Source organism: Humulus lupulus, chromosome 5 (assembly GCF_963169125.1).
Source record: "Humulus lupulus chromosome 5, drHumLupu1.1, whole genome shotgun sequence".
In the NCBI taxonomy this organism is placed as follows: domain Eukaryota; kingdom Viridiplantae; phylum Streptophyta; class Magnoliopsida; order Rosales; family Cannabaceae; genus Humulus; species Humulus lupulus.
In genome coordinates, this window is record NC_084797.1 from 209,517,564 (window position 1) to 209,589,652 (window position 72,089).

At 34.5% G+C, this 72,089-nt stretch overlaps 2 protein-coding genes and 1 long non-coding RNA gene across 3 annotated transcripts; 2 read left to right on the forward strand and 1 right to left on the reverse strand.

Annotated features, from left to right (window-relative positions):
• The first annotated feature begins 7,128 nt into the window (after nucleotides 1–7,128).
• LOC133779916 (uncharacterized) lies at nucleotides 7,129–10,884 on the forward strand. Its single transcript, XM_062219814.1, has 5 exons — nucleotides 7,129–7,359; nucleotides 7,527–8,863; nucleotides 8,959–9,150; nucleotides 9,617–10,665; nucleotides 10,747–10,884. Exons 2-5 carry the CDS (start codon nucleotides 8,131–8,133, stop codon nucleotides 10,882–10,884), a joined length of 2,112 nt encoding a protein of 703 aa, XP_062075798.1. The 5' UTR covers nucleotides 7,129–7,359; nucleotides 7,527–8,130.
• A 2,336-nt stretch (nucleotides 10,885–13,220) lies between these two features.
• On the reverse strand, nucleotides 13,221–14,359 carry LOC133833952 (uncharacterized). Its single transcript, XR_009893227.1, has 2 exons — nucleotides 13,904–14,359; nucleotides 13,221–13,795 (listed from the first exon to the last, which is right to left on the reverse strand). It is a non-coding gene; the product is annotated as an uncharacterized LOC133833952 (long non-coding RNA).
• A 1,416-nt stretch (nucleotides 14,360–15,775) lies between these two features.
• On the forward strand, nucleotides 15,776–18,153 carry LOC133778110 (RING-H2 finger protein ATL22-like). The gene is made up of 2 exons (XM_062217935.1): nucleotides 15,776–16,562; nucleotides 17,516–18,153. The coding sequence occupies exons 1-2, from the start codon at nucleotides 15,950–15,952 to the stop codon at nucleotides 17,719–17,721; spliced, it is 819 nt and encodes a 272-aa protein (XP_062073919.1). The 5' UTR covers nucleotides 15,776–15,949; the 3' UTR covers nucleotides 17,722–18,153.
• The last annotated feature ends 53,936 nt before the right edge of the window (nucleotides 18,154–72,089 follow it).

A 72,089-nucleotide genomic window follows, 5' to 3' on the forward strand; every position in this document is an offset into this window, starting at 1 on the left:
AATTCATTAGAAAACTGCTGCCATGACCTGATGGTTCTTGGCCTTAGCCTCTTGAACCATTTGTATGTAGCCCCCTTTAGTGTGGCAGCGAAGTAATGGAACCTTACACTACTATTGATTCCCCTTAACTTCAACATGTCGTTGAAGGCATCAAGATGGTACTTGGGATCCGTAATACCCTCATAAGGGGTCATGTGAGGCTCTTTGAAGTTGGTTGGGAGTCGTTCAACTTGAATCTCCCTTGTGAAAAGTGACTCATAATCGAACTCATCATTGATAATATGCCCCCCGGACGTGGTGACTATTTTGATTCGAAGGCTCCTCATCTCGGTGCCTAGCTCTTGCCTCATTTTATTCAAGGAGTCCCTCAAATTCGAAGGTTTAGACTTTCCTTTCCCCTTGTCTTCTAGAGGGGCCATAGGGGGCATTGTCCTTACATTTGACCTTCTATTGAGCTTCTCTCTTAGGTCAGAAGGTGTCTTCTTGGAGGTGACCTGGGCTTCGTTTCGATGACCAACATCGTCCCTCCACCTTTGCTCTCGGGGACACTTCGCTAGCCTTGGGCCTTCATGGTGCTTTGTCCAGGGAGTGTTGCTAGTTGAAAATCGGGTCCTCCTGTCATCTACGGGTACAGTGGTTTCTCCTCTCCCACGCTCCTCCCTGTGCTTGGGAAGGGGAATGCTCGATTTTCCTTGCAGTAGGTCATTCAACACCTCTTGCATGTTCTCTAGTGTGGTTTCCACCTTTGGTTATTTTTCTGCAACTTGCGGATCTCAAGCTGGAGCTCACGGAGTGTACGCGAGGTCTCTTTCCTGGACTATGTGTAGAGTAACCTGGATCTCAATAGTCAGAGTGCGGCACAGTCGGAGATCGAGGAGGAGGGTACGTACCCATGCCACCTACGGGGGGGGTACTGGTGGTTCTGGATGACCTCCGTTAGGTTGGACAACTGGGGATGATGCCTCCTTCTCCTCTCTAGAGGTTGGATGTTCCTCCAGTATACCTCCATTCTCCGCCTGTGGAGAGTCTCTCCTGGAGGCTCTCAGTTGGTATCCATCTAGGTGGATCTCAATATCTTGTGATTCACATTGGGATCTTGAATGCCTTGGCATTTTTTCTTGTTGGAATTGATGGAAGAACAATGGCTTGATACTTGTTCTTCCCACAGACGGTGCCAAACTGTTGACGGTAGGAACTCTTCAATGATATTAGGTTGAAAACTCAAAGATGTATAAGAAAATTATGAACTCAAGAGGAACTTAAAGAAGACTTGAAGAAGAAAAGTTTTGAACAACAATGGAGAAAAAGTGCTCGTATATTACTCAATAGCCTTAGTACAAAGTGAATTTTCCAATCCTTTTTTCTGAAGGGTGAGGATCTATTTATAGTGGAGCTCTAATGGCTCTTGATACATAGTGGTCCCGGGGGACAAGATAGTACATAGGTACACTTTAAGGGTAGTGGCACAGATTGTAGTGGTGATGAAGGGTGTGGTGTCGACCCTAGTACATGGTCGGAGTTATGCAAGTAGTGCCACCACTTTGTGTACTATTTTGTACCACCACTACTTGTGTTATACGGATGTCAAGACCATGCCTCTGGCCTCCTCATTCTGGTTCGTTTCGTACCCATATGTATGCCTCGTGCATGATGGTTGTTCTCACATATCCAAGGTATGCCTCTGCTCCAAGTTTTTTTTATATTTTGCTAACTATAGGAAAACTTGTGAGTCATCATGAATGTCACCCTCAGTCGTCTTCATCAATTATGACTTGACAACAAATAATTGTTGGGTCATTCCTAGTTCTCCTCGTACATCTAGTTAGGAGGCTTTGGACTTTGCATTTTGTGAGAAGTCGCGGTGAGGGTGTGCCTCGCTGATCGCACCTACTTCAGGGAAGGGAAGTAGGGCCTCTTCAACGAGGCTTAGGTTGCATGTGATGAGACAAGGTGCCTCGCGGGCTTGGCGTCACTATGTGCCTCGCCTTCTTTCACATGGGCCTTATGTCAAGGCCTTGTACAGGTCATTCAGGAAGGTTGGGCACTTCTTTGGGTGCCTCACACCTTTCACAAGACACCTTCGACATTCAGCTTCGTGCATGGGTGCACGTGGGGGGGGGGGGGGGGGGGGGTGGTAATTAATCCCTTTGCCTCATCACTTTGGGCAGGCCTAGCCTTGGAAACTGAGGCCCTCTTTCACATGGGCCTTATGTTAAGGTCTTCGGATGGGTGTGGCCTCGCATAACGAGGCCCTTACATATTTGGACCTCGCACCAAAAAGCTAGGCGCACGACATGCCCATGTGGATTGGGCCGAGTGAGGCCCTTGAATATTCAGATCTCATCATAAGGCACTCTGCATAGGTAAGGCCTCACAAAGCGAGGCCTTTGTCCCCTTGGGTCTTGCACAAGGAACACCTCAAGACCACCTCGCCCTTGTGTTGCTCATGACCAGTAGCGAGGCGCTCTTATGTGTGCAGCCCACTTGACCCAAAAGTCCCATTGGAGGTTTCTTTTGAAGGTACTTCTCAAGGGAGAAATTTCCCCATTCACAATACATATATATATATATTAAATTCTTCACTTTCTTTAAGTTCCATTTTATTATTTATTTAGTTATAATATTTTTAATATATTTTTCCTTATGTTTTGTTAACTTTTTTTTTTAAAAAAAAATTAATTTCAGGTTAAGTATTTAAATGGGTATATATAATTAATTATATGTTTGCTTTAAGTTCAAATTTATTGTTTATCTAGTTATAACAGTTTTAGTATATTTTTCTTTAGATTTTGTTAACTTTTTCATTTTTTTTTGTTTATTGATATATTTGAATAGAATTTTTGTTGACGGATTTGTTGGTGAGATCAAGCTTTGGATAATTTTATATTGGAGGTAATATTTTTGCCCTTAATATATCATTAAGATATTGAACATAGTGGAATGTAGGAATTATAAAATAGTGGAGATAGGTTCTGAGACTGTGTGCTGCGGTGATATAAGGCTGGAATTATGCATGATTGATTTATTAATTGGTTTGTTGTGTTTATGTGATGAATATATGTTCATTTAAATTTTGCAAATGTGATAGAAATTGGGGAAATTCTACCCAATTTTTTTAGATTTAGTAATATGAGAATTAAGCATGTTTGATTGATTTGTTGAATACTTTTGTGTATATTATGTGTTGTATACATGTACGTTTTAAATTTGGGAAATGTGATAGAAATATGAGAAATGTTGCCCAATGTTTTTTGGACATATTGTTTCATTTATTTACTTGTCAATTAGGTAATTCATGAACCTAATTGTTAATGTTTGTTGCTTTGTTTGTTTGTTTTTTTCTTGTTTGTGTGAAGTTTGACAATGGATAGAGATTGGATGTCAGCGGATAAATTATCTGTCAAATATAGGAATGGAGTTGAGTTTTTCTTGCAATTATGTGCAAGGAATATTCAATCTCCTAATAGTATTCATTGACCTTGTGCTAAGTGTGGTAACATTGTCCGGATGACAATTGTTAAAATAAAAAATCACTTATTTAGGAACAGAATAGACAAAAGTTATAAAGTGTGTGGTTTTTGCTAGGAGAAAGAATGAAAGTCACTAATAAAGGACCATCTAAGAATAATAATTATTTTGATGTGGATTATGAAGTTGATGATATGTCATAAATGATTGATGATGCACAATATGAATCACATGTGGATTTAGTTAAATTTCAGTCCATCTTAGAAGATGCTGAGAAACTCATTTTCCCTAATTGTACAAAGTTCACTAAATTATCAGCACTGCTTAGGTTGTATAAAATTATTTAAATTCTTTAAATATTATAAAAATCACTTCAAATTTTAAAAAATCTAAAAGATTATTAAAAACTAATTACTAATATGGATTTTGGGATGATTTTGAGTTTCAATTTTAATTTGTGTTGTTTCAAATTTGTAAATTAGTTTTATTAATTAGTTTCTAATAATCTTTTAGATTTTTTAAAATTTAAAATGATTTTTATAGTACTTAAAGAATTTAGGGATACTGGAGGCGATAATACCCAAATCATTTATAAAGTTACACTTTACTATCTAAATTTATGAGTATAAAAATGTGACACGTGGATACTTAACGAGAAGTTAACGGTGAGTACTAATAGTTACACAAAAATTCTAGATTTAAGTATTATTACCACAAAAAAAATAAGATTTGGGTGTCAACGAATATAAGTATTATCGCCGCCAATATCCCTATTACTTAATTAATTTACGATTTCATTCGGACTCACATTTGGATAAATATTAATATTTTGTCCAGGACATTAGATCAATATGATACATACCGAAGGCAAAATGAGTTTATTAAACTAAAAGTTTGTGTTCCTAATGCAATTAAATTATTACTTATCTTATTAAAGTTTTGGACATAATTTTATTATATTAACTTGCTAAATATGATACTTAGATTTGGATAACTATGTTGTAATAGTGTCGAAACCAAACTGGGCATATCAAGTGTGACTATTACATTATGAAGTTTGCTAGATAATTGATTTCATATACTAGACCGAAGACCTACTTGAAAAGAAAGGTATTGTTTTTCCCTTTAAATTTAATTTAAACTATCGCTTATGATTTTATTTGGATGAATTCTCACTTATTATTTTAATATTTATCAAATAGTTTAAGAATGCGGCACCATATGCGGCTGATGAAATCAACGAGATATGAGATGAGTGGACTAAATCAATTTTGGTGTAACTCAATTAGCAAATGTGCAAGTTTGGTGAGGAAATTTTAGTTTAAGTATTTAATACTTAGAAATTTAGAATACAATAGTTATAACTATTTGCATAGATTAACTTTGAAATCTAAATTACTTTTTGTAGATTTAATCACAAATGTTAACTATACAAATGTTTTATTGATTCTTGGTGCTGTTTTTTTATGTTTATACCAATGTTTTTATGTTTTTGTTGCTGTTTTTTTTTGTTTATGTTGTTTTTTTTTATCAAATAGGCCAAGAAAATTGACATAAATATTTGCAGTTTTCCTGTTAAAACATGATGTGATAGTCCCTAACTGATGCAAAAATCATGTTGTTAGCATTTGTAACAGTTTTCCATCGACGCAAACCAACCTGGCATTTGCGTCCGCACCCAACTGTCACAAATCTGACATTTGTGGCAATTCTCCACTGACGCAAAAGCCTAGCATTTTCGCCAATGCTCCACTGATGCAAATGTGACATTTGTGGCAGTAAAGCACTAATGCAAATGTCAGGCGTTTGTGGCAGTGGAGAACTGTCACAAATGTTAGGTTTGTGTCATGGGATTCTGCATCACTTTTAAAATTGACATAAAAAATCAATCGTGGCAGTTAAGAACCGAAGCAAATGACTATTTTTGTAGTGGTGTACGTAAGCTTGATGCTTAGGCAGCCAACTTTATGTAAAAAATTATTGAATTTGGTATGGGTACTCAAAACATGTGGATGTAACTTTTGAGGTCATATGTTTAGTTTACTTAAGATGTAGGCACTGATTAAAGTCTATTTAAACATGTCGGTGTCCGGTGATTTTACTTTTTTTTTTGGATGTCATATGTTGAGGCCACTTAAGAAGTTCTTGGGTGTGTGTCTAACTCCTTGGTGTTGTGTAGAAAAATCACACCTATGTTTTTTTTTTTTGTTATGTTTTAAGCTGTTGGCATTGATCTAGTTTATGTCATATCTAAGATGCATCTTTTTTTATTACAAGTATAATCAGGTTAATCAAAGTTCCTGAGTGTTACTTCATATCATATTTGTCGAGCTTCTACTAATATGGATCTTTATGTATTTAAAGTGTAATAGTTTTCATCAATTATTGAATGGATAATATTTAAAAAAAAATTGAACTAGTAAATGACATGTAAATCCCACTTGCACATCGATCCCATTGTTTGATTCCAGCATGTTATATTTCCATGGAATGTTAGTCTTTTTCTATAATTGTTATAACTTAATTCTTACCAATTTTCAGGGCAAACTCTCTTAAAAAAACAGTGTTTAGATGAACCATAAAGTTTTAAATTAAGATTAACGATTCTTTTTCATCATTTGAGTAGAATACTAATTTTTCTTATTTTATGGTCTTGCAATAGTATTAATGAACATAATTTATATCAACCATTTCCAATCTCTACATGAAATGATTTCACTAAGCAATAAAAATGAACCAAACACGTCTAATGAATTCCTTACAAGTGTTTACAAGTCCAACAATTATTAAATCCTCAATATGTCCCTAAATCTAGTAACAAAAAGCAAAAAAAGTTAATGTGATTCATAGTCCACAAACTGTGTAAAATAGCTAAAATTTTTGTGTTTTACAAAGTCTATGGTGTGTACTGTGTACTGAAACTCACCTGTCTACTCATATTCACAAAATTACATAATGCACCCCTAATTTATCAATAAAATATTAACTGTAACACACAAAGTCATTAGTACCCTCGTTACAAACAATAAATTTATTCCAATTATAGCAATCCAGTGATCAAAACCGGCTAGTGCTACTGAAGGTATTAGTTTATTTCTTTAAGTTTGGGTGGGGCCAGTCGCGTAATGGCTTCCGTTGCCGTACTGTGCGGCTTCAAATCGGAGTCCTTAATATATATTCAATGGTGTTTTTCCTTCATTATCCTATTAAAAAAGTGAGTTACTTCTCCTTCTCCTTGCTTGCTATATAATTTAGAATTTTTTTTATTGTAATTCTAAAGCCAACACGACAACGTTCTTCTTTTGAGTTATGACTGAATGCTTCGTGCATATATATATATATGAAAATTTGCTGCTAAAATACTCAAACTTTCAAGTTACTAACACTTAAATACCTAAACTAATTTTTTGGTGGCAAAAATACCCAACCGTTAACTTTTTTGGCATTCCGTTAGTACCCATAGTTAGAGTTTAATTTTGCTGTATAAGAGGACAAATGACACTCCAATATTTCTCCACATGTAAATTAAATAAAACAAATAAATTATTTTTAAACCATCTGAAAAGATTTAAAAATATATCTAACTAATTATATTATATTATTATTAAAACATTTAAAATAAAAAAAACAGAAAAAGTAAATGGAATAGAAAACGATAGAGAGGGAGAGAAGATGAAAAAAAATCGATAAAACAGAGGAGGAGAAGAAGAAGAAGAAGAAGAAGAAGAAGGATTGTTGCTGTAGGAGACGAAAATCACAGGCAAAAAAAAAAGAAAAAAAAAAGGACAAAAATTCGAACAAAAAGGGCAAATAAACATGACTAGCCAGGAATTCAGAGTAGAGGAGGCACAATGATTTTAAGATTCGAAGGAGAAAACTTACCTGATTATGGTGAGTGATGTTCTCAACTTTTTTTGTATTGTTTAATAAAAGGTGTTATATATTTTTGGTTTAAAAATTGTGGGTCAAAGTTTAATGTTTGTTCTCCACTTTATTGGAATAATTTGTTGTTTTTGATGTGGTGAAATTTGTTGCTTTTTATTGTATATGTATTTCAGGGAATGATTCAAATATGTTTTCTGTTTGTTTACATCATGGGGGAAAATTTGTTAATAAATTTGGTGATAAGAAATATGAAGGAGGGAGAGTTTCATATTTTGATTACTGTGTTTGTGATATGATTAATGTTCAATTAGAGAGAATGGATAAGAGTTTGGGGTACAAATATCATTTTGGTTTTCTATACAAACCACATGAAAAAGATCTGAATTTTGGATTTATGTTGTATGGAGACAAGTCAATGTTGAATTTTATTGAGGTTCTAGAAAAAATGAGGGTAATAGAATAGTTGATATTTATTTAGTTCTCCCTGATGAGTTCATTGATGAAACACTTGTTGAGGAGGGCCTACCTGTTTTGGAGCCATTAAGAGAGAAGGATCCCACCATAATAGATATTGACCATGCTGCCCCAAGTACATATGAGGAACAAGACATAGAGATTCCATTTACAGACCCCACCCCCCAATATAACACACTATCTGAAGCCTTTGTTGATCTAAATGAAAATGTAAATAATATTCATTTAGAGCATGAGTATGAGTCAAAGAGGGTTGGTGAGGAGTTTGAGACAGAAGGAGTTGGTGAGCAAAGGGATGAAGTTATGAATGAAGATGAAGCATTTGAGTTGAGAGAAGAAGAGTATGAGGGTGACAATGGAAATGGGGATGAGGAAGATTATGAGTATAATGACCCCACTCAATGGTGGATTAGTGTAGTTGAAGAGTGCGCAGATGGTGATGATGACAGTGTTGGTTTCAATTCTGAAGATGAACTACAAAGTTTACCAAGTGATGATGATGGCAATGGTCCTTCCCAAAAGCATAGGGAATTTAACCCTAAGGTGCACATGGCAAATGTCAAATTTGTGCTTAAGATGGAGTTCGCTTCTGTGGCATTGTTGAGAGAAGCAATCCAAACATACTTCATACAATCCGAAAGGGAGTACAACTATGTCTTCAATAATAGTCAAAAATTGAGAGTCAAGTGCAAAGGAAAAGGATGTCCATGGATATTGTATGCACGCGTACTTAATGATAGGAGCACATTCAGGATAAACACACTTGTGGATGAGCATTCATGCAGCCAGGTGTTCAAAAATAGACATGTTACTGGTGGGTGGTTAGCAAATAATTTTTTAGAACAATTCAGGGCGAATCCGGATATGTCATACAAGCAATGGAAACAGTTGACTTGCACAACCAAATATTCTTATATTTCTGAATGGAGATTTTACAGAGCAAAGAAAGAAGCTATGAAGATACTTGAAGGAAGTGTTAGAGACCAATTTGCTATTGTGGAGGACTACTGCAAGCAAATTTTGGCAACTAATCCAGGTATGTAACCTTGCTGAGTTTAGGTATTTAACATTCTATGTTTCAGTGTTGTTTTGGTTTTTAAGAGTCATAATTTGTTACATTTATTATTTTAGGTAGCACAGCTTTGTTGAAGACCACCATGAGAGGTGGTAAGAGGTACTTTGAGAGAGTTTACATATGTTTGAAGGCATGCAAGGATGGATTCATAAAGGGGTGTAGGCCTTTGATAGGCTTGGATGGGTGTTTTCTTAAAGGATATTGTAAGGGTGTATTGCTTGCAACTGTAGGTAGGGGTGGCAATTCGTGTAAACGTGTCAGATTCGTGTCGACACGATTATGACACGACACGATTAAGGTAAACACGAACACGACACGATTATTAAACGTGTCAAAAATACGAACACGAACACGACACGATTATTAAATGGGTCAACACGACACGAACACAATAACACGATTATGACACAATTAATCATAATTATACGAAAAAAATCAGAAAACCTATGTAAAGTATTCGTGTTATCGTGTCTGACACGATTCTGACACGACACGATTATTAAATGGGTCGACACGATTATGACACGACACGATTATTAAACATGTCAAAAACTCAAACACGAACACGACACGATTATTAAACGTGTCGTGTTCGTGTTTACCTTAATCGTGTCGTGTCGTGTCGTGTCGTGTCGTGTCGTGTCATCGTGTCGTGACCCAAATTGTCACCCCTAGCTGTAGGAGTGGATGGGGAGAATTCATTGTACCCCATAGCTTATGCAATAGTGGAGAAGGAGAACACAGAGACATGGAAGTGGTTTGTGGAGATATTAAAGGAAGATTTACAAGTTGAAAATCCATCAAAATTCACATTGATGAGTGATAGGCAGAAAGGGTTGGAGAATGCCATGAAATCTTTGTGGGATGGGGCACATGTGCGATATTGTGTGAGACACATGCATTCAAATTTTAAGAAAGATTTTCCTGGTTTATTGTTAAAGCAGTTGTTATGGGCAGCTGTTCGAGCTTCCACTAAAGAAGAGTTTGTGAAATGCATGAAAGCAATTAAGGATGTTAATGAGAGTGCATATAACTGGTTAATGGCTAAGAATGCATCTGAATGGACAAGATTACATTTTGATGACTCTGTGAAATGTGATATGGTGTTAAACAATATGTGTAAGAGTTTCAACTCCGCTATACTTGAAGCTAGAGACAAGGCTGTTGTCACGCTCCTAGAGAAGATTAGATTCTGGTTGATGGTTAGATTTTGCAAAAAGAGGGAAAGCGTCAACAAATGGAGAGATGGGATTAGCAAGCGGATATGGGATCTCCTTGAGAAAAATAAAGAGGTAGCAAAAAAATGTCACACAAATAGAGCAAATGCATTTAACTTTCAGGTTACTCACGAGACTGATGGGTCCTTTGTGGTAGACCTAATTGCTCTCACATGCACTTGTAGGAAGTTTGAGTTGAATGGTTTGCCTTGTAGTCATGCAGTGGCAGCCATTTGGAAAAGAGGGCTCAATGTGCTAGACTATGTGCATGACTACTACAAGAAAGAGAGCTTCATACATGCGTATGAAGGGGTTGTGCAACCTATGCCAAGTCCGGATAAATGGCCATCTTCAAGCAATGCTCCAATCCTTCCACCTCCTGAATACAAACTTCCTGGTAGACCAAAAAAGTCTAGGAAGAGGGAGGTAGATGAGCCCCCTGCTGGTGCCACAAAATCTAACAGACATGGATCAAAAATGCATTGTAGTAAATGTGGTGGTGAAGGACATAATAAAAGTTCTTGTACAAGTCAAAACACAGCAAAGGTAAACTTGTATTGCTTGTTTTTAACATATTTTTGTGTTTGCCTATGTGTTGCAATTCATACTACTGCTTTTATTATTTAGGCTACACAAGCGAAGAAGCGTGGCAGACCCCTTGCAAAAACTCCGAAAGTGGATACCATAAAAAGGAAGGAAAGACTTAAGAGGCAAAGAGCTAGGGAGGCTTCTTCAACTAGTCAACCAAGCAATACTCTTAACTGAATTTGTGTTTATATATATTTTTTGATGTGCTTTGTACAACTGTACTGAGTTATTCAGTGTTGGTTTTTCTCTATTTTGATGTCAGTAGCATTGAACAATCTTTGGAGAGGAGACTATTTTGATGTCAGTAGCATTGAACAATTTTTTGAGAGGAGAGTATAGGGCTGGTTTTTTATGTTTTAATGTAAGGAGAATTGAACATTCAAATCAAATTTTTACATCAAGAATTGAAAGCTGCAAATAAACTAGCTCTATAGTTTCAAATTGAACTCAAGTATTAATCACATTTATATTAGATATAAAACAGAATATACATTAGTAATAAAGAATACATAAACCCATCAGTGGTTCCTGCTGCAAATGCAAAGCCCAATGCAGCAGGGCATGTGTCAAACAGCTCTACTGCTTTTCTAAATTGCCTTTCTCCAATTATACGAGTGCTCTCAAATTCATCAAGGTATCTGCAATTCGATTGGCAGAATGCAGATACAAATTGAGGCCTGTCAGGTTTCCTTAAAGCATTCCTGACCCTCTTATATGAACTCAAAAGCCTTGTCACAGGCTGCCCTTGGGAAGACTGAAAGGAGGCAGCAAGTTTCATTAATTCATCTCCTGTATTGAAAGAAGATATACTTGTTATGAAGGAGACAGCATTTTCCATTCTCAATGAACCTTTCTTACTGTTTCATCATAAATATACAGGCATGATTTTCCATTCTCAATGAACCTTTCTTACTGTTTCATCATAAATATATAGTCATGTTATGTCCATAATCTATAACTATAAAAAAAATTACCTCCATACACTTATCAAGCAATTGCAGATTTATGTATCAAACATTACATAAATTTGACAGGATTAGAGCGCTTACTATCTATGTTGGGATCCTGAAATAAACTTAATATCTACTTCGCTCAGTTGCAGGATTGTTGAGATAAGAACTAGGACTGCAGCTCACACCAGCATTTAAGAGCTCTCCTGTTATACAATACAAGAAAAATTTTAAGAAACCTTTCAGTGTAAAATCTTATCTATCTATAGAAGAAGTGCACATTCACATGCTAAAGTTAAATTTTCTTCTAGATGGAATGCCATACAACAGACTCACTAATCTTCAGATAGCCTCCAGGGCCACTAATGAGTGTGAATACGACTAATGGCAACATTTTGTTCCGTATAAAGGTCCCCATATCTAGAAGAAAGATATAATACCACCATCAAAACTCATGGAACAACTTCAGTGAGGAAAAATAGGTAGTCATATGGTCGTTTGAGTATATCAGTTTGACAAATCCATCACTTCCAATTTCAGGTGTCAAGTCCATGGTTCCTGCCTTTTGCTTATGTTTTCATAGCCAAGATTGTTTTCAGTTTATCTGAAGCAGTGAACATTAAGAGTACTCTAAAAGCTTGGTGGAACACACAGAAGATGTGGTTGATTCGAAGGACTACTGCTTACTTCATTGCCTTAGTAGACATTATTAAGAGCAAACTAGGTCTATCTGAAACACAATTTGTTCTCACTGATAAAGTTGTAACTGAAGATATCTCAATGAGGTATGAGCAGGAGGTAATGGAGTTTGGAAGCTCAAACTTAATGTTCACCATATTGGCAACATTGGCATTGCTTAACTTATTCTGCTTAGTTGGTGGAGTTAAAAGGCTCGTCTTTGATCTCGATTCCAAGGCTATAGAACAACTGATTATGCAAGTTGTGCTTTGTGGGATAATCATTGTAGTCAATTTGCCAATTTACCATGCTCTCTTCATTCGAAATTGCAGATATATGCTCATAAATATATAGTCATGTTATGTCCATAATCTATAACTATAAAACAAATTACCTCCATACACTTATCAAGCAATTGCAGATTTATGTATCAAACATTACATAAATTTGACAGGAATAGAGCGCTTCGTGGGACACTGTCAATTCCAGACTCATTGAAGTTCAGATTTTGGTTAAGCTGATCAAAATGGGGGCTGAATTGATGAATTCTTATAACTACTGCACAACATAGATAGTAAGTATAATCCCTTGCTCCTGTAAGTATAATCCCATTTTTTGTTTGTTTGTAAAACTAAGTCTTTTATGCTGTGTAAAATCGCATGTCTAATTATATTTGTTATTGTCTGCTGTCTTATCTATAGATTTATGAGAAGATTGCATCAGCATATAAGTTGGAAGAAAGACTTGGCTGAAAAGTGAGTAAAATTATTCATTGTATATGTATATGTATATGCATATGTATATGTTAAAATTTATTGAGAGCATCCAACATAGAGTATGAATTGCCTGATGTAAACATGTTGTATCATGCAGGTATGGAATAAGTGGGTTTCCAACATTAAAATCTATTGACCACTGATCCTGGTCCCAACTCAAACTCAGGGGATAGAAATACAGCAGATTTGGTCTTAATTTGTTTTTTGATCCTCAGAGAATTTGAACTTGATATGCTGCTCAATACTAGTACTAATATTGCTAAACACAAAGACCAATCTCCAAAACGAAATACCATTTTGTTATGCCTGCCAATAATGAAGTTTCAGTCACCATAAAACCATTAAAAGCATACTTCACTATATATTTTACAAATATCTCAGTTTTACCTTAAATTACATACCAACACAGAAACAAAACAAGCAAAGAAATCAAAATTGTTCTTTTTTTATATTTTCTCCAAAAACCAAATTGTTCACAAGATGATTCAATCAATTTACTACTCTCAGCACAACTTTGGCAAAATGAATCAACTTCTTCACAAAGTTCATCAATTCTTCGCCTCTCTAAAGCATGGATTTTACTCTCTAAACCACGTATTTTCTTCAAAAGTCTGGGAATCACTTCAATAGACCTTGCACACATGGGGGATCAATCCATTTGAAGAAATTGCAACCTCCTAAATCCTGCAATTTTTTCTCTAAGCAAACTTAGGGCAAAATTTATAACAAAAAACCCAGATGAAAGAAAAAATGGGGCAAAACAATTAACACAAATTAAAGCTAGAAACTTACCCGCATCTTATGGCATGTAAAGAAACAACGACCTGGGTTGTCTAGAGTCCAAGAGGTTCGTTCAACTGCAGGTTTTCGCTCTCTACATTTACAAAACTCCATGGATGTTCTTTTCGTATTCTTCAAATACAGGAAGTATTTTGTCCTTTTTTTTTCTTTTTTTTTTGCCTGTGATTTTCGTCTCCTACAGCAACAATCCTTCTTCTTCTTCTTCTTCTTCTTCTTCTTCTTCTTCTTCTTCTCTGTTTTATCGATTTTTTTTCGTCTTTTCTCCCTCTCTATCGTTTTCTATTCCTTTTACTTTTTCAGTTTTTTTATTTTAAATGTTTTAATAATAATATAATATAATTAGTTAGATATATTTTTAAATCTTTTCAGATGGTTTAAAAATAATTTATTTGTTTTATTTAATTTACATGTGGAGAAATATTGGAGTGCCATTTTTCCTCTTATACAGCAAAATTAAACTCTAAATATGGGTACTAACGGAATGCCAGAAAAGTTAACGGTTGGGTATTTTTGCCACCAAAAAATTAGTTTGGGTATTTAAGTGTTAGTAACTTGAAAGTTTGGGTATTTTAGCCGCAAATTTCCCATATATATATTTATGATTATTTTTATATAGTGGCTTCACTTTAAACTTTACTGGTGAGTCTCTTCAATGTTTTAACTAGTGAATAATTTTCAGCGCGATTTGTTTTGTGACCGTGTATATTGTAGTTGTTTAGAGCATTTTACAAATTTTCAGATTATTTTGAATAATTTACAGTACCGAAAACGAAGTTCAAATATGTTGTTGCATGCGTGATTAATTTTTTTTATGTGCGTGGAAAACATGTTTGAACCTAGTTTTCGGTACTGTAAACTATTCGAAATTTTCTAAAAATTTGAAGGATGTTTTAAATAGCTACAATATACACGGTCATAAAAAAATATCATACCGAAAATTATTTATGAGTCGAGAATACTGAGAGCTCCACCGATGAAGCTTAAAGTGAAAAAAATTTCTATATTTATATTATGAACATATTTTATCAGTAAGATAGTTATGCCAAACTGAATATTCATTTAAAATAAAAATTGGTTACGTTTGTAATAAGATGCAGAAATTATAAAATATGATTTGTAAGGATAAAAGTGGAATAAAGAGGTTGTAGAAAAAAATGAAGCCTACTCTAGTAGTGACGAGTGTCTCTATTTTCTTTTGCACATTTCTAAAGAATAATTATTAATCGAATTACTACTAAGCTAAGCATATAATTAATTTTAAGAACTGAAAATTCAAACCCAAAAATCACTTTCTCTCCTCAGGTAAATGAAAATTTCCTCTCTATATCTCATGTCATACCATGTCTCATCGTTAAATTAGTGATAATTCAATTAAAATGGTATTACACTTAATTAATATTATATATAATCAATATTTAATTGAGTTGTCATTTATTAACTCGTACAACATAATAGAGATTAAAAAATGTAAACAAGAAATTTTAGTTTCTCTCTGGTGGCTCTTGCTAGTCAAGACTTCAAAATAACCATTACTTCTCATGTCAAGTGGAAAAAAAGAAAAAAAAACATAAAATTCATTCTCAATTTTCTTTAAGTAAGATTGTTGGGATTTGACATTTTAAGGTGTTCAACATTAAGTGAGTTAATATTTTATAGTTATTTAGTGATATTTTATAATATTTATTAAATTTAATTGTGTAGAATCTAATATTAAATTACATGGCACGTGTTTGTATTGTTGGTTGTGAATAGAGTGCCACGACAATTCTTTTTATGTAATCATTGTATTCAAACATAAAAAAGTAGATTAAAGAATCTCATTACTTTATTATTTATATATTTATTTACATTAACTTAGTCGGAAGAAGTTTCTTAGCTTGCAGGGTCTTCACGCTCTTTACGTGATGGTCTTTTTAGGTGTGCTACATATGTAGTCACACACAACCCTTTCTTTTATAATCTCAACATATAAAAATACAAACAAACTCTACAGCAAGAAATATTTTCTGGGCATTCTTCAGAAAAAGAAAGGAAAAAATGTCCACTTTCACCTTATTCTTCTTCATCGTCTTCTTCTCCTTCACTACGATCTCCATAGAAGCTCAAAACAAACCTTCGAAGCATTGTTCCAATGGTGGGCCAGATATTCAATCTCCTTTCCACATAAGAGGGCAAACAAAAAAAAACGACACCCTTATCGAAGTCGTATGCAGAGACAACTCCACCACAATCCACTTCCCACCCTACGGAGATTTAGTCGTGAAATCCATCTCCTACGACACCCAAAGACTCGATCTTCTTGACCCCAAAAGCTGCATCCATGGAGTCTTTCTCAACCTCGATCTTTCCCAAACGACATTCGATTACTACTATCTCCTGAAAAACTACACTTATCTCAACTGTACGGATAAGCTCTCCCCTGTTTTCAAAGAGGTCCCCTGTTTGAGTGGTTCAGATCATTTCGTTTATACCGTGGAGCCTTCTTCCATGGCCGTCCCAAGCTTCTGTAAAGCCATTAAAACCATAGCTATTCCTTTTGGGTACAGTCCTTACTTGTCTGGCAATAGTTTTGGCTTGAGTTTGACTTGGGGTTTTCTTAGTGCCCAAGATTTTGATCATAAAGATGGCTTCAGAGTGAGACATGTTCAAGGTATGTGATTGTTTTTTTTTTTTTGTTCTTTATCTTTAGTGCTTTTTTTTAGTTAGTTCCTCAAGGGAAGTAATCTATGGCATGAGATTCTTTTCTTCTTGTAGTAGTAGTAGTAAATATCTTAATGTGGAAAGACTACGAAAAAGAGAAACAAATCCCAATTTAAACAGGAAAGCAAAGTAATTGAATTAAAATTGTAAGTAAAATTATAGAGTAGCTAAATACATTTTTAATTCTCTCTCTCAATAAAAAAAAAAAGGTGTTGTAGGCACGTAGTTTAAACTTAAAAGACTCTCAAAAGTCACAATCTAAGTACAAGAGTGTATTTTAGTTTAAGTCTCTCATTTTAGCTTAAAGAGAAAATTAGGTATAATAATTTAGAAATAGGAAGTTGTTAATTCATTGAACTTAGTCTTTTCAATAAAGAGCAATAATACTTAATTATCTAAAATTATGAAACATTTTCTCTTGCAAAATGTATGGATTGCCAAGAATTCAACAGTTTATTTGTAAAATTTTAACTCATCCCTATAAATGTAGCCATCTCAATAATAGAGAGATTTATTATTTATTTTTCTAAAGTCAATTAGTCATCGGAAATGAAAGATACAATTTGTTATGTTTTGTGACATCGTAAATAAGCTTAACATATTAGGAAACAAACGAAGACTTGACCTATTCCAACCAGCTAAAATTCTAAGTCTCACTCACATCTTGATATTTAATTTATTTGAATATTGCTCTTATAAAAAAGGAGGCACTAATGACTTCGAACTTGACTACAACAAGTCAATGGACTTGCAACAAAAGTATTTTAAAAAATAATCATTATTAAAAAAAGACCCTTATATGCTGTTCGAGGCCGTCCCATACTCTTAGCCAAATTATATTACATAAATAATTCAATGGAATTTCACATTTTCATACAAGTAATATTTTTATTTTGTGCTCAGTTCTCAGCATAGGAATCTTTGTTATGGCAATGGCAATTGTGGGAGCAGCATTACTAATCAGAAGCAGAATAGTCCATGACTTGAAAAAACTAGCTTTTCAAGAGAATTTAGGGAATCAAACAGCAGAGGTTGAGAAATTTCTTGGAGACTATAAGGCTTTTTCCACTGGTGAAGCTCACATTGACCAAGTCAGCAGTCAATGTTAAATTACCCTAACTAAACAACAACCAGAGATTACAGGAACTGAAAACTCTTTCAGATTCAAGCTTTTCCAAAACTCCAAAAAGCTTATTTTGGATGGACTGTGAAGGGTACTTGAAGGCTGTTGGATTATTATGACTGTCACAAGTCTTTCGAAGATTGGAAGTTGTCTTTTTTTGACATTCTATTCAAACAAAGGCATAAACAGTGGAATATATTCTACTAATACATAGCTTTAAGTTCCTAACTTGGGAAAATATTGCATTAATTTTGTGGTATACATATAGCTTTTTGAAGTATGTTTCTTTTCATTCTCCTTTTATTTTTTTTTGGGTGGTTTTTCTATCGTTCAGCTGTTTAGTTTATGTAAAGTTTGTTTAAAAGAAATAAATTTGCTATCAAATGATATAGTATTGGATGGTTGATTACATAATCAATGATTAAAGAGTTTTTTTATTTTATTAATTTTTGGGAGAAGTTGATAACTACCATTTTTTAGGAATAGTTAACTAAAATTAGACCCTAAATATATTTAGTTAAATTTTACCTATTATTATCGTGAGGTTTTCCAAATTATCCTTATTTGAGCACATAGTTCTAAGTGTTATAATATGTATTATATGTGTCATTTTATAGTGGAATTGGAAATGCAATCTAATTGTTTGTTAAAATGTCTAAATAAGAATTTTAGGCTCATAACAATTCATCCTAGGCTCAAATAGTACTAGTTTTGAAATTTATTCTAAATATTTGATAAAATAACTCAGAAACTAAAGTTGATTTTGCAAAACTGAAACTTTTATGTTGTCGTATATATGTGTGAGAACTATATTCATAGAATTGTATTCAATCTATGAAAAATGATTCTTTAAAATGTAAAGATCAATGATTAAAATCTAAACCACAACTCTTTATAATTTAAACAACAAATCTTAAAATGTAAACCATAATCCTTTAAAATATAAACCTCAAAACATAAAATTTAAACCACGACTCTTCAAAAGTTTAACCTTAAGACTTAAAATCTAAACCACAATTCTTCAAAATGTAAACCACAAAGCTTAAAATTTAGACCACTAGTCGTTAAAATTTAAACCACAAGGTTTAAAATTTAAACTACGACTCTTTAAAATTTAAACCACAAAACTTAAAATTTAAACGACGTTTCTTTAAAATTAAAACCAGAAGACTTAAAATTTAAAACACAACTTTTTAAAATTTAAACCATGATGCTTAAAAGTTAAACTACTAGGCTTAAAATCTAAAACACAATCATATAAAATCTAAATCAAGATCCTTTAAAATCTAAATCACGACTCTTTAAAATTTAAATCACTAATCTTTAAATTTTAAACCACAAAACTTAAAATTTAAACCACAACTCTTAAAAATTTAAACTACAAAGCTTAAAATTTAAACAACGACTCTTTAAAATTTAAACAATAAGAGTTGAAATTTAAACTACGACTCTTTAAAATTTAAATTATAACTTTTTAAATTTAAACTACTAGGCCTAAAATCTGCTAAACCACGATCATGAAGTCAATGGATTTTAGAAAACTTATCACCTTATATTAATATTGAAATGATAATGTATTAAGAAAACTTAAAAAGTAATAAATTTCAATGAAATTAATGCATACTTGATTTGTTATTGTGTTCTCCACCAAAGAATAATTGAATAAAATGCTAACATTTCAACCCCATTATTTAAAGTCAGACCATTAAAACAGAACTAAAGTTTGTTTAAACTTGTTTTCACTTAATAAAATAAGTTATAAGAAAATATGACCAATCATATATGTATATATATATATATATTTATGCATATACATATATATATATAATAACCTAAACTAAAATTATAAAAACACTATGGTGAAATAATACATAATAATCAAACAAGCAAAAACATGAAGTTTACTTGAGGGGTTTCATCAAATACATGGAGTGCCTGAAAATCAGAATCATCCCAACTACACTAAACGAACATGCAAAATTGATCAACCAGTGGGGAGCATGTTGGAAGAATAGTAGGAAGAGAACACGAATTTACATGGGTTGCTTTTGAATAGAATCGTTGTAGTGGTAGAGAATATCATCAAAGTTGTCAAAATGGTATAGGATATCACATAGAGTCAACGAAATGGTAGAGGATCACGAGTTGTCGGAGTGCATTGAGTTGTGAATGTTTGAGGAGAGAAAGGGGATTGAATGTATGTTTTTTTAGGAGAGTATAATAGGTATGTTGATTGGGTATTGATATAAGAGTTTAAAATAGTGGGTGAAAATGAATAGACTTTTTTATTAATATATATATAAAAATAATTGTAATTCATTTACGTAAGAAAACATATCTTATATAATACTTGAATAAACACAATATAAATACAATAACCATATCTATATCTACTAAATTAAAGATACATAATTATTATAAATATAAATAATTTATAATATATATTACAATATAATATTATAATTATAAATAATATAATATAAATAACTTATAATATATATAACAACATAATATATATAACAATATAATATTATAATTATAAATAATATAATATAAATAACTTATAATATACATAACAATATTATAATTATAAATAATATAATATAAATAACTTATAATATATATAACAATATAATAAAAGCCGAGGCCTGTGTAACACACAGTTTCCTTAAAACAGATTCGCCGCCTCTACGATGTTTCAACATCTATCTCCCATAATACAACGGTGAACGACAAATAACTCAATATAAAATCATAATATAAATATAATTCAATATGATTATATACCTTAAAGAATGAATTTTGATGTACTTTAAACAACAAGGCTATACTTCATTATATAGCCTTTGGAAAATGAGTAAAACAATTTGCAACCAATGTGGGACAAAAAATCTCAATAGTTTTTTTCATTCAAAATATCCAACAATCCCACACATGAATGAAAAAACTGACTCAAGAAAAACCAACAAAAGAAATAGACCTAGGTGATAGAGTTCAACGGTAGAAACCTGCATAGGATAGGTAGGTGTTACCCTTTGAACCTTCCCTTGTGTAAGTATATTTACTTTACTGGCTGATCAGTAGACGCGATGTCTTTGAACTGTTCTGTTGTTCGTGTAAACGATGATATACCACACACAGGAATCTTCCTAACATATATTGGTTCTCAAGATTACGTTCGTTTTGGCCCTGAACATTTCCCTGGTTCTACAAGAGATATTCTAGGAATTGAGCCCTTATTCAATCCCTATAGAAGCAGCCCATCTTCTCTCTCACATAGGTGATTTTCTTAATTAAGAGTAACCCGTATTACTCTGCTCGACATTTCGACGCATAAGAAATCATTAAAAGCATAGCTTAACCTTTTCCTTACGGTTATCACTGTTTCATCATAGGAATGGACAATGAGGATAACCCCCACAGTGATCCAACATAGTCTTTACAGTTTTAGTTGTCCCTTTGAACCTAGATCTTGGGATCTCCAGTCAACTAGGTGGGGTGTCTACTGTATTGACTTTATTCATTCATGGGCTTTAGACCCATTCCCCTCGATGATTTTTCAACCAACTCTCTATTTAACCCTTTGGTTAGCGGATCCGCAATATTATCCTTTGACTTCACATAGTCAATAGAGATAACTCCAGTTGAGAGTAGTTGTCTAATGGTATTGTGTCTACGACGTATATGTCTAGACTTACCATTATACATATTATTATGTGCCCTACCAATTGCAAATTGACTATCGCAATGTATGCCAATAGCTGGCACTGGTTTAGGCCATTTTGGAATATCTTCTAAAAATTGACGAAGCCATTCAGCTTCTTCGCCACACTTGTCTAAGGCAATAAACTCAGACTCCATCGTGGATCTAGCTATTACCGTTTGTTTAGAAGATTTCCATGATACAACTACACCACCGAGTGTGAACACATATCCACTCATAGATTTTAAATCTTTCATGTCAAATTTCTAGTTCAACATACTCTTGATAGATTTGATCATCTTATCACTGCTTCCAACAATGAGCATGTCATTTACGTAAAGACAAAAAATGACATAGTCATTATCTGTTTCTTTAACATAAATACATTTTATCGCATTCATTGATTTTGAAGCCATTTGCCAACATAGTTTGGTCAAATTTCTCATGCCATTGTTTTAGTGCTTGCTTTAAACCATATAAAGATTTCACCAATTTACACACTTTTCTTTCTTGACCTGGGGAGGAAAACCCATCGGGTTGTTCCATATAAATTTCTTCATTTAAATCCCCATTTAGAAAATCAGTTTTCACATCCATTTGATGTACTTCAAGATTGCGTAACGCAGCAATAGCAAGTATCATCCTAATGGAATTTATTCTCGTCACAGGAGAATAAGTGTCAAAGTAATCAAGGCCTTCACGCTGCTTATAACCTTTAATTACAAGTCGTGCCTTATACTTATCGTTAAGTTGATTCTCAACTTCGATCTTATAGAGAACAATATTTCTCTATAGCCTCAGTTTCGCTTTTTAGCAAATACACATAGCAATATTTAGTGCTATCATCGACAAAAGTAATAAAATACTTATTGTCTCCCCTTGTTTAAACAAATTTAAAATCACATACATCGCTATGTATTAATTTTAGGGGTTCATTATTCCTTTCAATAGTTTTGAAGGATGACCTTGTTAGTTTTGCCTTAACACAGGTTTCACACTTATGATTTTGAATCAATGTGGAATTTTGGTATGTGATTCAAGTTAATTAATCTACACAAAGTGTCATAATTTAACATGTCCTAGTCTACCATGCCAAACATAGGAAGACTCAAGCAAGTAAAAAGAAGCGTTATTAACTTTATTGATAATTGGTTTAACAACCATTACACTGAGCTTAAACAACCCATCAATTACATAACCCCTTCCCACATACATTCCACTTTTAGACAAAACAACTTTGTCTGACTCAAAAACCATACGAAATCCATGCTTGTTCAGTAGTGAACCAGACACAAGGTTTTTGCGAATATCTGGTACGTACAGTACATTGTTCAGAGTTAGCTCCTTTCCAGAAGTCATATCACTTTTCCCTGACCCTCAATCTCAGACGTGGCAGAGTTTCCCATAAATAGTTTCTCTCCATTGGTCACTTGTTCAAAACATCTGAACATACTCTTGTCTGAGCATATATGTCGAGTAGAACCAGTGTCAATCAACCACTCTCTAGGGTTGGAGTTGACCAGGTTTACTTCCGATACCATCGCTGATAGATTTATATCACCAACATCTTTGGAGATATTATCCATCATATTCGTCTCTTGACCATGGTTCTTCTTTGGCAGTCTACAGTCTGATGACTTGTGACGTAGCTTATTACAGTTAAAGCACTTGCCAAGGAATTTGAACGACTTTTTAGAGATTCCTCCTTTTGGTCCGAACTTGAACCCTTTATCATTGGGTTTAAAGTTCCTCTTTCCCCTAGAGTTTTGACCTTGCTCCATCAGATTGGCCTTAGCCACATCTTGTCTTGAACTCATTTTTTCTGAATTCCTGTTGTCTTCTTCAATACGAAGTCTGACAATTAAATCTTCAATGTTCATCTGCTTTCGCTTATGCTTAAGGTAGCTCTTGAACTCCTTCCATGCAGGGGGAAGCTTTTCAATCAAAGCAGCAACTTCAAAGGTCTCACTCAGGATCATTCCCTCAGAGGAAATGTCATGTAAGATTAATTGGAATTCCTGAGCTTGACTAATCACAGTCTTGGAATCTACCATTTTATAGTCAAGGAATCGCCCAACCACAAATTTCTTTGTGCCAGCATCCTCAGTTCTATATTTTCGGTCTAAAGACTCCCATAGTTCCTTAGCCGTCTTCTTTGTAGAATAAGCTTCATACAAAGAATTTTCTAGACCATTCCTAACATAGTTACGACATAGAAAATCATATTTGATCCAATCATTGACAAAATTAATGACTTGGATATCATCCTCATTTTCTTTCAGCTTTTGTTCGCTATCAGTAACGAATCGCGCAAGATTCATGGTGGTCAGATAGAACAACATCTTTTGCTGCCACCTTTTGAAATTCTGTCCATTTAATTTGTCAGGTCTTTCCCCAAAGCTCAAAGGATGGCTCGTATTAAACGAGGCCGGGACCGTTTGGGTATGAGCTTGAATTTCCTGAATTGGGGTCTCAGCTAACACGTCATTATTCCCGCTATTTTGGTTTGTTTCAGTTGTCATTTTCTGAAATCACAAAACCAACAATGTTATTTTCCTGACAACGGAAAATTATACGGGTTTGCTTAGATCAAACTTAAAGAAAATTCTTAGGTTAGCCTGGAAGGGTTAAAAACCCAACCATTTGTGGTCTAGCCTCTCGTAGAATATTTCTTTGAGTATTTATCCAGCCTCAAATATCTCTACTAGATAATTTCCAAAGAAAACTAGAAGAAGGGTCTAGCCCCTGCCTCAGCAGTCTAGTTTCTTTGAAAATATTCAGTTCCCAGAACTTCTCTAGTGAGATTTAAGTTCAAACGAACTTTTCATAATAACAATATCTTTCAATATATAGATATTGAAATATCACTAATAGATATATTCAAATATTATATTTAAACAATAATCAGTTTTAAGATTGTAAGAAAAACATATCTTATATAATACTTGAATAAACACAATATGATAAATACAATAATTATATCTATATCTACTAAATTAAAGATACATAAATATTATAAATATAAATAACTTATAATATATATTACAATATAATATTATAATTATAAATAATATAATATATATAACAACATAATATATATAACAATATAATATTATAATTATAAATAATATAATATAAATAACTTATAATATACATAACAATATTATAATTATAAATAATATAATATAAATAACTTATAATATATATAACAATATAATAAAAGCCGAAGCCTGTGTAACACACAATTTTCTTAAAACAGATTCGTCGCCTCTACAATGTTTCGACATCTATCTCCCAGGATACAACGGTGAACGACAAGTAACTCAATATAAAATCATAATATAAATATAATATCATAATATAAATATAATTCAATATGATTATATACCTTAAAGAATGAATTTTGATGTACTTTAAACAACAAGGCTATACTTCATTATATAGCCCTTAGAAAAGGAGTAAAACAATTTGCAACCAAAGTGGGACAAAAAATCTCAATAGTTTTTTTCATTCAAAATATCTAACAATTTATACGTTGTGTAAAGAAATGTTTTATTTATATATAATCTAATGCTTTTTTTTACAAATTTACAGTTTTAACTAGAGTAATGACCAATTGTTTAATCCTGAACGCATTGTATCTCAACTTTTTTTATATTTATTAAAACAAACATCATTATACGTACATATCTATATAAGGACTTTTTATTCACATTAAATTATATAAATATTTGATTTTTATAAATTAGAGTACTTTTTTTATGATAAAATGCTCACTTATTAAGTGTTGTAAAGCTTTATTTTGCCCCAATTTTCTCTCCAAACGAAGTATTCTATTACAAAATTGTTACTATTATTGTTAATATTAAATAGCCAAAAATATTCTCAATTAATAAATAATTCAATAACCAAAATTTTAGAAGCATGCCTACTAAATCTCGAATTTTTTTTTGTAATTCTTACATTGACAATTGGGTAGATGATTATGTAGTTTTTTTAACTGATACTCGTTATCTTGTTTTAATTTGTAAGTTTATTAAAGTTGTTCTTGTTAACCATGCTACTTTTTATATAGTTATTTATATTATTATTTTAATAATGTATTGTTAATGTTTTTTTTTTCAAATCTAACTCTTTTTATAATTTTTCAATAATTTAATGTCTTTCTTTTATAATTTTCAAATTAAAATGTAAAAACAACCTAATAATTTTGTTAAGCAAGCAAGTCAATTTGGAAAAGCAACTTAAAAGAAACAACCAAATCAATCTTAAAAATCTCAAACAACTCATAAAGCAATCTAATAAGCAATACATAAAGCACTACAAGAAAATGGGCTTTTGCCGACGCGTTTCACGAATTGCGTCAGCAAAAAACTTTGCTATTATCGGCGAAAAATCACGCTAGCAAAAGTGGGTTTTGCCGGCGCAATTACGAAATGCGTCGGCAAAAGAAACTTTTGCCGACGTCATTTCCAATTGCGCCAGCAAAAGTTTGCGCACTTTTTACGACCCACTTTTTGCCGGCGCACTATGCATTATTCCGCCGGAAAAAATAATTTGTATTCAACCCTTCAATTGATGGTGGTATTTTTGCCAGCGCATTATGATGTTGCGCCGACAAAAGTCTTCTCAACACGCCGGTACAAGTCATAAATGTGTCGGTAAAAGTATTAAGGAATTTAAATACACAATTATTTTTAATTTTTATAAGTGATTATAGTTTTATATATTATGATTCATTAATTAATAATTATTTAACATCTAATTAAGGGTATAAATTTGTTAGATTGATCTAAGATAAACAATAATACTAATTAACTTTGTAATTATAAACTAAGAGTATTGTGATCATTGTCGATTATGCTTATCTAACCATACGATTATCATTTATTTAAAAAAAAAATTATCATAGGTCTAATAAACTGTTGTATTACACATAAGTTTATGAATATATACAATCTTGATCTCACTCAACATTATTAATTAGTGTTACCGATTATATGATCTAATATTGTTCTTTTGTTAATATATATATATGTGTGTGTACATAATTTCTTGAAACGTTAAATAATTATTCATTTTTTGAGGAACAAATAAATAGTCGATCATACCACTGATCTTTTATTATCATTAACAAGAATTAATAGTAATTTTATTTAATGTGTAAATAGATTAGCTCTTGTGATATATATATAGGGTAGGTTGTATGTAATCAAATTTCATCAATTTTTAGATACATTTAGTATTTTATTATTAATTATGAACATTATAAATAGTTCGATTAAACCGTAACTATTAAAATATTTGAAATGTTAAGAAGTATCGCTAGTTAACATATTTTGTTGGTAGTGCCTATTTCGATATCGTTTAATATAACACCCGAAAAATAAGTTAAGCACATCAATTTTTAGATATATTTAGTATATATTAGTAATGATGGACATTATAAATACTTCGTTTAAATTGTAAGTGTTAAAATATTAGAAATGTTAAGCAGTACTGATAATTAGCCTAGCTAGTTGGTAATGCATGAATGTTTCAATCTCCTTCGATATAACACCCGAAATTTGTATTACGTTAACCATTTGAACTATTATTTTGTTGTTTAGACAATAAAATGTTTCAATTATTGTGTACGAATAATTGAAATAATTTTATTAATTAAACGAGAAAAAGAAAACATATATATTTTTGCCAGCGCAATAGTGCGACGGTGAAAATACTTTTGCCGACGCGTTTGACGAAGTGCGCCGGCAAAAGTATAGCAGGAAAATTCCCTCCTTCGCAATTTAAAACACACGTGGTAGATGAAAAAATTTTCCAACGCGCTTCGTTGCACCGGTAAAAGTCCACTTAAATGAAACGACATTGTTTTGTACTAGGGCAACAAAGGTGACTTTTGCCGGCATGATATTTGACTTTTGTCGTCGCAACGAAACGTGCCAGCAAAAGTTTAATGATATTTCACTAGCCGCCCCTCCCTTCTTCCCCATTTCTCTTCCACAACCTCTTTCTTTCTCTCTCTCTCTCTCTTTCTCTCTCTCTCTCTGCACCAGATGCCTCCCCGACCACCACCCCACTGCGGCGCCGCACCCCGAGCCCACCCCACCCCGACGGCAGCCCGAGCCCACGCCCACCCCAACGGCACCCCACCCCACCCCACTTTGACGCCGTACCACCCCACCCCACCCCACCCCGACGCCACCGCGAGCCCACCCCTGCCACCCCCCTCCTCCTCCAAGCCGCCCCCTATAGCTGTGCAGAAACGATCCGATCCGATCCAATACCAAACCGACCGATCCAATGTCAACCGACCGCTAAAAATTGGATATCCAATCATGATTGGATTGGATCGGATGACATTTTTAAAAATCCAATATTGGATCGGTCGGTTCTTGGATGACATGTAAATCCAATGGATCCCACCGACCAATCCAATCCAATAATGATCCAATACCATCCAATTAATATTAAGAGAAAAAATATATTATATATTTTTTTAAGTTAAAATATATTATATTTTATTACATTTACTGTTTACATATATTATATTTGATGTACTAAACTTTTTTATTTAATTATGATGTATTATTGTAATTTTATGTTGGATTCCTACAAATTATTAAGATTTATATTTTTAATTTTATGTTGGATTCCTACAAATTATTAAGACTTATGTTTTTAATTTTATATTAAATCTGTGTTATAAACTTCTAAATCATTACAATTAAATATTTTTATTATTTGGATGAGTAATTAGTGTTTTTATAATTGAAATAATATTTTTTTTTAAAAAAAATCAACCTAAATAAAGGTTTTAAAAGATCGGATGGATCCGATCCGATCCAACGGATAACCAATGGATGCATCCAATGAATGGAACCGAACCGATCCAATCATCCATTGGATCGGATCGGATCGGTTGGTTCAAGATGATTGGATCGGATCGATTCCAAAAATCTAACATCCAATTGGATGATTGGATCGGATCGGATGAGCTTAAAAACATTGGATGTCATCCAATGAACACCCCTACCGCCCCCTAAGGTAAGTTTTATAATATAGTTTTGTATTTTATTTTATTTTATTTTATTTATGTATTGAATTTAATTTTTATTGTTTCTATGGAGTCCCTGAGCCACTAACGAAGTGGAGCCACTTCACCCACTGTAATATTTTTATTTTTTATTTACTATTTTTAAGTAATTTTTATAATATATGTTTTTAGTATTTATTAATTTTTATTTTTTGTAAAATTTAAAAAACAGATTTGAATATGTATTTTTTTTATTTGAATGATTTATATGTATTTGTTTATTTTTGCTTGTTAATATTTATTATATTGTATTTTGTGATATATGTATTTTAGTTAAAGTATGAACTTAAAAAAAATCAGATTAATAATGTATGTTTATATTTTAAAATTGTTTTATATTAAATGTGACATGTTTGTAAATATTTATTTAATAATTTTTTTTGTATTAATAAAAAAATCAGTTTTGGCATATGTTTTTTTGTGGTTAAATATTTGTATATATGTAAATTGATGTATTTGTTAATGTATATATATGATTTGTATGATCTGTGAATATTCTGGTTATATATGTGTTTAATTTGTAGGTTTTAAAATTTTTTGGATAGTTTGAAATATAGTCGTTATGCTGCCCAAATTCTGCTAGACTTGGTAAACTTAATAAAAGTTTAATAATTAATTAAAAATAAGTTTGAGTATAATTAAAAAATACATCTAAAAATTAATTTTTAACTATAATTTAACTAAAATAAAATTACCAATCATAATAATTAACAATTAATTTTAACATTAATATTAGATGTTTTGTAATTGAAAAAAGTTTAAAATATAAATGATTTAATAAAATTTATTTAAGTAAAATATAAATATAATAAAATTGTTATTAATTAAGTAAATAATCAAATACAAATCAAAGAATTTAATAAAAAATTACAAAATGAAATTAATGTATAATTAAATTAATTTTAAAATAAAAGTAATAAATAAGTAAATGATTTAAAAATTTGTAATAATTAATAATTAGTTACATTTTCTTTGGTAAATATAAATAATTATTTTTTCTAGAGATAGGATATTATTATCACTTAATGATAATTAGGGAGACAAATAGTCATGAAATATTTTGACTATCATTTCCCTCATTTTAAGACAATTATTAATATTTTCTTAATTATTTCGTTTGAAGATGGCGAGCGACAGAAGCTGGATGAGTGCGAGGAATCGTTGGTCTCTGGAGTATAGAAATGATGTTAAGTAGTTCTTCGAGGTTGTTAAAAATATAGTGAACGATCGGGGTTTGACTCGTTGTCCGTGCAAGAAATTTGAGAATGTTAAGTTCCAGCCTATAAATGCAATTTCGATGCATTTATTCAACAATGGCATCATACAGTCCTACAAAGTGTGGCATTACTATGGAGAGGCGCTGCTGCCGCCACCAGATGTGGTACGAGATCAGGATAGCGGATATCCTGGAGGATGTTTACGCTGAAGATGATGCTCCCGCTGGAAACTATAATGATCCTCCCCAAGATGATGTTCAACATCGCGACAAGTATGACAATTTATTTAAGGAGATGTCAAGTGAACTGTACCCGAGTTGCAAAAAGTATTCTGCGTTGAACTTCTTGGTAAAGCTGATACATCTGAAAGTTATTAACAAGTGCAGCAATCATTACTTTGATGGTTTGCTGGAATTGTTAGTCGATGCTATGCCTGACGGAACAATTTTACCTAAGTCTAACTATGAGGCGAAGGTAAAGTTGCGAAGTATTGGATTGGGATATGAGTCAATCGATGCTCGCAAGCATGACTATGCATTGTTTTGGAAGGAGAATGCAAATTTGAAATTTTGTCCAATTTTTTGTGAGTGTCGCTGGCAAGATAATTGTGGGAACGGGAAGAAAGTGGCTCATAAGGTCATGTAGTACTTTCCGTTGACGCTGAGATTGAAAAGGTTGTACAGTTCGAGATATATTGCAGAGATATGAGATGGCACTATTCTAAAAGGCCAAAGGAAGATGGTGTGATGAGACAACCCGTTGATAGTAAGGCATGGAAGCACCTTGATGAGTTGTACCCATCTTTCGCAGCCGAACCTCGAAATGTTAGGTTTGGGTGTGGCTACAGATGGTTTCAATCCTTTTGGGAACATGAGCAACTCTTACAGCATGTGGCCTGTGATACTTGTCCCATACAACTTGCCGTCGTGGAAGTGCATGAAACCATAATCATTAATGTTGTCTATTCTAATTCCAGGTCCTTCTTCACTTGGAAAAGATATTGATGTCTATATGGAGACCTTTGCTTGACGAGTTGAACGAGTTATGGGTGAATGGTGTTGAGACACGAGATGCATACAATAGTACCTTGTTCAATATGCGTGCAACAATCTTGTGGACCATTAACGACTACCCAGCTTATTCTATGATGTCTGGGTGGAGCACAAAAGGGTACAAGTCGTGCCCCACATGTAATGAAGAAACTCCCTTTGTAGGGATTAGAAGTAAAATTGCATTCATTGGCCATAGAAGGTTTCTTGATATGGATCATGAATGGAGGAGTAAAAGAGCACTATTCGACGGTAACAAGGAACTCAGGTCACCACTGAAAGATTACTCCATATATGATGTGTTGAAGCAATTAGAGAATTTGCAGATTAGACAACCTGAGAAACACATAGAATTTGGTGGTGTGAAACGCAAAAGGGCTCCGACTGAACTTAATTGGTCGAAGAAGAGCATATTTTTCAAGCTTGATTATTGGAAGGAATTACTGCTGAGGCATAACTTGGACGTACTGCACATTGAGAAGAATGTTTGCAATAGTGTCTTGCGAACTTTGTTGAACTTAGAGGGAAAATCTAAAGACACTGAAAAGACAAGACTTGATCTAGCAGACATGAAAATTATAGAAAAACTCCACATCCGCAAAGAGGGAAACAAGTGGAAGAAACCGCACGCCAGTTACACCCTCAGTGTCCCAGAGCGTCGAGTTTTCTGTGAATTTGTGAAGTCAGTTGAATTCTCGGACGGTTTTGCCACAAACCTTTCGAATAATGTCAATGTCAATGATGGCAAGACAACTGGGCTGAAATCACACGATTGCCACGTGTTTTTTCAAGAGTTGTTGCCCACCGCAATTAGATCGTATTTGGTTCCTGAAGTTCGGAAGCCAATTATTGAGTTGTGCAGTTTTTTCAAAAAACTTTGTTCACGGACTTTGAATGTGGAAGACTTTGAGAAGATGGAGACAGACATTATCACCATTTTATGCAAGCTGGAAATGATTTTTCCTCCTGCATTTTTTGACATTATGGTGCATTTGGTTTTGCATCTTCCAAAAGAGGCAATTCTTGGCAGTCCCGTGCACTTTAGGTGGATGTATCCCATTGAACATTCAATGGTGGTTTATAAACAGTATGTAAGAAATCGTGCACGTCCGGAAGGTTCAATTGCAGAAGCTTACGTGGTGAACGAGGCCTTAACCTTTTGCTCAATGTACCTCCGGGGGGTTGAGACTCGATTCAATCGACTTGAGAGGAATGACGATCGTGTTGCTCGCCGCAATTAGATCCAATTTTACGAGTGTAAATGTCAAGGAAGAATGTTATAAAGATGATCCTTTCGTTCTCGCATCTCAAGTGAAGTTGGTGTATTATCTTCAAGATGTGAAAAATACGAATGATTGGAGGCTCGTTAATTAATACATTATGAGGAATGTATGGGATTTCTCAAATTCTGGTGTTGATGATACTTAGACCACAAATGATATACAAATATTGCAAGAAGTTAATTCTTCTTCATTTCAGCTGTGGGTAGAACTTCCAATTTTTGATAATCTTCAGTATGATCGGGTTGATGTCAATCCCACTAAAGTGAACAACGTCGATGATTTGGTTGGCGAAGGTTCAGATGAATTTTTTGTCGATGATGAAGTTGAATTTGAAGACGACACGTTGGCCGAGTATGAAGACGATGAGGATGACGACAATGTTCTAGTCGATAGTGATAGTGATTGTTGTGTCTGTAATGATGTTGTAGTTAGTGACGATGAGGACAGTTATATGTAATTTGAACAAATATATGTAACTTTTTATTTAATTCAATGAAAGCTTTATTTATTATCATTAATTAATGGTAGTATCAGATATACGTACACATGCACCTAGTGGATGCCTTGGGGATAGTCAATATATTCATGTATTAATATTCATTTTTTCAAGATATTTGATTAAATATCTTGAAAAAATGAGTATTAGAACATGTCTGCTTACTATCTCCAATGAATCCACTAAGTCAGAATAGGGTAGGTCGGGAAAGACAATAAGTAATAAAATGTTAGTTTTATATATAAAAAAAAAGTAATAAACATGCACCTAGTGGATGCCTTGGGGATAGCCAATGTATTCATGTACTGCTCCTCATTTTTTTCAAAATGTTTGAGAAACATTTTGAAAAAATGAGGAGAAGCACATGACTGCTTACTATCTCCAAGGGATCCACTAGGTCGGAATAAGGTAGGTTGGGAAAGACCATAAGTAATAAAATGTTTATTTTATAACTAAAAACAATAGACATGCACCTAGTGGATTCCTTGGGGATAGCCAATGTATTCATGTACTACTCCTCATTTTTTGAAGATGTTTGAGAATCATCTTGAAAAAATGGGGAAAAGTACATGAATGCTTACTATCTCCAAGGGATCCACTAGGTCGGAATAGGGTAGGTTGGGAAAGACCATAAGTAATAAAATGTTAATTTTATAACAAAAAGCAATAGACATACATAATTTGAATGAGTTAATTAATGATTATTTTAATGTAGAATGGCCGAACCAAGTAATGACACCAGTGGTGGCTCCAAGAGGGGCAGGGGAGCTTATTATAGTGCCAATATCGAGAAGGAGCTGGCCACCAAAAAAGTTAGCCATCTAAAAGTAGAGTTTGATACACAAACTGGAAAAGCTATTCAAACGTACGACAAGTGGTTCAACAATTCCATGGCTCGTTATATGCGTGACACCGTACCCCCAACTACACTAGCTTGGGAACAAGTAACGCCAGCTGATATCCAAGTTATTCGGCATAGGTTATCAGTAAGAATTTTTTAAATCTTTAATAACTCACTATTAAAGATTTTTTCTATCTTCATAATATTTTAACAAATTCCAAATTTAATTGTGATTTTAGGGCAAATTCATTTATCCACAAGACAATCCAGTAATCAACGATGCCATGATAAGACAAATGCAAAAGCATCTGAGTGATTGGCGCCACACGATGAAGAAACACTGGGCAAAGGTTCGAGGAGAGGTGGACAACAAGAGAGCGAAGTCGAAACCTTTTGGGTCGATTAGTTCTTCTGATTGGGCAATTCTATGCGATTTTTGGGCTTCTGATTCTCAGCAGGTATGCCTTAGTTTTTACATTAATGTTTAAATATAAATTTACAATCTAGATTAATGAGTATTATTTTCTGTTTGAAGCGTATATCGAAGAGAAATAAAGAAGCTCGAGCAAAAACGACCATACCAGGAGGACACGGTTCCCAATCCATCGTTGCCCATGTTTATGATCACGTAAATTATAATAACCTATATCTTTATAGTTACGAAAATATTATAAAGGTAACATGGACCCGTCTATTGGCCAGCTTCCGAGCATGATCGACACATTCGAGCACCTCCACAGGAAGAAGGATAAGTGGATTAGCGATGAAGCGGTGACAAAACATGTAAGTTGCCTAACCTTAACAAATTTATGATCATTTAACTTTAAAAAAGTTTATTAAAAATTAATAACTATTAATTATTAATTAAATTTATAACAATTAAATCTTTATAATCTATGTGTGAATATTTTTATGATTAATGATTGTAGACTAAGATAAAAAAAAAAGAACATAACTAATGTTGTCCCCGTATCAGGGAGCTTGTGTGCTAAAGTTAGTTTGTTCATGAAAATCCACATCTAAATCATAAACATGCAAATATTGTTGATGTATATGTTTAGAGACGTAAATTCCTCATTAATGGAATTAACTGCTCTTACTGTATATATCAACAATATCTTCATTATTGTGATTTAGATATGGATTTTCATGACCAAATTAACTTTACCCACTTGCTCCTTGATATAGGAACAAAAGTAATTACATTCTTTTTCAATCACGGGTATGCAGTCATTAATGATAGGATGTTGGCAAATAGATAATAAAGTTATATTTTATATGTAGTTATATTAAAAATTTCTAAGTTAGGTTTTCAAATAATGTTATATTGGAATTCGAGATATGTGCTTTTTATTGTGCTGACTGAGATGATCGAGCGTCGAGCATCGCAGAGTACGGTCGGTGATAATGTCGACGGTCAGTTCCCGCCTGTTATGGTTATTGTCACAGATGTCATTGGGCCCCGCTCGCGTTATAAGAAAGGGTTTGGGGGGTTTCCTAGGTTGATGGCAATTGGCCCAAAGAGGGCAGCATCTTCATCAACTTCTCAAATGTCTGGGCAATTGCCACCTGAAGTGGACACCATTTTGCAGCAAACTCAGGACATTATGCAGAAAAATCAAAACCTAAAGAAGTATACGACTAAACTTGAGAGTCGTCAACGACATCAAGATGTACTACTCAGTACTTTGTTGAAGCAGGTTGGTGTATTGGCTCCTGGTTTTACTATCGACTTACCAAAAGAGGATCTAGACGAGGACGATGATGCTCACGGGGGTGGGGATGATGAGGAGGGCAGTACACATTTGTAGAACTTTTTTATTTATTTAAAGTTTAATTGATTAGAGATTTAATTTACTAAACTACTTTTATATTTTCATGTTTGGTAGAGACAATAAACATTAATAGTTATAAAATATTTATTTATTTATTTATAAAATCTTAATTTTTATTTTATTTCTGATTAAATAATATTACTAAAAATTAAATAATTATTAATATATTAAAATCGAAATTTATTAATTAATATTAATATATTGAAAATAAAATTAGTAATATTATCAAAAAAAATTATTTAAAAAATACTTTTACCGACGCAAAATTACGTTGGTAAAAGTCTCAACCTTTACCAGCGCAAAAATGTGCCACTACAGATATCCACATTTGTCGGCGCAAAAATGCGCCACTAAAAGCAACATCTTTTGCCGGTGCAATATTGCGCTACTAAAAGCAACATCTTTGCCGGCGCAAATTTGCGTCGCTAAAAGTGTTTTCCACAATTCCGCGGCAAATTTTTTCGTGGGCACATCCTTATTTTTCCCGACGCATTTTTTTGTTGCTAAAAGATACAATTGCCAGCGCATTACATTTTGCGTTGGTAAAAGTCCCATTATCGACGGATGTACGCTATCACTTTTTGCCGACGTAAAAGTGCGTCGGGAAAGCCCAGAGGGCTTTAGTCGGCGCAAAATTGCACCGGCAAAAGTCACGCTTTTTTTGTAGTGAAGCAACATGTTAAGTAATTCATAAATCATAAAACAAATTATTAATCACCTCATAAAACTCTTTAAGCAACCATATATATCAACATGTTAAGCAACTTTGAAACTCTTTCAGCAACTCATAAAACAACATGTTAAGCAATTGTTAAAACTCTAAAACAACTCATAAAATAACCTATTAAACAATCCTTCAAAATCCTAAGCAACTTTATACATAAACATGTTAAGTAACACATAATCATCAACATATAAAGCAATATGTTAAGCAACTCTTAAAACTCCTTAAGTAACCCTTGAAACTCCTTCAACAATCCATAAAGCAACTTAATAAACAACCATAAAACAACTTATTAAGCAAAACTAGAAACTCTAATAAAACCCATAAATCAATATGTTAAGCAACCTTTGAAACCCCTTAAACAATTCTTAAAGAAACTTGATAAACAACTCAATGAATCCATAAGGCAACATGTTAAGCAACCATTGAAACTCCTAAGCAACCCTATATAGAAATTTGTTAAAAGACCCTTGAAACTCCAATGTTACAATAAAGCAACATGTTTACCAACCATTTAAACTCCTAAGCAAGATGTTAAGAAACCTTTGAAACTCTATAGCAACCCTATATAACAACCCATAAAGCAACTCTTGATGAAACTCTAAAGCAACTATGTATATCAACTTGTTAAGCAACTCACAATGCAACTTATGAAACTACTAAGCAACTCATAATCACCATAAGCAACCCACAAATCATCATATTAAGAAACCATTGAAACTCCAAAACAACCCTATATAGTAACATATAAAGCAACCCTTGAAATTCTAAAACAACCTTATATAGCAACATATAAAATAACCTTTGAGACTCTAAAGAAATCCTATATAGAAGCTTGATAAGCAAACCATAATCCTATTACATATAAAGCGACTCTTAAAACTTTTTAAGCAATACATAAATCAATATCGTAAGCAACCCTTGAAACTCCTAAGCAACTTATATCTTTATAAGCAACATATAAAACAACTTATTAAGCAACCTATAAAGAAACATGTTAAACAACTTTGGAAACTCCTAAGCAACCCATAATCCTCATAAGCAACCCATAAAAGCAACACGTTAAGCAACCTATAAAGCAGCATGTTAAGCAACCATGGAAACTCCTAGACAACCCATAATCCTGATAAGCAACTCATAAAGCAACATATTAAGCAACCATTGAAATTTCTAAGCAACTCATAAATAAAATTTAATTATTGATTCCATCCAAGTCGCCTTCCATAACTTCTTTAGATTTTGCAAAAGGATCCATGCAAAACATCAAGATGAGTTATCGTAGCTAAGGATTTACATGGCAGAGTTCGTGTTGAGTTGAAAGAACCTATGGATTCCTAGGAATTTTCTACTCGACTTGGTGCTTCTTTATCGCAATGGAGGCTGTAAGTTGCCATGGGTTGCATTAAGTTTTATTGGGATTGCATTGGGTTACATGAACTTGCATTTGAGGTTGCAATGAGTTGCTAAAAACAATACCAAACATGTTCAAATTGTTAATATTTTTTTCACAAAATTCTAAATATTTTGTAAACAAAATTGGTATTTTTTTTATTATTATAAAGTCTTAATGATTTTTGGTTATGTGTTTGAGAAATGAAAAAAAAAAAAAACTCATGAGACTTTTCATTCTAGAGATTGTGTTTTATTGATGTTTGAAATAACTGATCTAAATTGCATCCAATGAATTGAGAAAACACATCACACACATACACAGAATAATCCAATTAAAACGAGACATACTTTTGAAACTTTTACAATCTTTGGAGGAAATTTATATTTTTCGTTGAACTATGAACATTAGGCAATGTTTGAAGAATATTGTGGAAGTCCCTGAATTTAGTCACTTTTTGCCTCTTGTTTTAGTTCAATTTTTATGATTTATTTTCTTTTTTCTTGAGGACAAACAAAATCTTAAATTTTAGGTTGTGATAACTCTATGAAAATAGAGTTATTTGGTTCTTTTTTTGTATTAATTTAACTTTGTTATCAAGGCATTTTTAGTTTACTTTTTAGTTTTATTTAGTTTTGAATAAATATTATTTTTAGATTAATTTTAACTAGTTTTTTTTTAAAAAAAAATTATTTAGTTTTCATGAAGTATTAATTTACTCAATTTTGTGTATTTTATAAGAGCTTAAATGTAAGTTTTGGAGACAAAATAGGGTCAAAATAGGAAGAAAATTAAAGCAAACTAGTGTTAAATCCACATTTGCTCTACACTTATTTTCCTATGCAGCATCTATCATCATTCAATAAGTGTTCACCACATTGTTAAATATGTTCAATCAATTAAAGAAGAAAAAGAAAAAGTAAATATACATCATATGAGGATGGAGGGGGTCAACCTATTAATCTGTTACTTTGCACAATTTTTTTTTAATGAAAAATCGTACAATAGATAAGTGATTAAAGGGGAAGCCGTATTATTACATAAAATCATTTATAAAAATGAAAAGAATGAAAAAATGTCGTAAAAATGGAAAATAAATGGTAAAATACAATATATTGAGTAATTTCCCAAAATAAAATGGGTTAACTATAAATGAGTACTACGAGTAATTTTTACTTAATTTTTTGTAATGCTTTTACTAACTCCTAATAAAAAAGAAAGTGATGGAAATTGCCTTTTTTATTAAATCAAAAAGGAAAAGATTAATCTAAAGTAATCTTTTAAATAATTGTGTAAGTCCAGAAACGTTGTTTTTGGTGCATCTAAATATTGAAATGAAATAAATTATTTTTCTTAATTTTTTTTGAGAAAGTTTTAAAATAATTTTCTTATATTATTTGGGAAAACTTACGTGGGCACAATTATTGCTGGTTTATTTTGTATTTTACGTTTTAATCATGAAATATTGTTTACTTAATATTTTTTTTTTTGTCAGTCACAGACTCGCAACATTTATGAGATTATTATTGTAAAGTTAAGTTGTCTATTGATACATTTTTTCCCAGTTCTCTTCAATTCATTGTAACTAATTTATTAATTATGTTCTTGTAATACATCTAAATATATCAATACTCACAGCACCAAGCTAACCCTACTTAAGGAACAATAACGCCTCAGAGAGAGTATTGTCATCCAAAATAAAGGATGACAACCATATATTTCCCTACGATTTCTTTCTTTCATACTTACACAACTTCACTATTAGGACTGAACAAAATAATAAAAGGATTGATTTAGAAGACGGTGACAAACCTCTCACATATCGGAAATAAAAATATCAATTGACTCTTTTAAAATCTCTAAAAATTCATTAGTGTTATGAATATTATATATATGGATGTATATAATAATGAAGAATCACTAGGTTACCCAAAGTATTATATCATCATTAATTCTTGATTGTATTCAAAATAGTTACCTGATATCCTTAGGCTTATGTAGTCATTCATCTATTGAAATAACACATAAGAGTTTGTATTCAAAGTAGTTACCTGATATCCTTAGGCTTATGTAGTCATTCCTCTATTGAAATAACACATAAGAGTTTAACTCTCTCTTTTCATCTCTCTATTTCTCTGCCAATTTCTTTTCTTTATATTTTATATTTCAGTATTCTTAATAGTTTTATAACATGTTATCAACACGATTCTCTAACTACGATTTTTCGTAGGTTCAAAATATTATCATGGCTCTCTAGCCATAATCATTATTTGAATCTGAACTTGATGATTCAATCTTCAACCGCCATCATATGTTGATATCAAAAATCATCATCAAAACTATAGTAATCATATTTCATTGAGGTAAAAATATTTTGTTGCGAAGGTATTCTTATATCATTAGCATATTATATATTTTGATAAGACTTGTATATATATGAATTACTATTTTACCATTGTGATTGTATGAGATGGTTTAATAAGTTATTATCATAAATATGGTTATATTGATATATGTATTAATATTATATCACATGTTTGATATTGATTTCACTATAATATTCATTTTATAATTATGTTTCCATTAGAAATTGTAAACTCCCATGAGATATTGAAAAGAAATTTTTTTATTTATTATAGATCCTTAATAAGATCTTGTATATATCCAGAATATTATGCAAATTGAAAATGATATTCATCATTATAATTATTTATTAAGGTATATGTATTCTTTAACAATATTAAAAAAGAAATATAATTGCTAAAGAGTTGTGATATTTTAGCTAAATTCCTTGAAGTGGATATTTCACATATTTGTTAATTATACAAAATTATATGAACACAATTAAAGAACATTGAAATTTATTATGATTGATGTGGTTGATGATTGATTTTTTTCTAGTCCCAAAAGTTTTAAGAAAATTGCATCAAAACATTAAAATATGAAATAATGATAAACAAGATTGAAAAACAAACATGAAGAGAATAAACTAATTCATGTATAACTACCTTTGATATTGGCTTGGATGTGTCTTTATTGTACAATAAAGAAGTTAACATGTATATATAAGTTTTGTTATACATTTAAATGTTATTCCCTGGAGAGAATCATAGAAAGTAAATTTCATTTTAAAGAGTATTGGTATTATTAGTCATGTAATAATATGCAATATTTCTTGCAAGAAGCAAGTATAGTATTTTCAATGTTATTCCTTAAAGTGAATGATTCATTACTTATGTCAATTATTCATTGCACATTCCTATAAGTGAATGTCTAAATTATTAGTATTATAGTAAACTTTGTCATTGATCAAAATGTAATTTATAATTACATTCCTCAAAGTGTTATACAGTCACAAATATTATTTTAAAAAGTTCTTGATGAACCTGAACACAATTGCTAGCTAAACACTACTAGAAATATAGGCTTTTACTTCGGTTTTTATAGTGAGCATACAAAAAAACTGAAGTAAAAACCTTTTCAAACTCTTTTACTTCGCTTTTGAAATTGGCGCTCTGAAAAAAATTACATACTACTTCGCATTTTAAAAAAAACGAAGTGAAAAATTCAAAGTGAAGAGGGCTGTGTTTGGTTGTACAAGCCCATGACTTATGTATAGAGATAATAAAAATGTGAAAAAATGGCCAAGCCAAACGCGGCCCTTGTGCACCTTTTACTTCGGTTTGTAGGTAAAAACCGAAGTAGAAAGTGCACTTTCCACTTCGGTTTTTACCTAAAAACCAAAGTAAAATGTGCACAACCCAAATTTTCAAAGCCCATTTTACTTCGGTTTTTACCTAAAAACCGAAGTAAAAGGGTTATATAACCCTCTCCCCCAACCCGAACGGTCATATCCCTCAAACCCTTCTCTCTCCTCTGTGCAAAAAAACCCCATAAACCTCCATTAACAATTGTGAGCCAACACTCATTTTCATTCTCCAAACCTTTTTTTTTCTTTATTTCTTGCTACATTTCTTCATTATAAACCGAAATATAGTCCAAAAATCTATTTTTTTTTTGTTTTTTAGAGAAAAAAAATACATTTGGCTATGGGTATTTTCTCTCATGGTTTCTTGGTGTTTCTTGCCAGATTTTGACCGGAGTTTTGTCATTGCAAGGTGATTTTGAGCTTCAAAACAGGTATGGATTACTAAAGAATGGTTTTGATGATAATTTTTTATTTTTCTATGTTTTTTTTATTTTTTTTATTATTCCAAATTTTATAATTAATATTATTAATATTTTGTTAACTTTTTTAATTATTTGTTTATTTTGTTAGGTTAAATAATGTGATAAAAATTAGGTTTATTAGAAATATATATGTATATTAGTGAATTTTAGAAATTGTGACAATAGATAAATTTTCTTTTTAAATATTTGAAAAAAATAAATAGCTTGAAGATGATCAAAGTGTTGTTCATTAGTTTCTTTAACTAGTTTGATTTTTTTTTATTTATTGTTTTGATAATTAATTATGTAGTTTACTAATTATGTAATGTTTTAGTAGGGTCGTTGATTGAGTGGTGAACTTTGTTGTTCATTTCGGGTGAATTGAAGAGTAATATTGAAGGTTAGTTATTTTTTATTTTTTATTTATATTACTACAAGATTTATGTATAAAGATAAGGCTAATTAAATCATAAATATTAGATTTAGTGAAAGTTATGTTTGAAAATTAGTGAAGTAGGATCTGTGAAATTTGCGTGTTGTGGTGATATAAGGATGGATTCATTTATGCTTGATTATTGTGTTTGTTTGTGTTGTTTTTATAGGAAATTTTGAAATTGCGGTATGCTATAGAAACAAAGGATACTCTGCCGAATTTTTTAAATTTTTTATAAGACTAGAACCTAATAATGATGGATTCATCCATGCTTGATTATTGTGTTTGTTTTAATTGGTTTTATAGGTAATTATGAAATTACGATATGCTATAGAAACAGAGGATACTCTGCCGAATTTTTAAAAAAATTTATAAGACTAGAACCTAATAATGATGGATTCATCTATGCTTGATTATTGTGTTTGTTTGTATTGGTTTTATAGGTAATTATGAAATTACGGTATGCTATAAAAACAGAGAATACTCTGTCGAATTTTTTAAAAAATTTATAAGACTATAACCTAATATAAGTTTTTTTCTAACTTATTAGGAATTTAATATTGTTATTAGTATGGATATATCATGGATGCTCGAGACGAGAGAAACATCACAATTTCAAGATAGATTCAACAAATTTTTAGAGTTTTTCCTAAAGAATTGTAGTGATCCACAAAAAATTCGTTGTCCTTGTATCGATTGTGGTAATGGAGTAAAGAGGAATATTACCATGATAAAGGATCATGTATTTTGTCGGTGATTTGATATGAGTTATAGTAAATGGTATTGGCATGGAGAATTATTAAATGACGACCCATATCCATTAGGTAGGCGAGGTGTAGATGATTTTGAGAGTAATGATTTTGATGATCATCCTATAGAATTGCTTGATGAAGCACAAGAAGAGTTTTTCATAATCCAGAAAAATTTGATAGAATGGTTAGAGATGCAGACAGAAAATTGTTCAGTGGTTGCAATAAACTAAGATTGCCCACAATGGTTAAATTTTATAACATAAAAGCAGAAAATGGAGTTAGTGATAAGTGTTTCAATCAATTTTTAGCAGCTTTCAAGGAGATTTTGCTGCTAGAAAATTGTTTTCCGGAGTCTACAAATGAAGTAAAGAAAACATTAAGTTTGATAGGGTTGAAGTATGAGAAGATTCATGCATGTCCGAATGATTGTATTTTATATCGTAAGGAGTATGCAGACATGGACGCTTGCCTAGAATGTGGTTTATCATGGTACAAACCTAACAAAAGTAAGGAGATTAGGAAACTTATTCCTCAGAAAGTGTTATGGTACTTACCTTTGATTTCACGGCTGAAGCGATTATATCGAAGTGCAGAACACTCGAAGAACTTAATATGGCACAAGAGTGGACGAGTGAAAGATGGTAAACTCTGGCATCCTACAGATTCATAGGCCTGAAAGAAGGTAGATTATATCAATCCATAATTCAAAAATGAACCAAGACATCTTCGTCTCAGTTTAGCTGCTGATGGAGTAAACCCGCATAGATCTCTTAGTAGTAGGCATAGTTCATGGCATGTCTTCCTGGTTATGTACAATCTTCCTCCTTGGTTGGTCATGAAAAGGAAGTTTATGATGCTTTCAGGCCCAAAACAACCATGACATGATATCGATGTTTATTTGGCACCATTAATTGATGATTTGAAAGAGTTGTATGAAAATGGTGTTGAGACATATGATGGTTTTAAAAAATAAGTTTTTAATTTGAAAGTGGTGTTGTTATGGATTGTTAATGATTTTCCAGCATATGGTAATCTATCAGGTTTCAGCACAAAAGGTTACCAAGCTTGTCCAATTTGTTGCACCAACACAAGGGCCCGTCGCTTGTCAAATGGACGCAAAATGTGTTATATGGGTCATAGACGATATTTGCATTTAAGTCATCCTGACAGAAATAAAGAAAAAGCATTTGACGGTATTGTGGAACGAGACCTTGCTCCTTTGCCATTGTCAGGTGAGAAAATTCTTAAGGAAGTAGAAAAAGTTGACTTTAGGTATGGGAAGAAGAATAAAAACAAAAAAGTCAATGGATGTTTTCAAAGAAAATCAATTTTCTTTCAACTTCCTTACTGGAAAGATTTACTCGTTAGACATTGCTTGGATGTCATGCACATAAAATAAAAGTATGTGAAAGTATAATCGGTACATTACTTGATATCCTAGGTAAAACCAAAGATGGTTTGTCTAGTCGTTTAGATCTTGTTGAGATGGGTATAAGACACTGCTTGGCACCTGAAGAAAAAGGTAAACGCACATATTTGCCTCCTGCTTGTTTTACATTGTCTAAAGAAGAGAAGCAAGACGTATGTCAATCATTGGCATGGATGAAAGTTCCTGATGGTTATTCATCGAATGTTCGAAACTTGGTGTCTATGGAAGATTTGAAGTTAATTGGAATGAAATCACATGATTGTCATATATTAATGCAACAATTACTTCCAATTTCCATTCAGTCAGTTTTACCAAAAAGAGTTCGAGATAGTGTGACAAGTATGTGCATCTTCTTTAATCAACTATGCGGAAAAGAATTGGAAATGAAGAAGTTGAATGCATTGCATGATGAAATAGTTGAAACTTTATGCAAGCTTGAAAAATATTTTCCACCATCTTTTTTTGACATCATGACACATTTGATGGTCCATTTAGTAAGAGAAGCAAAGTTGTGTGGGCCAGTTTGGGCGAGATGGATGTATCCATTTGAAAGGAATATGAAGGTGTTGAAAGGATATGTACGTAATCACCATCGCCCTAAAGCTTGTATGGTTGAGTGTTATTTAGCAGAAGAAGCTGTGGAATTTTGTTCAGAGTACATGGTTGGAATCGACACAATCGAAATTAGCAAACCACGGAATAACTCGAATGGAGTTGATAGAGGATTACGAGGGAAATGAACAGTAGTGACCATATCTCCTGCAGAATTAGATCAAGCTCATTTAGTTGTGTTGGAAAACAATCCTGAGGTTCAACCATATATAAAGTAAGTTATAAATGTTATAAACATTATGCTCATTTTTATGTATAATTGAAATTTTAATGTTGTACTTTGTATTTGCAGTGAGCACATGGAGTTATTACAATCAATGATTCCCAACAAGGTTAAAAATAAACAGAAATAGATTATAGATGAGCATCATAAAACATTTAGTCGATGGTTGAAAAATACTATTCTAGCAAGTTTGGGAGAAGAAAACCATGGAGTGTCGACAGAGTTAAAACGCATATCATTTGGAGTAAGTGTTCATGTAATAAAGCACCATGCTTACATTGTTGGAGGAAAAAGATTTCACACAAAGTCAAGAGATGATGCTCGAATGGTTCAAAATAGTGGAGTAAGTATTGTTGCAGAAGCAATGCATTTCGCTAGTGCAAAAGACAATAATCCAGTAGCTGGTACTATGACATATTATGGGGTTGTTGAAGAAATATGGGAGCTTGATTATTCCTTATTTCAAATTCCTCTACTCAAGTGTTCTTGGGTGGACAACAATGTTGGGGTTAGAATTGATGAACTTGGATCCACTTTGGTTGATTTAAGTAAGAAAGGTCACAAGAATGATCATTTCATCATGGCTACCCAAGCAAAACAAGTGTTTTACATAACTGATCCTGCTGATGATAAATGGTCAGTTGTTTTACGAACACCAGAAAGGCAGTTTATAGAAGATGAAAATGACGAAGAAAATGATGATTTGTTTCATGACAATTTTATTATTGGACAACCAATACATGAGCAAGTTGAGCAAATCCATGATTTCAATGAAGATGATGATGATGGGGAATACATTAGAAATGATATTAGAGACGGAATATGGGTAGTTTAAATGTGGAAATTCCTCCCTTATGAATCCTATTCACAAGTGAAGCTCTATACTACGAGACATCCCAAAAGCTACTCATTGTCCGCACAAGGGGATGAGGGCGTCACATGATGGTGAGGGAATTGAGCTAAGAGGGCCACCCTCGCTATGCGAGGGCCCTCGGTCGCTTGCCAATCTGAACATCACCCTCGCTATGCGAGGGTCCCGGGTTGGCCATCTGTGTGCGCCCCGTTCCATCAAGCATCGAGCCTCACATGCACTTAGGAGAAGAAAGCCAGCCTCGCTACGCGAGATACCCTCACTATGCGAGGATGGAGGCCTTGTTGTGGCGTCCGTGCCCCGAGCCTCGCCACGCCTGCACTCGGGAGAAGAAGGTCAACCCCGCTACGCGAGACACCCTCGCTATGCGAGGGTGAGGCCTTGTTATGGCGTCCGTGCCCCGAGCCTCGCCACGCCTACACTCGGGAGAAGAAGGTCAACCCCGCTACGCGAGACACCCTCGCTATGCGAGGGTGAGGCCTTGTTGTGGCGTCCGTGCTCTGAGCCTCGACACGCCTGCACCCGGGGGGAAGAGGGACAGCCTCGCTATGCGAGGGTGCTGCCCTGTTGCGCCGCCCGTGTCTTCAGCCTCGATTTCACGTGACCCGCGTAGACCAGCCTCGGCTCCTAGCGTATCGGCCACACATGACGCATACAGGATGAAGCCTCCTTGGCATTAGCATGAGGGGTACTTAGAGACACTTAGTGGGAATGCCAAGCCAGCATTGGGTACCAAACGTGCATTGATGAGGACAACCGGGTACAAGACACGCGTACTGACACGGGGCGTACGGTTGTGGAGAGAACAAAGGTATGGCCCCGTGACCTGCATCTGAGGAGTAGTGGCGGTACGGACCTGTACGAAGAGTAGTGGTACCACTTGGCCACCCCCAACCATACGCCAGAGCCGACAGTACTATGTCCTAGGCCACGACTCTGGCATCATCAGGGTAGACACCACTACGCCCTGAGCCACTACACTATCAGAGTACCTGGGTACGACCCTGTCGTCTGGAACTTGTCTGTATCCAGGGCCAATAGAGCCCCCCTATAAATAGGCCCCAACCCCTCAGGTTAAGGGGTTGGAAAACCGAGTGTATGAGGGGACATTTTAGAAATACATGATCTTTGTTCCATTGTTGCTCTGGTTTTTTCTATTGATTGAAGTTCTTTCCTCTTGATTCTAAGCTACCCTTACTATAAAAATCTTAGTTTTCTAACCTTTAATCATTGATGAGATTTCACCGTCAACAGGTAGATTGTGAATCAACCAAGAAAAGAAAAAGGAAAAGAAAATGTGTCCAGTGAGTAATGTATTCATTTTTATGTTAAATATGTATGTATTTATGTCATAATTATAACGTTAATTCTTGTTTATGTCCAGATGACAATTTCTGAAGGGGAGAACACACCAAATAGGCAAGGCCCAACAAAGAAGAACAATATCAATAATAAAAAAGCTAAGGGAATAAAGAGAAATATTAAGTTTAATGATAAAGGTCAACCTATAGGGAAAGCATATAGTGAGATGCAATCGTACCTTGGAGTTAAAACTAGGAGAACAGTCTCTCTCAATTATAAGGATTGGAGACAAGTCCCACAAGAATTGAATAATAGAATATGGGAGGATGTATATGTAAGAAAATATTTTAATTACTTTAATATATTGATCATTTTCATGAATTACTTTGCATTTGATTAATCATTTTCTTTCTATTTCAAGGTGCCTTTAACATTCCAGAAAATTGGAAACTAGAATTAATTAAATGTGCGGGAAGAATGATGAGAGATTTTAAGACCAACATCACTAGTGACTACATCTACCCTTTGGCAAAAGACGGTCTGATAGATGAACTCCAAATCCTTCCTAAGAAATATCCAGAACTTGACCTAGAAGATTGGAGGACATTTGTTAGCCACCGTTTATCTCCTGAGTTTGTGGTACTATTATGTATATGATTTATTAGTTTTGAAATACTAATAATTGCTTAAAAACTTATTGTTACTTATTTTATGTAGGCTTTGCGGGAAGCACAACGTGAAAGAGCTCTCAAATATACTTCAAGGCATCGTACATCTCGTAGAGGCTTGCCAATGTTAGAGAGGACTTGGTAAGTAATTCACATCACTATTTTACAACTGTCAACCTGTTATGAAGAATATTGCACTCACCAACTTTAATTAATTGTTGTATGTTGTAGAAAAATGAACTAGGTGTGGCAGATGTAGAACGGTACCAAGTTTGGATAAGAGCATGAGAAAAAAAGAAGGTTCTTGTCACAGATTTGGACAAACAAATTGAAGCAAGAATTGTAAGTTGTTTCAAGCAAGTATTTTAAAGTAATGTAGGAATGATAAAGTTCTTATAAGTCACTAATATAAGTGACCATTAGTTTGTTTGACAGAATGAGCTGAAAGAAAAAGTTAGTAGTGGAGAAATCATTGCAAAGGGTCGGAATGACATATTAACGCAAGCTTTAGGGACACCTGAGCACCCAGGGCATGTTAGAGCACTTGGGTATGATATTATTTTTTATTTGTTGCATTTAACTTCATTCTATAATATTTTAGTTTTTAAATAAATTTGGTTGATTATTGTAGGTCGTTTGCGAAGATTTCGTCCGTCTTTGGAAGAAAACCAAAAATAGCAACAGAAATGGCTGATGTTGTTAGTAAGAAAGATGTAGAAATTGCAAGGCTCAGAGCAGAACTTAAAGCTTTAGAGGAGGAAAAAGCTAAACAAGCAGGTGGGATAGATGATATGGATGAACATGACAACGATGACGAGCAGAACGACGAAGAATATCACACACCGTACATGCAAGATGACACACCGTACATGCAGGATGTGTTACTTTGTTCAAATAATATTCATAATGTGGTGGCAGAGGGTGTTATCATTGATGGGGTAGGTCCACTGACTATTCATGGTGTTCAACTGACAGACGAATACGCGAGGGTGCGAGTCACCAAAATGTTACAAGAGGATGCTGAAATCCCGTGTTCTGTTGGGGAGATACGCTATGTTCGAGATACTTATGACGTATTCATTCCTTGGCCAAAAGAATTAGTTATGACTAATCAAATATAAATGAATTCTTTAATTTGTTACCTATTAAAATATTTGTTGGTCCATTATTTTAATATTATTTTTACTTGATGTTGCGTAGGGTCCTCTAAAAAAGAAACCTCCTATGTCAAAAAGCCCATCCAAGGATAAGACGAACCGTAATTCTATGACTAGCCCACATCTGTCATCAGCTGAGTCTCACGTCAATCCAGAAAACACTCTGACCGAAGGCCAACCATTTGCCGATCACATCATGAATCACATCCATGTTAGCCTTCAGTTTATGGTGAGAGAATTTCGTAGAGTTAAGGGAATGAACACAGTCGTCTCAATTCCAGTGGACCCATCATTCATGAATCGCAAGTCAATCTTTATAACTTCAGAGGATGTGGAACAAGTTGCTACTTTGCATATGATTAGAGGCTCAGCAATGCTATTCGGATTAAGGTATCCCTTCAACTAATTCTTTGGAATGATATGAAATTTAGAATGGTTATGAGTAATGCTCTGTGATCTGTTGCAAATTTTCATAGTCAATTGAATGTTTACAGGTTTGGGTAGTCCTATTTATAGGGGAAGCTCTGCCGAAATTTTTCAAAAATATTTAACACTTAAGAAAATTTTGCAGATGCATTTGGGAGTCCCTATTTCCAAATCAGCATGTCTTTTACAAGTTTTTTGACATTGAGCGTCTTAGCATTAATAATGTTAACGATGTAGAATGATCAACCATTGACTTGGCAAATTGGTTGATGACCATGGATAGAGTTGGTCAACTATACTTTATACCTTTGAACATACGGTAAGAAATAGAGTAAACTTTTCTTATTTTATTATTCATATATTAAAAATTTAATTATTTTATTTAACACGCTTCTTATTTTAGGGAACATTGGATGTTGGTGATTGCTATGCCAAAAGGAAAAATCGTGTTCTTGGATCCACTAAAAGCACACAAACGTCCTGAAGAAATTGATTCAACGATAATGAGGTAAGTTTTAAAATTTTGAAAATATTTCTTAATATGCAACAACTATTACATGTTACTACATTTTAATAACTTTTGTTAATTTTCTTTTTAAATAGTGCATATTATAAGGCTTCTTCTAATGAATTACTCGACAATCCTACAAAGATATTCAATGTTCCATGTCCAAGACAACCACAAATTCATGAATGTGGTTTTTATGTGTTGAAGTACACTAGAGATCTTGTTCGGGCATCAAATGCAATAGAAACCTTAAAAGAAAAAGTAAGTTCATATTTTTTATAACTTATTTTGGTATCGATAATCTATAAAATTAATTTATATTTATTAATTTTACCGTTTGATGGGAAGAAGCAATATTGTGAGATTGCAGACCTCTTGCCAATCCAACACGAATGGTTAGGTCAATTGATGACATACATTTATCAGTAAGCCTATTTTGTTTATAAGTTCGTTTAGTTGTAAGTTTAGTTTTTTGTAAATGTATTAATGTTAAGGCTAGCTATCTTACTTAAGTACTTGTGTGTTTATATGCTTATGTATGAAATTTTTAATTAATGAAAGTTATCATATTTTCATTCAAAAAAAATTCTTAACTAATTCCAATTGTAAAAATATATATAACTGTAAATACATATAATTAGACCGTTGAAAAAGAATTAGGCCAAAATATATATATATATATATATATTAATTAGACCAATTAAATAAAATTAGGCCAAATATATATATATAAATAGAATTTGGCCATTTAAAAATAATCAGAAATATATATTAAAAAAAAAGCGGGGCACTTTCTACTTCAGTTTTTAGGTAAAAACCGAAGTGGAAAGTGCCCATTTTACTTCGGTTTTTAGGTAAAAACCGAAGTAGAAAGTGCCCAGGATGGATGCGTGCCCCACTTTCTACTTCGGTTATTATGTAAAAACCAAAGTAGAAAGTGGGGATTCTACTTCGGTTTTTAACTACTTTTTACTTCGCTCTGAACTACTGCGGTTGCGAATTTTAGCGAAAACCGAAGTAAATTAAGCTTAAAAACCGAAGTAAAAGCCCATTTTCCTTGTTGTGAAAGTTAAATATATTTTATGTGCCATCAGTACAATTTCTATATAATTGTGAATGTGGCAAAAAATAACTTATAATATGTACCGGTCGTACATTTAATTACATAATATATCAAGTCATAAGAATAAGGAATGATTTATTTCATTAAAAAATTTGACCACTTGTTGGAAAGAATTGAGAAAGAAAATAAGTGATATATTCATATTATGATAATACCTATTTGGCTGTAACAAACATGATTATTATTATTGTGTATTAACTTGAATGAATGATAAAGTTTTTTATATTTGAAAAATAATTGTGCTTTTAAGCAAGCACACCATTTGATAGAGAAAATTCACTATTACAAAACTGGGCTTTCCCGACACCCAACCACGACAGTCAACAGTTGTCTGTCGTAATTGCTTTGCGGGACTCTATGCCGATAGTTAAAAACTGTAGGCATAGAGACTAACGCTGACAGCTAATAACTGTCATCATTGCTTTTGACTGTCGCTATTGACCTCAACGTCGACAGTTAATTCGAGACTGTTGACGCCGTTTTTTGTCAACTTAAAATGTAGAGCAATTAAACAATAAGAACTATGGTGCAAATGAATAGTATGGTGGAACAACAAGGGTTTTACGTGGTTCAGCAGTTAAATCTACCTAGTCCACGAGTCTATTTTATTAGAACTTGGATTTTTCTCTCTAGATAGCAAAAGATCCGTCCTTTTACAAGTGCTCATGACCTCTCTATTTATATAGAGTTTTCAGAGTTCATTCCCACATATTTCGAGAAGATACTCATGCTTATTAATTGAAATAATGATATTAAATGTTGTAACTCCTATATACAAGGAAACGTCCCCTGAAGACCAGGAAAACGGATAACAGACTTGTTAATATCCCTTTAATGTCGAGACGTTACAACAATAAATATCTTTAAATGTACAGAACGTGTTACATCAGATGATTCATCAAATCTCCGAGATCAGCAATCAACATCGCATCAATCAAGGTTTACGGACAGGTTACGAACTGGCCATCTTACTCCAAGACCTGCTCGGGGCAGATAAATACTGTCGAGGCTGTCACATTTCGAGCTTGCACTCTTTAAGCTCGAGCTAGTCAATCCGAAGACACTCGATAACGGACGTATCCTGAAGCTATACTCTTTCGAGCTCAGAAAGAATCTCGAGGCTACATGTCTTTGAGGTTGCCGTCTTGCTTCGAGGGTTTTACAGCTGTACCAGGAACATGCGTTTTTATATATCTCGAGCTCACACTTGACGAGTCTAGCCTTCGAGGTCATAATTTCTTATCTCAAAATCTAGGTGTAACAGTTTGCCCCTCAAAAGTATTAGTTCGAATCCTATGAGACAAAAAAATTTGAACTACTTCCATTGGGAACCGTACCATCAAACATACTCAAGTGTGGACACGCGTCAGCTGGGTATTAACCACTCAAAGTACTTGAGTACCTTGGAAACCTGCCCACGCCTATCCGCCTGCCATCCTTTATGGTCCCATCGAATCATTTGTCCCTGACCGTCGGATCTGATACAAAATATGGCCAATGGCCCAGATTAATCTAGCCTTTTGCATTTCCACGAGTTTATAAATTGGACTCCAGTCATCTTCTTCTTTTACTTTCACGTTCATTTCAGAGAGAAAAAAGGAAGAAAGAAAAACCAGAAACCTCCGTGCCCATTTCTTGCATGTTCTCCAAGCCGAGTAGACAAAGTAACATTGGACTCTTTGATTCTGTGAGATCGTACTTGCAGCCGCTTCTACAATCGTCCATTTCTCTGCTTTCGCCAATCGCATTGTGTAAGCTCTCTGTTCATGGCTTCTTTGCATTATATATATTATGTGTGTTTATGTTTCTGTTGCACCTTGGGCACTAGGATTTTGTTGGTCCATTCATTAGTTTAATGCACTAGAACATTTCAACTGATAAATATTAGGTTTAGGTTCTGACATTATTGGCTCCAAACCCAGTTCATGCGCAAAGAGACCCAAATATGGCTCTTTTTCTTAGTTTTCAAATTTCGGAGGACATATCTTGCACACCAAGATACTGGGTACAAAATCAGGGTTTTTTTTTTAAAGAATGCACGATTTCCAAAAATATCACTTTTTAAATAACCGCTACCTTTTTTCCCTGATATATCAGGATTTCCAATAATATGTCCATCTTCTTTTCTTTCGGTGGACTATACGCTCTGAGATTGGCCTCTTCCTTTGGATCGAGCTTGCCTCGTAGCCTTGATTATTCGAGCTTAGGAATTCTACTTATCTCATTATTTCCTATGCGCTTGGCCCTCACCCTTTTGCTTTCTTGTTAGATGCCGCAAAAATCAGGTAAGTGGTGGGGGTCAAAGCTCGCGATTCCTTCTTCACCTGTAGCTCCGAGCCCGGAGTCTCCTTTTACTCGGAACCAGCGCCTGATTCGGGAGCACGAACTGAGGCGTGAGCAAGAGGACATTCGAGACCACTTTCGACGTCAGATAGACGAGTTCGAAGATGGGAAAAGGAGAAAACTAAGGGTCGCCCTTTATCCCGATTCAGACACCGAGTCTAGGCCGATTCCTCTCGACCCTACGCTCAAAGTGACCATCGCCTTCAGGTCGGGAGATCTTCAATTTTCACTAATGGGGGAACCTTCCACCTCACAGCCGAGGAGAGAATTTTTCGAGGCCAAGCACTATTGGATCTCGGTCACATCGCTTGGTCAGATAACTGACATCCTGGCCTTTCACCGCATCAGATTGTTGGGCTCGCTGAGGTGTCGAGCTTCGACCTCCCACGAGCGAAGTTGTCGCGCTCCAGGAGATGGAAATCCTGACAGCAAGCTGAGATACGCGGCTTGGAGCCAGGAACACATGAAATCAGGGGCAGTGCTGCCCTTGAAATTGTTTTTCAAGGACTTCACTGACTTCGTTGGGATCGCTCCCTTCCAACTCAACACCAAATCATACAGGGTTTTGTGAGCCCTGAGATTTCTCTACCACGAGCTAAAGTGGGCAGGACCTTCACCAGAAGAGATTTTGTATCTCTTTTTCTTGAAAAGTAATCCCTCTCGAGCTCGAGGAGGGGACGACTTCTATTACCTTTCGAGCTATCCCAAGGAGCCAAAGATCTTCGGGGATTTACCCAATCATCCACCAGACTTCAAGAAAGCCTTCTTCTGGACGGATGGCCTAGCTCCGTCTAGATATTACTCGTTTAGACGAATTCGTAAGTATCTCAACTTCTTTCTTTTTTATGCTTGAATTTTTCTTAGGCTCGTATTTAGTTGAAATGTGTTTTCTTCCAGCCAACTACCACCGCCCTACTCCCACCAAGGATATGAAAGAGCATAGAGAGGCTCTGCTTTAACTCCCTTATGGCAGGAGGTCCCTTTCCTTTCTCCTGCATGAAGACAAGCTTCGGGTATGCAGCCTCTTGGGGGAGGATCAGTCTACATTTGACTGGTCCAATAAGAAGTACAACTAGTGGGAGCTCGTGCCTCTCCCAACCGGCAACCTTCCTCTGAGGAGAAATGTGAGGCCTCCATATCCAGCTCAACGTCGCAGGAATCCACAATCGAGAAATGAGGCCAATGATGAGGCCTCGAGCTCAAGCTCGGATGAGAGAGGTACAGTCATCCTTAGCTCAGAATTGTGGTCTCCCTCACTACTAAAATATAAACCTGATAGATTAATATTGTGTGAGGATGATAGGAACCATTTCTATGTATGGTCTTGGGTAAATGAGAGGGTACATAGGTTTGATAGTTGGCTCGGGAAATACGACACCATGTATAGTCTGAACGAAGTATGGGACGAAGTAGTCGTTCAATATGGGACTAATGACTATAGGGACCTTTCGAGGTTGAGTTCCACCTATAGGGAAGGCACTCCCCCCGCCTCTTCTGAAGATGGGGGAATTTCGTGGTCGCTGAGCACAAGCTTGAGGGAGAGTTCCAGTTAGGTTTCTCTCCACTTGTATTTTCAGTCTCTGCATCATGCCAACTTGTTTTGTTTTGGGCTATCTCATAATGTGATGTGAATGTGTAGGTGAGATGGACTCCGACCTTGACAATGTACTGACCAATGGAGGAGCTCAAAGGAGTAAACGCTCGAGGGGATCGCAGAAAACAAATCGGCCTGCTAAGGTCCTCAAGACGACCGAGAAGACGCCTCCTCCCCTGGCTCCGAGCCCTGTTTTGAGTCCACCTGCTCAGGCCGAGATGTCCTCTTTGACCTTACCTCCTGCTCCTCTTGTAATCCAGGTCCATTCCACACTTGGCCCACATCCGAAGAAACCCTCAGCCTCAAGAACACAGTTTCTTTCGGTTTCTACTCATGTCGATGAGTATGCGATCAACAACGCAGCTGGACCCCATGGAGCTACACTAGGCTCGGACGTTCTATCTCGGGTGGGCCAGAGTTTTGGTAGCTTTGACGCCTCTCATTGGCAGTTCTTGAACAATGCTCGAGACTGCAACACTCTTTACGAGAAGAGCATCGATCTAACTGCTGCGGTAACCTTTCTTCTCTTGCTTCTAGCTGTATTTATACTTGGTTCATATGCTGATTTGATTTCTTCGTATGCCAGACTCTTGTTGTCTTTGCTCAACTTAATTACAAATTGAACAATGAGGTCCACATGAGTATGACTTTTGCTCAGGAGGCAAAGGATCTCCAACTCAAACTGAGTGACGAGCTTAAGGCCACAAAGGCAAAGGTGGAGGCAGGAGCTGAAGGCCAAGACATCCGAGCTTGAAAAGTTGAATGCTCGGCTCGCGGAGCTTGAGAAGGAGAATGCTCAGGCCAAGGAGATCAATACCAAGCTTGAAGAAGAGAAGGCTGCCACTTTCGAGATCATGGAGGGTGAAAAGGCTCGTCTTCTTGAAGAGTTTAAGGGGAAGAAGGACCGGGCAGTCGACATGGCCATGTACAGAATCTGGGCCAACAATGTCGACCTCGACACCAACTTCTTAGGCCCTCTTGAAGCAAAGTTCGTGGCTAAATGGCAAGCTCGACTTGATGAGGCAGAGGGAGCCAAGGGTGATGCCAATGCTGACAAGGCCAAGGAAGATGCTAAGAAGGCCAAGGAGAACACTCCTTCTTCTTAAATCTTGCCTTGGGGCTGTGTCCCTCTGAATTTCTTGTAACAGTTTTTTATGATTGATTTTTATTTTTTATGCCCCCGGGGCCAAGACAATTTTACAGCTCGTGAAAGAGCTGCCTTTTGAGATACCATTTTTTGACTTTATTTTAATACATTTGCTTTACATTTCTTGGGTTGAAATATTTTGCACATTTTATATTAAAGTGCCATATATGCCTGTTTATTCATACAAACATAGTTTGGATTTAAGCCTGAGGTTCAATGCATTCATGCACAGTTTGCTCGAAATATCTGCTTCCGATCTCGTTATTTTATCAAGGTCGGCGATTACTTTTACCATGCACCAAAAATTACTTATATGGTGTGTAATGCAAACAGTTTAGTTATATCTTACTTTTTTAGTTTTTTAGTTACTTTTTCTCATCCTTGGGTAGCTACCCGAGGTTATGAGATCGAAACTATCGTTTTGCAAGATACTCCATCCGCGATCTCGACTTAAATGAGAAGTGGGTTTATGCTCCAACTTACCGTCGATTAGTTTTAGCTGGTTTGCTCCAAACCTATTAAGGTCGTGCTTGGTTTGTAATCCGTACACTTGTATTATTCATCTCGTTTGTATATTTGGTTATATCCAAACATTTTTATGTTTTTGATAGTTTGGTTATATCCAAACTATCTTAGCTCGCGCATTTGGTTATATCCAAACACTTGTATGTTTTTGATAGTTTTGTTATATCCAAACTATCTTGGTTCGCGCATTTGGTTGTATCCTAACACTTGTATATTTTCCGTATATGCTATTTTAGTTTTTCAAGCCGATGGTATATGTACCACTAATGCCCCCTTAATATCCTATGATTGTGATCATAGGTTATTCAATTAAGAGAGATTGCAAAAAATACAGCATATTAAAACGAAATCAAACTTTATTCGGATAATCCAAAAATAGAAAAATATTACAGACAAACAAGCATGGTTATAGGCGACATCCTTCCTACACTATTGATAGTAAGGTCGTAGGTGTTCGCCATTCCATGCTCGTGGGACCAAACTTCAATTCAATCTTGCCAACTTATATATGCCAGGTCGGATGACTGATTCTATCTGATAAGGTCCTTCCCAATTTGGCCCGAGCACGCCAGCTGCTGGATCCCGTGTTGCCAATAATACACGCTTCAGCACCAAATCTCCTACGCCGAATTTTCTATCTCGAACTCTTTTGTTGAAGTACCGAGTAGCTCGCTGTTGGTATGCAACATTTTTTAGCTGAGCTTCGTTTCTTCTTTCTTTGATCAGATCCAGAGTTTCTTCGAGCTGGGATTGGTTCGAGGTTTGGTCATAAGCGAGGGATCGAATTGTGGGAATTTCGACCTCGATTGGTAACATAGCCTCGCAACCATACGCCAAAGAAAATGGGGTATGTCCTGTTGATGTACGGGTCGTGGTCCTATATGCCCATAGAACTTGGGGCAATTCTTCGAGCCATCTTCCTTTAGCTTCTTCTAACTTTTTCTTTAGCGAACTCTTTAAGGACTTGTTTACAGCTTCGACTTGGCCATTCGCCTGGGGATGGGCCACCACTGAGAAGCTCTTTATTATCCCATTTTTTTTCGCAAAAGTTGGTAAATAGATCACTGTCAAATTGAGTACCGTTATCAGACACAATCTTCCTTGGCATCCCATATCGGCATATGATGTTCTTTACTGCGAAGTCAAGGACTTTCTTCGAGGTTATTGTCGCCAAAGGCTCGGCTTCGGTCCACTTTGTGAAGTAATCTATGGCGACTACTGCGTATTTCACTCCGCCTTTGCCAGTCGGCAATGAGCTTATGAGGTCGATTCCCCAGACCGCAAATGGCTAGGGGGAGGTCATCATAGTTAGTTTGGAGGGTGGAGCTCGAGGAATTGTGGCGAACCGTTGGCACTTATCACACCTCTTGACATAGTCGAACGAATTTGCTTTGATGGTAGGCCAGAAGAACCCCTGTCGTATGATATTCTTGGATAGGCTATGCCCCCTAGTATGGTCTCCACAGAACCCTTCGTGAATTTCTTCTAAGATTTTCTTAGCTTCGGGTGGGGACACACATCGGAGTAGCGGCATGGAATATCCTCTTCTATACAACTTTCCATCAATAATGGTATACCCGGGGATCTGATACATTAGTTTTTGGGCCTTGGTCCGTTCTTCTGGAAGAATGCCGGTCTCAAGGTATTCAAATATCAGAGTCATCCAGGTTGGCTCGGAATTGATCATGCAAACATCCTCCTACTCAGGCTCGTGAATGCTGGGCGTCGCGAGATGTTCGATTGGTACAACATTCAGCTCGTCAGTCTTGGTAGAGGTTGCAAGCCTGGCTAAGGCATCCGCATTTGAGTTCTGCTCTTGGGGGGCCTATTATATTGCATAGAACTCGAAATTCCCCAGTGCTAATTTTGCCTTTTCTAAATATGCCGCCATTCTCGTACCACGAGCCTGGTATTCTCCTAAAATTTGATTAACCACCAACTGGGAGTCACTGTAGCAACGTATTACTTTGGCTTTGAGTTCCTTGGCTATACGGAGTCCTGCCAGTAGGGCCTCGTATTCAACTTCGTTATTTGATGCGTCGAAGTCAAATCTTAGGGCAGAGTGAAATCAGGTTCCTGCTGGGGTGATCAATATTATACCTACCCCTGATCCATTCTCATTGGAAGACCCGTCAACATAAAGTTTCCACAGCTCGCGGGCCGGGGCTATAACTTCATCGTTGGTCACACCAGTGCATTTCACTATGAAGTTCGCCAAGGCCTGTCCTCTTATGGTCGTCCTAGGATGATAAGTGATCTCGAATTGTCCGAGTTCAACTGCCCATTTGAGTAGTCGACCTGAGGCTTCTATCTTGGACAAGACTTGTCTTAGTGGTTGATAGGTCAGTACATGGATGGGGTGCGCCTAAAAATAGGGCCGGAGCTTTCGAGATGAGTGGATTAGGCTGAGAGTTAACTTCTCCATCAAGGGATATCGCGATTCTGCCCCCAGTAGCCTTTTACTGAGATAGTACATAGGCCTTTGCACTTTTTGTTCTTCTCGCACGAGTACCGCGCTTATGGCGTGCTCGGTTGTAGTAAGGTATAGGTATAGAACTTCTCCCGTGATGGGTTTTGACAAGATGGGAGGTTCTGCAAGGTGTTTCTTGAGCTCTTGAAAAGCCAACTCGCATTCCTCCGTCCATTCAAATTTCTTGCCTCCCCTCAAAAGATTGAAAAATGGAAGACAATGGTCTGTAGATTTCGAGATAAATCTACTTAGCGCTGCCATCCTGCCAGTCAGACTTTGGACATCCTTATGCTTTCGAGGTGAGGGCATATCAATCAGAGCCTGGATTTTTTCTGGATTTGCTTCTATTCCTCGGGCGTTTACAATGTAGCCCAGGAATTTCCCCGAAGATACTCCGAAAGAGTACTTCTGAGGGTTGAGCTTCATGTTATATCTCCGTAATACGGTGAAGCATTCTTCGAGGTCATCAACATGGTTATTGTTATGTTGAGATTTAATTAACATATCGTCAACATAAACTTCCATGTTGTTACCTATCTGTTCAGAGAACATCATGTTTACGAGTCGCTGGTAAGTGGCTCCAGCGTTCTTGAGCCCGAATGGCATGACGTTATAGCAATACAGCCCTTTGTCTATCACAAAACTCGTATGCTCTTGGTCAGGGGCATGCATGGAAATATGGTTATATCCAGAATAGGCATCCATGAACGACATGAGTCCATGCCCTGCCGTGGCATCCACTAGCTGGTCGATCCGAGGTAAAGGGAAGCAGGCCTTAGGACAGGCCTTATTGAGGTCCTAGTAATCAATACAGGTCCGCCATGTCCCGTTGGGCTTCGGGACCAGCACAAGGTTGGCCACCCAATTGGGGTAAAAAGCATCCCTGATGAATCGGTTTGCCTTCAACCTGTCGACTTCCTCTTTAAGGGCCTTTTTCTTGTCGTCATCCAGTAGTCTTCGCTTTTGCTGCTTAGGAGGGAAGCTTTTGTCGATATTCAATGTGTGGCTCACCACATTCGGACTTATCCCTATCATGTCCGAATGGGACCATGCGTAGACATCCTGGTTCTTTTTTAAGAAGCAAATGAATTGCTATTTCATTTCTTCGGGAAGGTTTTTCCCTACCTTTACTGTTTTTGGGGGGTCTGCTTCTTCGAGCTCTTCCAATGGTTCGAGATCAGCTTTTTCCTCTACTCTTGGATCGATTTCTTCGCCTATTTCAAAGACTGTCCCGTCCTTATTCTGAATAATGACGAGTGTTTGTGCGCTCGTTTGCTTCTTTCCTCTAATGGAGATGCTATAGCATTCCCTTCCGGCTAGCTAGTCTCCCTTCAGTGTCCCGATGCCACTAGAAGTCGGGAACTTGATGGAAAAATGCCTTACAGACGAGACTGCCCCCAGCCCTACTAGGGCGGGTCTCTCGAGCAGCACGTTGCAGGCCGATGGCAGGTCCACTACTACGAATTCCATCATCTTGGTTGTTGAGACTGGGAAATCTCCCAAGGTCACAGGGAGTTCGATGGACCCCATACAGGCAATCCCTTCTCCTAAAAAATTGTACAACGTTGTTGCACAGGCCTTTAGGTCACGAAGCACGAGTCCCATATTTTATAAGGTGGCCTTATAGAGAATGTTCACTTAACTCCCATTATCAATAAGAACTCGGTGAACCCTCTTGTTCGCGAGCTGAAGAGTGACGACTAGTGGGTCCTTGTGAGGAAATTGAACATGGGACACATCATCCTCAGTAAAGGTTATAGGTTGAGATTCAACCCTTTGGTACTTCAAAGCTCTAGGTTTGGGTTCATAAGGGGACCCGTTGCCAGTTTTTAGCTCATTCACATATTGCTTTTGGGCGTTCTTGCCCGATCTCGCGAGATGAGGCCCGCCCGAGATGCTTACAACATCTTCTCCATCAATCAGAGGGGGTCTCTCGTCTTCCCTAGCTCAGGAGTTGGTGTTTTGGGCAGGCGGCAGTGCAGCTGTCCTCTGGCTGGTAGAAGCCTGATTATTGTTCTGGTTCCTGACATACTGGTTGAAGTATCCTCTCGAGATCAAGCCTTCGATCTCGTCCTTCAGTTGCCTGCACTCATCAGTAGTGTGTCCAGTATCTCTGTGAAAGCGACAATATTTACTGGAGTCTCTCTTGGATTTTTGGTTTCTAAGGGGGTTTGGACGTTTGAAAGGGACTTGGTTTTCATTAGCCAGGTAAATATTCTCCCGAGACTCGTTGAGCTCGGTGTACACCTTGTACACGGAGAAATACCTTTCCCATTTCTTCTTTTTTCCCCCTTCTGCCTCGGGGTTACTGATTAGTGCTCAAAAATATCATTTTATTAATATTAAAATGTAAAATTAATTAAGTTTTAATTAATATTTTCATGGATTTATTGTCATATATTTTATATTTGAAAATATTAATTTTAACTTAATTTGTGTTTAATTTTCAGGAAATAAAATATATTTTTGACACAAAGAAAAAGAAAGGAGAAAGAAAGAATTAAAATTGAAGAAATCATGAAGAAAATGGCATTTTTGAAGGAGAAATGGCCCAAAACTAGGCCCAAAATGGAGCCCAAACCCAAGCAAAATCTGCTCCCCCACGCTGCCACATGGCAGCTTGCCATTCGTCCACCCGAGCCGCCGAGCCGAGCCAGCCGAGCCTCCAAGCCGAGCAGCCAGCCGCTAGCCGCCCTGCCACCTGACGCATCTGACACCACTGCCCCACCTGATGCGTTCTGCCACTCGTCAGCTTCTATCCCCACGTGGCCGACCACGCCTGCCACGACCTGACCACGCCAGCCGCGCCATCCAATCTGAATTTTCCATCTGTCCCCTGCGTCAGTCCGTGTCCCCCACTTTACCAGTAGCCACTTCTCATTTTCATCAGTTTTTTTAGCCACTTCCCCCACTATTTTGTACACGATTTTGGTCCTATTTTCTCTATAAATAGAGAACCAAAGCTAGTGTAAATGATCAGATTGTAGAGTGAGAAAAATACACTTTATTATTTTGTTTCTTTTCTTATTTCTAGTTTAATTTTGCTTGTTTTAAGTGACAAAAATGAGTGAATTATTTTAGAAATATTGGTGAGGTTAGAGTGTAGATTTTGTACTTCTTATTCTCAATAGTGATATTGATTCTTCTTATGCTTCATTTCCATATCTCATTAATTATTTTGTTTCTCATCTTCTAATTTCTTTTCTAAAATTATTTAGCATCTTTTACATAAGTTCAGTCATACTTTTCTTATGTAACTTAGATTGTTAATTTATTTTAGTATATTTGTTATATTGTATGTCTTTTACTGCATTATGCCAGTGGTATTTTGTCGCTCTTGGATATATAATATGATATGCTATGAAATTAGGAGTTAGATTCAATTTAATCTAGATTATTTAATTTGTGCTTTTAACATATACATCTTCCAGTTGCAATTAATGGTGTAGAATTGCAACTGTGTTTTGAATTAATATCAATATTAGAATAGAGTTTACAGCACTGCATCTCTACCTTGCCATGCTCTTTATTTGATCATTTTCTCTAATCTATCATTTTAATTTCACAAAATCCATATCTTCAATTCTACTTTATTTTTATCTTTTATTTACTAATATAATCTTTAGTTGTGTTTTCCTCTCTGTGGATACGACATAGCCCGATTACTACTGCGACCGCTTAGGAGTTTATTGGGCGATATCAGTTACTTCCTTCATTCTTCTTTCTTTTGGAGGGGTTTTTTGTAGGGGGTTTCGAGGCTGATGGGTCCGTCGAGGTCGAGGTAGAGTTTATGTTTATCGTTGTAGTTATGGGCTGAGAGGTCATATTCAGCGTTGACCTCGCCTCTTCTACATTGACAAACCTCTGAGCTCGTCTATTAAACTCAGTTATGGACCTCACAGGCTTCCTCTACATATCTTCCCAGAGGGGACTTCCCGACATTACCCCAGCTTGGACGACCATTAAATGACCGCTGTCATCTACATCACAAGCTTGAGGGACTTCCAGATTGAATCTTGTAAGGTAGCTTTTTAGCGTTTCATTTGGTTGTTGCCGGACGTTGGTCAGGGTCGATGCCTCGGGCCTTATCCTAATCATGGCTCTAAATTGCTTCTAGAAATCCCTTGACAGCTGATCCCAAGAAGTGATTGAATGCCTCTTATATTTTTCGAACCAGCTTTTTGCTGGTCCTATAAGCGATGCTGGAAACAGCATGCATCTGAGCTCGTAACTCACATTACTTACCGTTATAATAGTGTTAAATGTACTTAAGTGACTGTACGGGTCGAATTTCCCTTCAAAAGGTGGGACATGAGGAATTCGAAACCCCTGAGGAAACAGAGTGTTGGAAATGTGGGTAGCGAATGGTTTGAGCTCCTCATCAGAATCTTCGTCCCGATTCTGGCCTCGCTCATTCTGTAAGAGCCTAAATGCTCTTTCCAGTTGATCAATTCTCTCCTGAACCGGATCCACAGGGGGTCTCGCCTGAAATAGGCCGTCGTCGATCACAATTCCAGGCTCGCGCCTTCACATGGGATCCTTGCGCCCATTTAGACGATCTCTCAGATCTGGGTTCGAGGGGTTACCATTACCCCAATTTTGATTAAGGTGTTCTCGCAAGTCAGGGTGGTTCCTTTGGTTCCCAGTATTTCTGCGTCCTTGATCATACATACTGACTGATCGGGTGTCCCCTGAGTCTTCGCTGGCGAGGCTCGTTGCATGATTGTTTCAAGATGGATTTCTTTCAGGTTACCTCATCTCTACAGTGTGAGACCGAGACATTTGGCTTCTCGTAGGCTGGGCGCCTCTCCGTTCTCTAGTAGTTCCTCCATTCCCCTACTTCCGTCCAGCCCCCCTTTCCCTATCATCCTGAGTCGATTGTGTGTTTCTCTGAGACGGTGAGGGATACCTAATTGGTGACGGAGGGTGTTGTATGGGTGATGGTGGCTGCCATCCATTTCAGGGTCTGGATGGTCCTGAGTTAGCTTGTGCTATTTCGGGAACATTCTGCGCGTTACTAGCATTCTGAGTCCGAGCCACTGCAGGGGCTCGGTTATTCCCATTTTTTGCTGGTAATTCAGCAGCTGAGTTAACAGGAGCTCTAGCCCGGGTGTTTCTTCCGGGCCTCGAACGGGCAGGTTGTTCTGCTGGTGGCATAGGTTGCTCCGTTATTCTTGTGGCGGCATTTTCTCGAGGTCACCCGCGAGGCCTGCGGGGAGGAACATGAACGTCCCGTGGAGGAGGGACCTGGGCCTCAGACGGAGGTTGAGGCTGAGCCGCCTGTGCCTCCACAGCCAATCTAGCTAATTCTTCATTACGCTTCTTGGCCTCAGCTAACTATTTTCTTAACTGACGATTTTCGAATTCCACAATGGGAACATATCGCTCAGGATTATAGTACATGTCCTCATCGTCCCTGGGGGTCGGTGGTGTTGGAGGTCCTCAAGAGTCTGAGGACTCACTTCTCTCCTCTGGTTCTGGATTCATCATTGGCTGTTTCCCGGGGCGCCGTGGATAGTTGACTTCTTCTTCAGAAATATTTGGATCATTTGTAGCCATAGCTAATCAGGGAGGCTTTTTCGAATGACTAGACTCAGATTCGTACTGCTTAATGCTCTCAATGACAGCACCAAACTGTTGACGCCGTTTTTCGTCAACTTAAAATGTAGAGCAATTAAACAATAAGAACTATGGTGCAAATGAATAGTATGGTGGAACAACAAGGGTTTTACGTGGTTCAGCAGTTAAATCTGCCTAGTCCACAAGTCTATTTTATTAGAACTTGGAGTTTTCTCTCTAGATAGCAAAAGATCTGTCCTTTTACAAGTGTTCATGACCTCTCTATTTATATAGAGTTTTCAGAGTTCATTCCCACATATTTCGGGAAGATACTCCTGCTTATTAATTGAAATAATGATGTTAAATGTTGTAACTCCTATATACAAGGAAACGTCCCCTGAAGACCAGGAAAACGGATAACAGACTTGTTAATATCCCTTTAATGTCGGGACGTTACAACAATAAATATCTTTAAATGTACAGAACGTGTTACATCAGATGATTCATCAAATCTCCGAGATCAGCATCGCATCAGTCAAGGTTTACGGACAGGTTACGAACTGGCCTTCTTACTCCAAGACCTGCTCGGGGCAGATAAATACCATCGAGGCTGTCACATTTCGAGCTTGCACTCTTTAAGCTTGGGCTACTCGATCCGAAGACACTCGATAACGGACGTATCCCGATGCTATGCTCTTTTGAGCTCAGAAAGAATCTCGAGGCTACATGTCTTCGAGGTTGCCGTCTTGCTTTGAGGGTTTTACAGTTGTACCACGAACATGCGTTTTTATATATCTCGAGCTCACACTCGATGAGTCCAGCCTTCGAGATTATAATTTCTTATCTCAAAATCTGGGTGTAACAGAGACTAATACTGACAATTAAAAGGTGTCGCTATTGACCTCAATGCTAACCGTTAATTCAAGACCAATGCCGACAGTCATAAAATGTCGCCAAAATTCAAATAAAAAATTATAATTAATAAATAGTATAATTTTAAAAATATAAACTAAATTATGTAAATATATATTTATAAAAATTATGTATTTATTAAAAACTTTTAAAACTAGATTTTTTTATTTCTAAATTTTTTAATATTATTAACTTTTGTATTTATAATAATTTTTATATCAAAATTTAAATTTATTATTCTTTAAGATATTTATAAAATTAACTATATTATTAACTATATAATTCTTTAACATACTTATAAAATTTGTATTAGTTAAAATAGAGTTATTTTATTAATTGGAAAAATATTGTAAAAAAATTAATGAATAGTAGAATTTTAAAAATAAACTAAATTATGTATTTATTAAAAAAATTTAAAACTAGATTTTTTTTGTTTCTAAATTTTTCATATTATTAACTTTTGTATTTATAATAATTTTTATATCAAAATTTAAATTTATTATTCTTTAACATATTTATAAAATTAACTATATTATTCTTTAACACATTTGTAAAATTTGTATTAGTTAAAAAAGAGTTGTTTTTATCAATTAGAAAATATTGTAAAAAAATTAATGAATAGTATAATTTTAAAAATAAAGTAAATTATGTAAATATATATTTATAAAAGTTAAGTATTTATTAAAAACTTTTAAAACTAGATTTTTTTTTGTTTCTAAATTTTTCATATTATTAACTTTTGTATTTATAATAATTTTTATATCAAAATTTAAATTTATTATTCTTTAACATATTTATAAATTAACAATATTGTTAAATATAATGTTGTTTAACATAATATATTGTAAAAATCAAATGGAGAAATCTAATTCTTGAAGAATAAATGCTATTATATGTTTTGAAGGATATTAAAATTATTTAATTATCTAGTATATAAATGTATATGTTGAAAATTGTAATGAAATACAAAGTATAGTAACCCTGAAATTCATCAATTGAATGATCAATCATATGTAATAAAATGTATAAATTTCCCTAAATTAGATAAAGAACTAGAAGATTCTTTTTAATTCTTATATGGTGCTCAAGAAAATATGTATATATATTTTGAATATGGGAAGTGAAAATAAATTTGAATATCTTGCATTTTTAAAAGAAAAATATATATTGTTGACCCTCAAATTGGTCAACGACACAGAGTCAGATAAACGATAGAAAATGAGAGAAAAACAAGAAGAAATTCAAATAGAAAGAAAATGACACAAACAATTTATAGTGGTTCGACCCCAATTGGATGGTAATGACCTACGTCCACTTAGTGTTCTTATTCATGTTGAATCCCAACACTGTGATCAATGAACTAGGGTTCACGAGTTTCACAAGCCTTGGGAAGATTACAACTTCGGTCAATAATCACACTATCTTCTTCTCTTTGGGTAAAAAGATCAAAAGTTTAAAAGTCATTTCCTTGAGCCCTTTGATTCTTATTTATAGGCTCAAGAAGATTACATGAGTCGATAAGCCTTAATTACAATTAAGACTTGCGTACCAAGGTAATAAAAGAAAATATAATTAATGCAAATATTACAAGATTGCATATCCAAATGGAAGTAAATGAAAGTATGCGACCAGACTGGTCGCACCTAAGCGTGAGGCTTGATAAATCAATAATTCTTTGGTCGATGGTCGAACAGAATTCATTCCCTTAAAGTTGTCACGTGCCTGCCACGTGTAAGTTAATATTTGCCACGTCATCAGGAGCTGTTTTTGGGTAAATATATATATATATTTTGACTAGTTTTCAGATGTTTTGTTTATAAATATTTTAACTCGTGCAATTTTATTGTTAAATTTTTTACTACATATATATCATTTATAAAAGTGTCACTCATTAGAATGACAGTGCATTCATTTCTCAAATTTTTCATAATTTTTTATAAGTTGAAATTTTTCTATCTTCTTAAAATTATTTTGCCTATGTAAATTATTCTGATATATAGTTATTTATTTTGTCCAAGATATCCGAGAAAAAATTATATTATTTTCATATTGAGTGTTTAATTATATTATCTTTGCATTCTTGAATCATTATTGGATTTTTATTGCATAATATTTTATCGATGTGATAAGATCGTATGATCATGTGAACTTACAAGAATTATAAGCTTGTATATTTTCAACTTTACATATGTATATGACTCATTCTTGAAAATGAAATAAGTTCATAATCATGATTTATTGAACCAGAAATTCAATGACCCAATAATATATATGAGTTTGAAATCCCTACAGATTAAATTACTTTTTGAAAATATTCTCTAGATCAAGGGGAGAGAAATGCAGTTGGATCGATAAAAATTTTGAAAAATGATCCTTGCACAAATTAAGAACTAGAAGTTCAAAATGATAAAATCATACATATATGTATGTCAACTGCAAATATATTATTTAAATTGAGTCAGAATGAGTCTAATAACGCTTGAAGCGTAAGTGAACAAAGTAAAAATTATGAAAACAAATGTTCATCTGGTTCGTCATGAAGATGTTGTAAGTAAAAGGGACTCATAAAGATATCTTAATGTTATAAAGTATTGATAATTTGAGCATTAAATAAAAATGGTGCTCCAGAAGAAACTCCCTAAAGAAATTATAGACATAACAAAGTTGATAATAATTAAAGCCTTTAAAGTGGTTATATAAGTACCTATAAATAATATACATGTTTGACAAGTATGTTGAAAATAATGAGATCTCTTTCAGTTATGTCAATATGTGAGGAAATTATCATATTATGAATTATTGTCGACAATACAAAATGCTTGCATATGCAATAAACTAATATGAGATAGCGAGGATCGTGATATTAAATGGGTAGAGAATTATCGACGTATATATATAGTTTTGGCCAAAATTATATGACACAATCCATGCAGTATAAATTTACTCACATAAAGTGAAGTAAAACCTGTAGGGGTACAAATAAATATTTGTTCAAGAAAAGGTAATTAGAATGAGAATTTTGTATATTTCTACACAAATGAATTATTGTACAAAATTTGCATAGACAAGAGAATGATTAAATAAAGACATATACATATTGTTATGAGAAAATATAATCAATATTTGATTATAGCCTGGAGTATATATGTTTTATGAGAGTTGATGTGTGTCATATAAACGTTGTAACACAAATTATTTATTTGGACCTCCTAGTAATATGAGAATTTAAAATGTTTTACCAGAAAAATTCCAGAAGAATTTAACATGTCTTAAGAGAATTTAACATGTCTTGAGAATTATTAGATATATTCTTTGTTTATAAATTAAATTATGAGTAGAGAAGTCCCGAAGAACTTTGTATGCATAAAGAATCATAGTGTATATGATCATATGATGTAGAAATTAAAGAACATGTAACGAGAATGCAACAAATATATGGTCCCGAAGTACCATCTTTATTGCAAATGAAAATTGATATTATCGAAGATATTCATTCATGTGATCATATTTAAATTTCAAAATTTGGATTGAACATAGTCATAGATAATGAATATCCACAAATATGATGCATATTATAACATTGTTGATATGATATGATAATGAACAAGGTTATATATATGATTGATTTAATATGTTGGATAAATATTCATATTCCATTCTACACATATGCTCTAGAAGAGTTATAGTAAATTTGTGATCATAGAAAATTTAAGGTGATTTATATTACGATGAAAATCATATGAGATATTTGATCACGAAAGTTACCATGGATATATGCATGAGGGGGAGACATATACGCGTTGCATTCTTTTTCCCTTAGTTCAGGTTTTATCCCACTGTGTTTTCCTAACAAGGTTTTTAACGAGGCAAATTTAAATCATGTTAAGATACTTGCAATTCATGAGGCAAGGAAAAAATGTGTGATTGAGATCAACGAAACAACATATTTGAGGAACATGTGGATTATCACCCGATAACGAAATACTAACAATTCTCTATAAAGATAATGATGATGCACTGCTCAACTAAAGGATATACCTTAAAGGAGATAAATCTAAATACATTTCACCGCAGTTCTTCTTCACACATGATCTTCAAAATAGTGGTGATTTGATGTTCATCAAATTCGATCAAGCAACCTTGTTGCAGACTTATTTACAAGGCCATTACAAACATCAACGTTAAAGAAGATGGTACATAAGAATGGAATGCGTCGATTAAAGGATCTTCAAGAGTGTCGAAAGGAGGGGGAGTAAATATATACTGCACTATTTTTCCCTTACCCAAGTTTTTGTCCTACTGGGTTTTTCTGGCAAGGATTTTAATGAGGCAATTTTCATGGACATCCAAGGGAGAGTATTATGAATATTATATATATGGATGTCCATAATAATGAAGAATCACTAGGCTACCCAAAGTGTTATATCAGCATTAATTCTTGATTGTATTAAGAGTATTTACCCGCTGATTTCCTTATGGCTTATCTATTTGTATAAATAGGGGTCATTCCCCTATTGAAATAACACACAAGTGTTTAACTCTCTCTTTTCATCTCTATATTTCTTTTCTTTATATTTTACATTTCAATATTCTTAATATTTTTATAACAATTAGAATAATTTTACTAATCGATTCAAATGGTTTTTTTTCTTTTTTTCTTTTTTAAAATATCTTATTCCTACTAATTTATTAATTTATGGAGAAGTTTGAGAGCTTAATTAATTTTGGAATCTGATGGTAGAAAAAAAAATCAAGGATTTTTGGTGATGATGGAACTCTAAAAAGAGACACAAAGTTTCTTTCTAATTTTGTGTAGGACAGTACTATATGTGCACCTTTATTTTTCTTTTTTCTACCTTTCTTCTAACTAACTCCAAAATATATTTCAAATTTAAAGCTAAAAATTACACAAATTCTTATTTTTTTAATATAAAATTATCCATATGTGAAGATTTTTTTTAAAAAAATGCACCTATATACTTTTTTGTTTGAAAAAAATCTTTGATACTTCTTTAACAATTTATTTTTTATAGATTAAATCTATCATTAAATTTATTGATATTCTCAGAAATATTACATAAATACAATTAAACATGAATAATAGAAAGTTTTTTTTAAAAAAATCATTAAAATATTAATACTAAAATTACAATATGCTCAATTATTATGTTTGAAAAATTCCTAATATAAATAAATTATTGTATACTAGTATTAATAAAAAGGTGTTTCTATATACAACTTTTTTTCCTTTTACCCATTTCTAAATAAATTCCTCATAATTTTTTAAAATATCTTTACTCACAACTAAAATTTTAATAAAAAATAATCCCTATTTGTCTACCATTTTACAAAACTCATTTATTGAAATTTGGAAATTAATTTTTCAAAATGATAAATTTGATTTTTCCTTAATAAAATAAATAAATAATAAAATTTAGGAAAACATAATTAAAAAAGTACAATAAACTTAATTTTATATTATATAATATTTTCAATAATTTTTTTTATTATTGCTATAACTTTTCAATAGGAAAAATTAGAATCTTAATTTAATTAGAATTAGGTTGTACTCAATAAGTCTAAAATTTTATAAAATGAATTAAAGATTCACTATGGCAAATTTTAGTCATTTACTAAGGATAAATATGTAATAAGAAAGTATTTTAAAAATGGGGTGTCAGTATAATATACTCTTTCAACATCAAATTTACCTAATCAAATTAGATGATCAAATTTGGAATTAAATTATACAAAATACAAATAAAAAAAAGTTTTTCTATATAATATATAATTTATTTAGTCGAGGATTTATAATATAATATAAAAATCTAATAAATAAATAGAAATTTATATGATTCACCATAAAATCAAAAAATATTTTATTTATACAGTCTAATGAGAATTTTTTCTTTTATACTATTCAAACGTTTCATTTTTATTTTTACGGTACGATGGCTAGAGTTAGGCTTGATGATGCCCGTGGATGACAACACTCAACTTTCCATGCCCCGGGTAGAACTTAGGCAGAGCTCCATCTGACAGTTTCGTCGCCACCTACCACACCCTAATCCTACTCTCGTGCTTAAATCTTGATCTTCTTGTTGGGATTTGTGGTTGTGATCATCACGTCGAAAGTCGTCGAAAGGCTCTAATCGTTGCCCATGTTGAACTATGTTATCTGAATCTTGTCCATCGTGTACTTGGGCTGCTTCGGTCGAAAAACCAAGTACATGACTCATTCGGCTATGGCGATGAGTATTATAAAAAAAAGTGAGGAGGAGTATCCAACAGAGGAACCTGCATAGGCTGCTTCTTCCCATCTTTGGTGGCTTCGAGTTTGTTATTGGAATGGTTCAACGAAATGGAGCAGAGTATGGGTGAGCAGCCATGACTGACTCACTGTTGTCGAACTTTTGTCTCCATGTAAAGAGATTTGTGGTATATTATTTCTCTTATTCAATATGGCCAAAAAGCCTCATATATATATATACATTAC

Bases quoted from the DNA above. Each gene is read 5' to 3' on its own strand.
- LOC133779916 (XM_062219814.1), top strand. From the start codon at position 8,131: ATGAATGAAGATGAAGCATTTGAGTTGAGAGAAGAAGAGTATGAGGGT. The intron at 8,864-8,958 runs GTATGTAACCTT...TTATTATTTTAG, and splicing joins AATTTTGGCAACTAATCCAG to GTAGCACAGCTTTGTTGAAG. The intron at 10,666-10,746 runs GTAAACTTGTAT...TTTATTATTTAG, and splicing joins CAAGTCAAAACACAGCAAAG to GCTACACAAGCGAAGAAGCG.
- LOC133778110 (XM_062217935.1), top strand. From the start codon at position 15,950: ATGTCCACTTTCACCTTATTCTTCTTCATCGTCTTCTTCTCCTTCACT. The intron at 16,563-17,515 runs GTATGTGATTGT...TTTTGTGCTCAG, and splicing joins CAGAGTGAGACATGTTCAAG to TTCTCAGCATAGGAATCTTT.